This window comes from Triturus cristatus, chromosome 7 (genome assembly GCF_964204655.1).
Source record: "Triturus cristatus chromosome 7, aTriCri1.1, whole genome shotgun sequence".
NCBI classification, from domain to species: domain Eukaryota; kingdom Metazoa; phylum Chordata; class Amphibia; order Caudata; family Salamandridae; genus Triturus; species Triturus cristatus.
The window spans coordinates 1,153,627,045-1,153,699,133 of NC_140590.1; the positions used below are offsets into that span (position 1 = coordinate 1,153,627,045).

Here is a 72,089-nt window from a genome sequence, read left to right on the forward strand (position 1 = left end):
GGGCCACAAGGACTTTCAATTCAAAGTTCTGCCCTTCGGGCTTTGCTCAGCTCCTCGAGTCTTCACGAAAGTCCTTGCCCCGGTGGTGGCCCATTTGAGGTTGCGAGGCATCCAAATATTCCCCTATTTGGACGATTGTCTCATCAAGTCTCAGTCCTCCCACCAAGCATCCCTCGATACTCAGTATTGTCGGACTCTGTTCCACTCTCTGGGCCTGTCGGTCAACAGACAGAAGTCTCAGCTCACGCCAGCTCTGCACAGAATGTTCCTCGGCGCTACCATCAATACCACCATGGTCATGGCTTTCGCCTCCGCCGATTGGCAAACACGGATCCTGCAGCTCGCAGCTTCCATCAGATCAAAGCGGTCCGTTTCAGTCTGCATATTGAAGTCCTTTCTGGGGATGGCGTCCTCCTGCATTATTTTGATCCCACATTGCAGACTGAAGAGTCGTCCCATTCAAGAGGAACTAGACAAGCAATGGCGTCAGGTCTCCGGTTCTTTCAGCGACCGGATCTTCGTAACCGCTCGCATGGCTCAAGCTCTGCACTGGTGGACACGTCCTCGCAACATCGCAGCTGGAACTTCTTTTCTGGCGACAGCCCCGGAACTCGTTCTTACCACTGATGCCTCCCTGGAAGGGTGGGGCGAGCACCTTCAGGATCTGTCCATCAAGGGCAAATGGACTCTGTCTCAACGTTCCTGGCACATCAACAGACTGGAACTGATGGCAATTTTCCTTGCGCTCAAATTCTTCCGGCTCCAGCTTTAAGGGGAGTCAGTGCTCATTCAGACGGACACCACCACCAGCATGCACTACCTGAACAAGCAGGGTGGGACAAAATCTCCGCTGTTTTCCCAGCTGGCTCAGAAGATCTGGGATTGGGCCATACTCCATCGGATCACGCTCACTGCAGTCCACCTGCCCGGCATTTCCCACATTCTCGCGGACGCACTCAGTCGGTCAACGTCATCGACCCACAAGGGAAAATTGCACCAGCCGACTCTAGACTTCGTCTTCAGCCTTTGGGGTCGGCCGAACCTCGATCTCTTAGCAACTCCACAGAACAGCAAATGCCAGTCTTACGCAAGTTGGCTTCCCCACAGAGGGCCCTTTCGATGGACTGGTGCAAGATATTTGCCTACGCTTTTCCGCCGATCCCTCTGATTCCTCGGGTGTTGTGGAAAATGCGGAGACAACCATGCCACATTCTCCTGATTGCTCCACGGTGGCCTCGGCAGGCATGGTTTCGGAGTTGCTGCTCCTCTCTCAGTGCGAGCCCATCCTTCTTCGCCCTCGGCCAGACCTTCTAACAATGAACAACGGTCGGATCTGCCATCCGAATCCCAGTTCACTCAAATTGTCTGCTTGGAACCTGAGCACCTTGAATTTGCTCACTTGAACATTCCACCTGCCTGCAGGGAAGTTCTGGCCAGGGCGCGGGCGCCTTCCACGGTGAAGACCTACAAGCTAAAGTGGAAGCGCTTTGTCACTGGTGTTCGTCTGTTCACATCCACCCAGTGCACGCCTCCCCGGCACAGATTCTGCCTTTCTTTCTGCAGTTGGCACAGTCAGGATTGTCTCACTCCACCTTAAAAGTCTTTCTAGAGGCAATCTCTCGCTTTCGTCAAGACGGCTTTTCCTCTCTCTATTCATCTAGAGTTATTCAGCAATTCTTTAAAGGTCTGTTCCGGATGTTCCCGCCCATTCGGCGTCCTCCACCCACGTGGTGTCTTAACATCATATTGGCTCAGCTCATGAAGGCGCCCTTTGAGCCAATCCATTCAGCAGATTTCAAATTTTTGACATGGAAGGTCGCTCTCCTGCTTGCACTGACTTCCTCTCGCAGAGTAAGTGACATTCACGCCTTTACAATCCAACCTCCTTTTCTTCAATTTAAATCGGACTGTGTTATCCTCCGCACTAACCCAGCTTTCATGCCAAAGGTGCCGTCCGATTTTCATCTTAATGAACCCGTAATTAAAAAAAAAAAATCCTCATCCGCAATCTCCAGCGAAACACAGTCTACACTCTTTGGACTTAAAGAGGTGTCTCAAGTTTTACATCAGCAGAACGGCACCCTTTCGCAAGTCTGATCAAGTGTTCGTTGCTTACGGGCGCACCTGTAAGGGTCATTCTGTTACCAAACCAACAATTGCACGTTGGATTTCTTCAGCGATATCTTTCTGCCATCAGAAGGCTGGCAAGCCTCTTTCTTCTGGAGTGAGGGCGCATTCTACGAGAGCAATGTCCTCCTCCACTGCTTTATTTGCTGGTGTGCCCATCCATCAGATTTGCCGGGCAGCTACATGGTCCAGCAGGCACACGTTCACGAGGCACTACTGCATGGATTCAATCAATGAAGCGGATACGGCTGTGGGCCAAGCAGTTCTTCGGAATCTCTTCAAATAAGGTGAGCCTCTGTTACTTCCCTCCTCCTTGGGTTGTTATCAGTTGCGTATTTTTATCATGCAATGTCATTGTAGTTCATGCAACATTGATACGGCCTCTTCAGGCTGCAGAGTACTGCTCTCTATTCTATTCAACCATGTGAATCTATGAAAGACACCCCAATACTGGAGAAGAACAAATGTTACTTACCTGTAAACTGTGGTTCTCCAGTATTGGTGTCTATCATAGATTCACATGCGACCCACCCTCCTCCCCTCAGAGGCTCTCTTCTCCTCATTAGACTCTTTTTGTCACTCTTGTGCTACGAAAATCTGAGGGCCTGAGCCTCTGAGGAGAAGGTTCTTGAGGGTGCTTGTGCCTGATTGGCTAGAGTTTGGACTATAAAAACGACATGGATATGTCAGTAAAGTGATTCTTTGTTCTCAATGCTTTCCTATGTGTCAATGTTATCCTATGGTACTTTTGACTTGATATGTTATTTTGAACTATATAAGTTTATTTAGATATGTATTTTATTCTTATATGGTTTATGTATGTATCTAGATACATGAGACTTATTGCTTTTTATGTACCGTGGGACTCCCACTTCGACGACGGGGAATATTCAAGCATGTGAATCTATGAAAGACACCAATACTGGAGAACCACAGTTTACAGGTAAGTAACATTTGTTCTTCTTCATTCTCATGTGAGTATGGATTAACCTATCACGGCTGCCATAAATGCTTTGAGCAACAGCACCTGTTTACCTTAAAAATATCCAGCAAAATATTCCTATCACTTAAGTGCCTCAAACATTCCTTTTGTTACCATCATTGAGTTGGATGATCTGTGATTCCCAACTAATACTGCAGGCTAGAATTAATTATACAAACAAATCAATGGGTAGTAGTGGTTTATCATTCCCACTTCGTTAGCATGCCTTTGTTTGTTGTGGGCATAGTGTGGTTAACACAATTGCTTGTAAGACAAAATGGTGCTTTTATGTTATATACACCTTACTACCCAGGGTGTGGCTTACATTCTGGATCCTAGACACCAGAATGTATATAACTATTACAGAGTAAAACCAAAGCACTCAAACAGAATTATAAATTAGTATAAGGTCAAAACGTTAAGGACTTGTTTTTCACACCAATAGTACAATTTATTATCTTGCTTTAGAACTTGTTTGATCTTTGGTACAATCAAAAAGTTCACAGTTTCTTTCTTCAGAAAACAGCCAACAAGCGTTTCGTCACACAGGGACTTTTTCCAAGTCTGTGATATTTTACAAAAAGAAAGTATGGGTTGGAATATGTTATTTCTTGGGAAAACAAATAAAAGACAAAAGAAGAATGTGGAATGAAAACTGAAAATGAAGAAAAGGGACAAGAAAGTAGATAAAAAATAAGTCAGTCTCCAATTTGTAGTATCCGAAATGGCATGTTGTCCAAATAGTAATAGTTAGAGAATCCAATCCCAACATTGTGTCCAACAGTGCGAAGATGTTTTTGAAAACAAATCCTCAAAAGTGAAAAATGTAGACAAATTTGTGAGCCTCCAAACACTAGGAATATATAGAAAAAGTGTAGAACCAGTGAAATCAAAACGTCAACCGTTGTTGAGAACCTCAGTGAATGTGAAGGTCTTTAAAGTTACAGACCCAATTGCCCAATAAGACCAACCTCATATAATAGATGTGAAAGATCAAAAGTCCAAGTAGTAGAATCCAAAATGGTCGTTGGTACCTGCTGCAGCGCCTCTAAGCAATGGTGTTCCACACTACGTATTATGGCAACACACGATGCTAGTAAGAAAAAACAAGTTGGCAAATGTCAGCACAAGAAATTCAATTGTCAAATTAACCCCAGGGGAATAATGGCTGTCTAATCCTGAGAAAATTCAAACTCACATGGAATCAACAGAGGTGGGCCTCACAGACTGTTTAGAGATATGGTAAAAATTCACAGTGTCAGGTTGTTAAATGATCAGCTCACCGTAGGAGAGAAAAAAAAATTGTAAGGAATTTATGGCAAGAGCATAAAACCAGTAATATCAGTGTCAGCATGTATTAAGAACCTGAATGAGAATAAAGGTCTTACAAGTTAAAGATACAAATGCCCAGTAAGACCAACCTTATATATTAGAAAAAAAAGATCATGAGTCCAAGTAGTAGAATCCAAACACGGTCGGTAGGTGTCTGCTGAAGCAAGGGTGTTTCACACGTTGTAGTATGCGCAAACTGTTAAGAAATGTGGTATAATCAGGTTGTTATACGATCAGCTCACTGTATGAGAAAAATGTGTCATAGTTAAAAAGTAAAGAAAAACACTACACTGTGAATTGGTTAAAAAAAATAAGAAGAGCTTACCAATAGAGTAATGGAGGGTTTCGAGATCCCCAACTACTGGCGCAATGACGTGTAGAAATAGAGTAGATTTCCCAACTAAATAGAGAGAGCAGTTTCAATGAAGGGATTAATAAAACCAGTATTCAGGGTTAAAACAAAAATCTATCTATGGAAGTTCTTTTCACACAGGTCTTACCTAAATTAGTAGTTCTCAAATTGAGAGTTCTTTGTGTGTTATCATGCGATGGAGTCCGTAGTAAGCTTCAATCTGAAACATATATGTGACAAATAAAAAATGAAATAGGCCACCAGTATTGGCATTATATATAACATGGCTAACTATGTCTCTGGGTCCCTATTGGTTTTCAAATGGGTTTCGAAAAAAGTTAAAGCATACATGAGATGTAATTCCCTTTGTTAGGTAATGTATGTAAGCTATGCAGAAGGGACCCATCAGTGAAAAGTCAGAATACAATGAGCCATCAGCACATGGCAATAAAAATAAGTCACAACCAACTGTGGCTGCAGATGCTTCATATCAAAACAAAAGTTGTGAAAAAATAAACATACATAGGAAAGTTCACAATGTGCAGTATCCCGTACATAAAAATGGGGCTTCGTGCAGAGGGCTTACCTATGCGAAATGATGTCCCCGTCTCCGTGAGAGCCGAATCGCTGTTGTGCACATCCTATTTAAATGAAACATTATGTACGTAGATGTAGTAGAAAGTGAAAGGGGACTCCATTTAGGCAGAGTCACTGAGAAAGTAATGCAAATCGTGTCCATATTTGAATGTGTTGAGGTTAATGATTAAAAGGGACTTCATTACAACCGGGTTCATTAGAACGTAAAGAAAACCACCCGCCATCTTTTTAGGACGAGAGATACTTCTAAGTATTAATGTGAATAAAAGTAAAATGAAAAGTTAATTTATCATCATGAATATACGGGATTCCATTGGTCAAAGTCCCTAAGAATGTTATGAAAAGATTATGGCCATATTACTGTGGGAATCGATATGCTCCTATGTTTAGACACAAGTTGTCTACAAAAAAGAAAATAAACAATTGGACAATTAAAAAATATCCAAATCATGATGAAAGTATGTCTAATGAACAAGACAATTTTAAGTCCAAAAGTGTAGTTGAAGTAATGTGGATAGTTGAAGGTCTAGTTTTTCCACAGGTATCCCATGAAGAGTGGTTGAAGTTAGAAAAGTAGAGAGTGGAGCTAATGAGGAAAATATACCCAATTCTGTGAAACCAATTGACAATGTATCAGTTTTTAATTTGTCTAATTATGATCTATCTGTTGGTAAGACCAATGTACTTAGTAAAGGATCTAGACCTAACTTTAGACAGATTCCCATAGATTTGTACCAACTCCTACAATGCATAAAATTAAAAACGTTTTTGGAAGAGAAACAGATGGTGTCTGCACCTATTGTATCCCATCTGGACTGTAACAGATCTATCTAGGATGTTCAAGATCTGCATGTACTGTTTCCGTAGATGAAAGTGTATGTTCTGCTCCTGCAATGTTAGATATGCTGTCTGACTTGGACATAACCTCCAATCCAAATATAGATAGTGGGTTAAAACCTAAGTCTACATTTGTACCGATGATATCACCTGTAAATTTGATAGATTCCTTTTACACGGCAGTCACACATGACCTATATGCACTCGAAGACAAGTATTTGAGGAAACACAAACCTTTTAGTGACAATCTAACTAGAGAAGAACGCTCAGCACTGGCCACAATTTCAAAAATACCCGATATCTTTATAAAAGAGGCACACACGGGGGGAAATATAGTGGTAATGCAAAACACAGACTACAACAAAACAATAGAGAGACAACCAGCAGATGGACAGACTTAGATCAGACTGTAGTGTAATCCATTATATAACATCACTAAAAACATTGAAACCTGACCAGCCCATTGGTGGGATCAATGTCTCATTGCTGATGTAGAATTTAAATACATGTTTAATCCTGTACCTAAGGCTCCTTGTAGGTACATACTATAGAAGATCCACAAGGGGGGTGGGTTTCCCCTGGCAGACCTAGCATTTCAGGTATAGGCTTCCGACAGAACACATTTCTGAATATATATTGATGCTTCTTTTCCAGGGGATACTCATCAATAGTCATAAGCACTGAATAATCCCCGCTCCGTGTGCGGGACCCCGGAACATATACAAAAATACATATATATGTGTATGTTTAGAACCACAAGTACATAGTACTTCCAAAACATACATATATACATGTATACACATATAAGAATGCAGCCTAAAATATGTCCAATAGACTGAAATGCCAAAATTACATGGATCTCTACTATAAGAAAATAATATCACATGTAAATAATGTAACATAGAACATATACTGCAGCAGTGTTCCACAACAACCCTTTATTTTTATAAAGAAAAACAGGTAATTGCCGGCGATTTGTTCCTAGGCTGCATAGATGAATAATCATCACAATATAACAAAAAACTGGCACCTTGCATTTAAGGCTTCAGAGAACCTGGACGCCGTGTCTTTAAGACCTCAAGGAGCCCCCTGCTCCCATCATGCACCACAGGGGACAGGCAAGTTCTTTTTCCCTGCTCCCTCTGTGAGGATCCTGGAGCTTGAGCTCGGCCTTCTTTTACTTTTTCTGTCAGAAATTGATTTTCTGCCACTTTATTCAACATTTTTCTTGGCTGGTATTAGTTTCTAACTATTTTCTGGCATTATCTTTTTAGGTCAGAAATGCCAGCTTTGCTTAACAAATGTCCTTCCTGTGGAAGAAAATGGCGAAATCCGACCTCACTCTGTGTATTGTGTGTTTGCCATCCTCACACAATCCACACAAGTGTTACTACTGTTAACAATTTTCTAAAAGATCTCTGCGTGACAGAGGAAAGATCAGACTTCATGCATCGATGGAGAGAGGAAAAACCAAAAGTGGCCTTGAATCTCATTCCAAGAAGCCCTCCTCTCATGGACAACACAAGAAGTGTAAATGTGCTTCCCCAGCTTCCAGAAGACAGCAGATTACAGAATGCTCGCCGTCAGCGTTGAAATAGGCGTCAGGAAAACGAGAAAGTCATTCTACGACGTCGAGGGACAGATCGCCATCGAAGAGACGAGAACCGTCGTCGACCAAAAGTAAGTCGACATCGAGACATACTTCGGACTCGAAGTATGTGAGTGAAGGCAGATCTAAGTCGCTGTCAAAACTTCCGTCGACAACGAGACACCGGTCGACGTCGAGATCTCCGCCTCCTTCTCGAAGGTCGGAGTCGAGAGGATCGATGCCGAAAAATCCCTCTCCGACCCACAGACTGGCACGATCGACGTTCGACGACGAGGAAGTCGACGTCAAAAGCACCACATACCTGCCGACGTTTGACGTCGAGAAGACCGACGTCGAGAGCATCATCGCAGAGACACGAATCTTCAAGTGTGTCTCCACAGCGGTCGACGTCGGAGGTGGTGTTATCTGGGTCGACGTCGAGGCAGCGTTCGACGTCGAGGGAGTGGATTGTTGCCACTTCAGGAGATGCACCAGAAAAACCAAGATCAACGTCGAGGACACAGCTGTCGACGTCGAGAGAAGTGTCATCTTCTCCTGGAATCAACATTATACAAGTCACACCGAAGGGATCTCCCGCTCCAATTGAAAACTCTCCTACTAACTTATCGCCACGATGGCTAGAGAGTATTCGACACTGGAAAGTGCCGCCTAGAGTTCCGGGCGTGGAATTCTCGTCTCTATTGCCACCCAGAGTCTCTGGAGGACCCCTTCCATGCAGGTCCCCAAGAAAGTCTCGATCACGGGTGAAAAGGTGTTCAAGATCAAGAGGGCGTTCAAGATCTCGCCGCTCTCCTACTCCTAAAAGAAAACGTAGATCTCCAACCACAACTACGTCAACAAGGTCTTCCATTAGAGATTACTCTCCTACTCTATCCACTACACCCTCGTCCAGGGTGTCCCCGATAGACGATCTTGGAACGTTTAATGAAGTCCTTTGCAGGGGTGCCAACAAGCTCAATATCACTATGTTTACACCTCCAGTTTCCACGTCAGTCATTTTTGAAACTCTACACCACAGGTCTTCTGCAAAGCCTCTGCTACCTTTGATACCAGGTCTGCTACAACCAGTAATGCAAACCTTCCTTACCCTGGCCACGGTGGGTTCAGTTCACGGTTATCTAAGAAATATAAGGCCCCAGAGCAGGACCCGTTTTTTCTTCGCGCAGTCCCACCTCCAGACTCAGTGATAGTGGATGCAGCCAGGAAAGCACATTCAGCTACATCTTCTTCTATTGCCCCGCCAGAGAAGCACAGCAAAAATATGGATTCTCTGGGCAAACGAGTGTGCAATACATCGGCTTCGGTGATGAAGGTGGCCAGTGCTTCCGCCATGCTGGGTCGGTATGATAGATCTCTCTGGGATTCTTTGGCGAGTTTTACAGGAATCTGCAGAAGGAAGATCAACAGGACTTCCAAGAGATATTACAAAAAGGCGGACTGGTAGCTAATCAGATTATCAGTGCAGCCACAGATACATCTGACTTGGTGGCCCGTGGATACTCGCATGGCATCTGCTCAAGGAGATCGGCATGGCTTCGTCTTACGGGGCTAAAACCTGATGCACAAAGAAGGATAACAAACCTCCCATTCAATGGATCCTCTCTGTTCGGCTCCCATGCGGATGACGAAATGTCCAAGATGAAGAATGACTTGGACACTTTGAAAGCTGTTGGCTTAGAAAAGTGGAAAGAGTTTAGGCGTAAATTTCGTCCCTATGATCGACGCTTCTCAACATAGGGTTCAAACCCCTCAGTGGAACACGCAAAATCAGGGTCAAGGTCAATCCAGGTCCCATTACCAACAAAGATGACGGGAGAGGATCTACAAAACAGCAACATAACGTTCCTAAACAATCAGCAAAACAATAAGGGATGGCTTCCTCCATGCCCGTTGACCACTCCGGTGGGAGGAAGTGTTATGTTACACCTGGAGGAGTGAGAGAAGTTAACAGAGGACAAGTGGGTTTTGAATATTATGCAGAATGGCTATCTGCTCAGGTTCAAATCCCCACCACCATCAGTTCCTCCACAGCAAAGGCCTCTTCAAAGCACCACTCTTTACAAGCAGAAGTAAACGTGCTCCTGCAAAAACATGCCATAGAAAAGGTCCCTATTCCACACAGAAAGCAAGGGATTTATTCTCACTATTTTCTGGTTCAGAAAAGAGGTCCTACCAGAGAATACAGACCAATACTCGACTTAAGACTGCTGAATAAGTACATGCGCAAAGAAAAGTTTTGAATTGAGGCTTTACATCAGATATTCCCTCAGCTTCATCAGGGAGATAGGATGTGTGCAATAGACTTGCAGGACGCATACTTTCATATTCCAGTGTCCATAAAACATGATAAATTTCTACGATTCCAAGTGTCTGCCCAACACTTTCAGTTCAAAGTTCTCCTGTTCGGGCTCAAATCAACCCCCCGAACGTTTTCCAAGTACATGGCAGTGGTGGCAGATTTTCTTCGCAAGCAAAGGATATTCATATACCCCTATCTGGACGACTGGCTTCTGAAGAGCTCGTCACCTGCTCTGCTTCAGAGTCATCTCTTGTACTGTCTAAAACTACTAAACAGGTTGGGCCTTCATGTAAACTACAAGAAATCAATCTTCAACCCATCTCAGAAGATTCACTATTTGGGTGCCTTACTGGATACTGCTGAAGCAAGCCTGTGTCCTTCGGAGGAGAGGTTATCCTCAATTCAAGAGAAATGCAACAACCTTCTTCTCATGCAGTATCCCACAGTCAGGCAGGTGTCATCACTGCTGGGATCGATGGTATCATGCATCTTCATCGTACCAAATGCCAGGCTGAACATGCGTCCGTTGCAGCAATCTCTGGAAGACCAATGGATGCAAGTGTCAGGGCGCTGGGAGGATCAGCTGCTTCTCTCCCAATCGGCCAAGGATTCCATCAAATGGTGGATGAAGAGATCCAATCTGATGAAAGGAGTTCCCTTTCACCTGGACCCTACTGCACAAATGATAGTAACGGATGCTTCACTCCAGGGATGGGGTGCTCACATGGGGGTTCTTCAAGTTCAAGGCCTGTGGTCAGAGACAGAACAAACTTACCATATCAATTTCTTAGAGTTGAGAGCAGAGCACTTGGCTCTCAAATCATTGTACCCGTCACTTCAATCTCAGTACCTTCTGATCCAAACGGACAACACGACCACGATGCATTACTTAAACAAACAGGGAGGTACCCAATCGAGGCCTCTTTCTCTCGAGTCTCAAAGCATCTGGAAGTGGCTTCTTGCAAGCTACTTGAACATTCTGGCAGTGCAGCTCCTGGGGACTCGCAATGTCCAGGCGGACGCCTTGAGCAGAGAATACGTAGAAGCTCACGACAGGTCGCTCAACGACGAAGTCATTCAAAGCATCTTCTGAAACTGGTGAACACCAGACATCGACCTGTTTGCAGATGCAGTAAACGCAAAATGCCCCGTCTTCACATCCAGGTTTCCCCAACCAGGATCTCGGGGCAATGCCCCTTTGATAAATTGGTCTCAGACATTACTGTAGGCCTTTCCGCCATTTCCGTTGATTCCCACAGTGATTAACAAGTTTTACAGGACCAATTCCAGGATGATCTTGATAGCTCCGGAATGGCCGCATCAGTGGTGGTACCCGGATCTCCTTCAGCTATCAGAAGTCCCGCACAGGAGGTTACCATGCCGGCCAGATCTACTATCCAAGAACAAAGGGAAGGTATTCCACCCCAATCTACCATCCCTACGGTTGACGGCATGGCTCCTGAAGTCCTTCGATACGGACACCTAAACTTACCTCCAGTATGTATGAACATTCTTAAAGAGTCCAAGAGGCCTTCCACTAGACAGTCCTATGCTTTTAAGTGGAAGAGGTTTTACTTATGGTGCATGAACAATGGTAATGATCCCGTCCGGGGTCAGGAACAGGTGCTTTTACCATATTTACTGCATTTGGCCAAATCTGGTTTGAAATTTTATTCTATTAAGTTGCATCTTGCAGCTATTACAGCGTATAGAAAATCACCTAATCAAATTTCCTTTTTCAAAATACCTGTGGTCAAAGAGTTTCTCGAGGGATTAAGAAAGGTTTACCCTCCAGTTAGAGTTCCTTCGCCTCCTTGGGAGCTCAACATTGTATTAACGAAATTGATGAGTGCTCCTTTCGAGCCTATTCATAAAGCTTCTTTACAAAATTTGACATGGAAAACTGCTTTTCTAGTGGCTATCACCTCTGCTTGCAGACTAAGTGAGATCCAAGCACTATGCTGTAAAGAGCCCTATACTGTTTTTCATGCAAACAGAGTGGTTTTAAGAATGCATCCAAGTTTTTTACCCAAAGTCGTCTCGGATTTCCATATTAACCAGACAATCACTCTCCCCACTTTCTTCCCTTCAAACCCTCCGAAAAGGTCCCTTCACTCTTTGGATCTTAAGAGGGTTTTGAAGTTCTACTTAGACAAAACAAAAAACGTGAGGAAAACGGACCGACTGTTTATAAACTATGGGTCCATAAATACTGATTCTGCCGCTTCGAAAAGATTTATCTCTAGGTGAATAATGTCTTGTATATCTTTGTCCTATCAATTGGCCAATAGAGTCCTTCCTGGCAAGCCTAAGGCCCATTCCACCAGGGGAAAGGCTTCTACCACAGCTCTTCTTAGAAACATTCCTATGGCAGAGATTTGTAAAGCAGCCACGTGGCGCTCAGTGCATACTTTCATACGCCATTACTTTTTGGACTCTGATACGTAGGCGGATGCCTATTTCTGGCAAGCCTCACTCAAAAATCTGTTAGGATAATTACTTATTAGATGCTATGTTGAAGATTATTGTGACTGTTTGCTCATCCGCGAGGAAGTGGGTATGGGCTTGCTACTCTATTCAGTGCTTATGACTATTGATGAGTATCCCCAGGAAGAGAAGGATAAGTTACTTGCCTGTAATCCTAGTACTCTTCCAGGGGTATACTCATCAAAGTCATAAGCAACCCTCCCGCCTCATCGGATGAGCATTAACAGTGTGATAATGTGTTATTTGCGTTTGATATCCTGGTTACTACATGTGAGTACGCCGTACAAAAAGAACTGACCCAACTGTAACATGTGGTGCATGATGGGAGCAGGGGGCTCCTGGAGGTCTTAAAGGCACGGTGTCCAGGTTCTCTGAAGCCTTAAAGGAGGCAAGGTGCCAGTTTTTTGTCATGCGGTGATGATTATTCATCTATGCAGCCTAAGAACAAATTGCCTGCAATTACCTGTTTTTCTTTATGAAAATAAAGGGTTGTTGTTAAACACTACGGCAGTAAATCAAATCAAAATAACTTTATTCGGTTACTATACAAAGTAAACCATAAAAGCACAATTCATAAAAATCTCATTAAAACAGTCCTTGGGCGTCTTTTGTACATAATATTACATCACAATTGATTTCCGTAGTGTACATTTTTTTTTTTAAAAGCAGTAATAGAGGCAATGGTAAATTCATTGTCAAGATATTGTAGTGCAAGAAATGCTCGACGGCATTGTCTCAGTCCCTGTCGTTTTAACACTGGCATAATCCATCTTTTTCTCGGAGTAAGGTAACATTTACAAAAAAACAGGATATGTCAGGAGGATTGTCACCCGGGCATTTACATAAGATTCTGGACCAATTGTTACGTTCAGGGAAACTTAGCGCTCTATAAATGATGTTCACTCTGAAGTGCGTTAACAGAAATCGCTCATAATCGCTGGTGACTAATAAAACATATGGTTGAAAATTTTCAAAGGCCAGAGTAAGATGATGTGACTGGACCGTTGATTTCTTCATTTCAGACATAGATCTTATTTCACTCAAATACCTCATACAGCTAGCCTTAAGGTAATTTCTATTCAAATTACACATAGTGTATGGTTCCTTATAGTATTCTTGATATCCCAGGCAGCGTGATTTTTTTTTAACATATTCCAGCCATCTGATGTGTTTTACACCCTCCAGCCCCAAAATATCTTTTAAAATTTGACGATTAAAAGCAGTCTCTTCTGTGGTCCACACCCTATGCCAGAGAAGGACTGGCTGGATCTTAATCACATCCTCCAAATAGGGCAGACCAGGTTAGACATAAAATTAGTAAAAGAAGTAACTAACCTTTGAAGGCCTATAGGTGTGCGGGCCATAAGGACCGCATCGTCTGCATATTAGAGTGTAGGGATAGGGCGGTTAGCTATTAATGGTAAATCCCTGCACTCCTTAATCAGACAGGTCTCTAGATCGTTTATATACAATGTGAATAAAAAAGGAGCGAGGACGCACCCTTGCCTAACACCTTTCTTTACACTAAAACTTTTTGTACAATTCCCGTCCTGTCCATAGCGTTCCCTTGCCCCTGCGTAAAGTTGCCTTAAAAAGGAGATCAAAAAAATATCTACCCCCTGTCCCTCTAAAATCTGCCATAATTTTTCATGAACGACGCAATCGAATGCAGCCGTTAAATCGACAAAAGTTAAAAACAACCTTTCTTTTCTAGCATGGGTGTATTTCTCTAATAAAATATGTAGATTCAGTCCCTGTTCAATTGTCCCTCTAAAATCTGCCATAATTTTTCATCCCCCGACCCTTACGGATACCGTATTGTAAATCACTAATAACTTCTTTCTCCTCTGCCAATCCCTGCAGTCGTTCTAATATTATCCGCCCTATAATTTTCACGGTTGAATCCAATAAAGAAATCGAACTATAACATGTTGAATTTGCTCTATCTCCCTTCTTAAAAATGGGGACATTGATAGAGTCATAACAGGTCATTAAAAATCCCTTGGTGCAACATGCATTAAAAACATGCATTAAAAACCCATAAATCCAGATTGGATTTAAATAGGTCCACCAGGATCCCGTCCGGCCCGGGGGCTTTACCGCTACAGCTTGCGTTTATGGCGGCATTGACCTCACTCAAAGTAATATCCAGGGATAATTTTTTTTAAAGGCGGGGGGTCCAGGGCCAGTTCCTTTCGGCAGTATATGTTCTATGTTACAATATTTACATGTGATATTATTTTCTTATAGTAGAAATCCATGTAATTTTGGCATTTCAGTCTATTGGACATATTATAGGCTGCATATTTATATGTGTATACATATATATATGTATGTTTTGGAAGTACTATGTACTTGTGGTTCTAAACATACACATATTCACTTAAAAAACCATAGGTTTCACACATGTTATAGTTAGGTGGACATTTCACTCATAAAAAACCAATGAAATTCCCCCGTTATAGTTATTTCAGATAACTATAACTCGCGCACCCGCAATCCACTGCTCATGACGTCACATATTACATCACTCATGACATGGTCAGTGGCATCACTCATGACATCACTGATGACATCATCCTTGTGATAGAGTGGCGGTCGCGCGAGTTATAGTTATCTGAACTAACTATAACGGGGGAATTTCATTGGTTTTTTACGAGTGAAATGTCCACCTAACTATAACATGTGTGAAACCTATGGTTTTTTAAGTGAATTTGCAAGGTTTTTTAAATGCTAATTCCTAACTATAACGTGTGTGAAACCTATGGTTTTTTAAGTGAATTTGTACGGTTTTTAAAATGCTAAGTTATGTATGTATTATTATATTTTTTTTATTAAGGTTTTTCACAGTGCGGGCACCGTGCTCGCACCCCGCGATTTAAAAAAAAAAAATGTTTTTTTCACCTTTCGGGGTCCTTCAGGGACCCCCTGACAAAGGCTAGGGGGTCAGGAACTCTCTACCCTGCCCCCTTTTCACATTCGCCACCTCTCTTTTTCAGTGTCGCACCCAAAACAAACAAAATGGCGGCTGACACTTCCTGATTTCGACCGATTCGAACGTTGACTGACATGTAACCACCAATCAGAATTACGCTCGTGCACGTAAGGGTGCGCGCACATAGATATTTATGTACTTTTAACTGCAATTTTGTCAGGAACTACTGTACAGATTGACTCCATATATGCAAAAGGCACATGCCTGACCTGAGGACTACCTCTCTGCCAAATTTCAAGTAATTCTGTTCAGCCGTTCGGGCTGTACCTTCGACTAAAGGTCCTATGGGAAAATGCATGGAGAAAACGCTTTTTGGGACCCCCCTTTTTTCTCGGCCCCTGCTTGACGAATCACCCCGAGACTTTCAGGGAAGGAGCTGAGCGGAGCGCCCCATTAGTTTTGAAAATTTCGCGAGGATTCATCAACCGGCGCCAAAGTTTTTCAAAATAGAATTTTCAGATTTCCTATGGAAACACGGTCCTAACTATAACTATCTACTGGCGACCGCCAGTAGATAATATATGTATTTTGTATATGCTCCGGGGTCCCGCACATGGGCGGGGATTATTTAGTGCTTATGACTTTGATGAGCATACCCCTGGAAGAGAACTAGGATTACAGGTAAGTAATTATCAATTTTTAAAACCTCTGGTCCAAAACCTTCCGTCCTACATATGAGACACTAAAGATCTTCTTAACAAATTAGAGACATTGACTTTGTGAAGGAATTTTAATTTGTAGCTTTGGACGTCAGCTCTTTATTCTATTCTATTCCTCTTATAAAAGGTATGGCAGCTCTTTCATCCTCTGTTTCCTTAGAGATCCACAGTATGAACATACACTAATGATCTTACACTTGACTCGATTAATCTTAGAAAAGAACATCTTTCTACACAGTGGCAACTGGTTCCAACAAGCATCTGGTGTTGGCATGGGCTCAATTTTCTCCATCGTTTACAAATTTATACATGAGAGTCTTTGAAAAACAAAATGTATGGCCAGCATGTCCACCGTAAAGTACATAACATATCATGTACTGAGGACGATATATTGATGATATTTTTATCATATTGACTGGCAACAACATACAGCTGGAGGAATTTATTCGATACTTGAATGTTAACACATACAATTTACGTTTCACACATCAAGTGAACAACAAAGAGACTGAATTCTTATACATGGTACTGTACACAGATGGCAAGAAAATGTGCTCACAACTGTTCAGGAAACCCACAGCTTTTAATTCTATTTTACATGCTACAAGTTCACACCCTAGCACACAGATTAATGTGATTCCTCTGGGGGAAATTACATGTTTGAGGCGCAACTACAGTGATGACAAGATCTTTCTTCAGGAAGTACAACTACTTGAGAATCGCGTTTTACAGAGAGGATATTCTGACAAATCCTTGTTCCAGGCTAGGAGTAAAATCATGATCAAACAATGACATTCTCTTTTGGTTGACAAAAGAAGAAAACAACTGAAAAAACTAAAAACCAACACTGAATAATCAATATAGCATACAGAGCCACAATGTTACCAAAGTGCTGAACAGACATTGGCACCTCTTAAGACTAGATCCTGTATTGTCCAAATTTATTGCGCAGAAACCATAATATTATACACGGTAGGGGCACCAAACTGCGCAACATTCTTTGTCTCAGTTTCATCCCTCCCACTACTCAACCAAATGGGAAAACATGGTTAGCTTAAAGGCCTAAAGGTTTCTTCAAGTTCATGCAATGCAATGTGATGAAATGAATGAAACGACAACATCTGGAAACTGGAGCATGTCCTTTTAATGGCAACCACCAGAGGTCCCGGGTAGACAACTGGTAACATACACGGTCTCTGGTACACTGGCCCAGAGTTCTCATGATGCACCTAACATTCTCTTAGGTGCATCATCACTACTTAAAAGAGATAGTTACAACACTTCTTCCCCTCACAGAACAGCAAAAGAAAGGAAGAAGAACGGAAAAAAAAAATAAACAACAATTTATGGCAAGTATTAACAAAGGGTAAAAATACTTGGTGAGGTTCTTGTTACTTCCCCCCCCCAGAGCGGGTGATAAGATGAGTTTAGAAGCTGATATACTCCACGGCTCCCCGCCCTCCTTCGCTTACTATTCAGAGTGAGATCGTTGTGGCAGGGAGGCCGAAGGGAGGGGAAATGTCACTAGAAGATATCCTCACTTCTATGAGGGAAGAGATCAGGAACGGGTTTCAGGTCTCTAATGGAAATCAGAATGAGATTCGGGCAGCTTGCGAAAATTTGGAGAAGAAAGTCGACGGACTGTATGCAAGAACTGAATCTCTGGAGGGCTCAGTGGGGGTACTTAAGAGCACCTTAGAGTCAGCAGAGGCAAAGATTCAAGATCTTCATAAGGAAGGGGACGTTCTGCGGGAAAGGGTTGAATCTCTGGAAAATTACTCCCGCCGTAATAATCTCCGACTCCTCAAGGTGCCGGAAGGCAAAGAAGGGGGGGATCTTAAATCTTTCGTTGTGTCCTTGCTAAAAGACTCTTTAAAACTAGACGAGACATCTGAGGCTTTGATGAAAGATATTCAGCGGATACACAGAGATCCTTTTAGGTTAAATCCCGCCAGATCTAAACCTAGGAAAATTTTGATTAACTTCAATACATATACTCTCAAAGAAACGATCTTAAACTCTGCATTGAAAGTTAAATCATTACAGGGCCCAGACTTTTCTTATGAAGTTCGGTCAGACCTCTCCAAAGTTACCTTGGAGCGACAGTGGGAACTTGGACAAAGGATGGATAAATTTAGAACATTAGGTGCAACGGTGCAAATGAGGTTCCCTGCGTTTCTGCGGATTATGCATAATAACAAAATGCATAACATTAGATCACCAGAAGACGCGGATCAATTACTGGACTCTATTAAGGCCTCAATGGGCGGTCATTAGTTGGGCACTAATCTAGCTTCTCTACATTATTTGAAGGGGAGAAGAAAATGGAGTGGGGAAAAAAAAAAAAAAAAAAAATTAAAAAACATAAATATACACCATGTATATTACGGCAAAATTAAAACCTATAAGTAGCAAGTTTAGAGTAGCGTCTTTTCACCTTTTCTAATATCTTATTTTTTTAATTCTTCTTTTTTTCGACAAGGAGGTTTAGTTTCGTTGGGCTTGTAAGGGGGTGTGAGGGGGGGCGAGGACGGATTGAGGACGTCAAACTGGCTATTCAGCTTGCCAGTTTAAGTTGGGAGGGGTTCTCTAGGGGTGGTGAGGGAGGTAACAGAGGGAAGGGGGCACAGGGTGTAAAGGGGAAAGGGGAAAAAATCAAAAATGGTCCACAAAAGCCAACCTTCTTTGGCTGTTTTTTTTGGGTAGGAGAGGGGGAGGTTTTTTTACTGTACTGTCAGACCACCTTTATTTCTGAGGCAGGGATTTGTGATCTAGGTTTGGCCAGCGGTTTGGGGAGGTTACAGGGGGTGAACGGTCTGATATGAGCTCATTGCATTTCTTATCCTGGAATGTCAATGGCCTGCGCGGGAAGGTTAGAAGAGACCGCATCCTACAATACTTAAGGGACTCTCCCGCACAGGTCATTGCCTTACAGGAGACACATCTTCTTAAAACTGAGATCACGGATATTTTAAAAAATCAGAAATGGATTGATAATTGTGTCGCTACAGACCAATCAGCAAATATAAGAGGGACTGTCTGTATTTTTAAAAAGAATGTCAATGCCAAAATATTAGAGCATAAGGAGGACCACAGTGGTTGATGGCTTATGTTAAGAGTCTCATTAGGTGGAGCTACTTACTCATTGATCAATTATTACGGTCCAAACCAAGATGACCCCTCGTTTCTAGACCTCATCCGAAATCACTTGCTAAATGTAAATGACCCTATCATTTGGTGTGGTGATTTTAATGTCGTGCTGAATCACCAACTCGATAAGTCCCCAAACTCGAGGGCCAGTGTGGCTTCTAAATCCAGGCAAATCCTAATGTCAATAATGGCACAATTGGGTTTAGCCGACATATGGAGGGAAAGGGCGGGGAACAAATTGGGAGTTTCATTTCGGAATCTCAAATACAAGCACAGATCAAGAATCGATTATGCTCTGTTTAGCTATTGTCTTAAAGACTCATTAATGGAGATATCATATCTTCCCTCTCACCTCTCCGATCATTCAGCTATCTCTTTTACTTTGAAGTTAGGCCAGTGGTCAGGACATGTGTCTTGGTCATTCGACCGGTCCATCCTTCATGATGAGGACGAAATTAGTTTTCTAATAGCTGAAACTAAGTTTTTTTTAGAAGTGAATCTAGATTCTACCTCAATCCCCATTGTATGGGATGCTCTGAAGGCTTTTTGGAGAGGGAACATTACTTCTAGAGCCTCCCAGAGAAGGAAGTTATACAGGGAAAAGATCACAAACATAGAAGCCGAAATGAAATCCATAGAACAGCAACTCAGTACCTCTATAGACTCAAGAAGTCAGCAAGGAAAATTAGCCCACTTAAAAACACAATTGGAGTGTATTTTACAGGAAAGGGTGGCTAGCCGATGGGAGGCAAGTAAAAATTCCCATTTTGAGTTTGGGGAAACAGCTGGGAGGATGCTAGCGTGGAAAATAAAAGCAGACCAAGCAAAAAAATATATTGGGCAGATAAATTTGGAAGGCGACCAAAGTCCTCTTACTGCCACCTCCGAGATAGGCAGAGCCTTTCAGGAATTTTTTCAGGCCATCTACAAAGATGATATCATTGATGATCCTTATGCAAGGAATTGTTGGTTAGATAAAATATCCCTGCCGAGTCTCACCCAGCTCCAAAGCAGCTACTTGGAGTCAGAAATAACCGAGACAGAGGTGAGAGAGGCTGTTGGGCAACTTAAGCAAGGAAAGGCAGCAGGCACAGATGGCTTACCAGCTGAACTATATCGTGCCTTGTCCGAAGGTATAATTCCAACGTTGACGGTTCTGTTCAATAGTATTCTGTTAAAAGGGAACAACCCTCCCAAATAATGGAATGAGGCCATCACAGTCCTGATTCTTAAACCGGGGAAAGACCCGACTGATTGCGGATCATACCGTCCGATATCACTTTTGAACAACGACTATAAAATATTTGCGGCCATTATGTCAGCTAGATTGGGCAAGGTTATACCTTCAATAATAAACCAAGACCAAAAAGGGTTTATAAAGGGCCGCCAGTTGGCTGACCTTACGCACGATTTAGTCGGGGCCATAGATATTGCCTCTAGCCTCTCTCTGCCATTAGCCACTTTCACGTTAGACGCAACAAAGGCCTTTGACAGGGTTAGTTGGCCTTATTTGACTGCGGTATTAAAGAAATTCAAGTTTGGTGAGAATTTCTGTCAAGTGATCTCTCTTCTGTACAAGGCTCCATCTGCCAGACTCTTGATTAATAACACCCTATCGGAACCTGTAAATATTACAAGGGGGACAAGACAGGGCTGCCCTCTTTCTCCCCTTCTCTTCAATTTGTACATTGAGCCTTTCGCTCAAGTTCTACGGGAGGAAGTTAATATCCCCTCTTTTAAATATGAGGGGTGGGAAAGGCGGGTAGCTCTTTACGCGGACGACATTCTCATTTTTACAGTAGACCCGGGCTTAGCCTTTCCAACAGTAATTAAGTGTGCAGAAGAATTTGGGCGGATCTCTGGATATGAGATTAACGCCAGCAAAACCGAAATTATGGTGTGGAATATAAACAATACACATCTCAAGGTGACACCCTCAATGAGATATCTCGGTATCCAAATTACTCAAGACGTGGGGAATATTGCACAAATTAATTTGGATCGGGTCTTTAAAGATTGTCAAAAAAAACTAAAAGCGTGGTCCTTTCTTCCACTTACTATTCTTGGTAGAACTAATTTAGTCAAAATGGCTATCCTCCCCAAGTTTACTTTTTTATGTAACACTATCCCCCTGGCCTTCGACCCTAAACAAATAGACAAATTTCAGCGTGAAATAAACTCCTTCATCTGGAAGTACAAAGCCACTAGATTGGCGTGGAAAAAATTACGAAGGAGGAGGGAAAAGGGTGGGTTGGCACTCTCTGATTTACAGTACTATGCTTGGGCTTTCCAACTATCTTACTCCCGTATGCTATTGAAAGTGCCTTCTAATTCCTCGATGGGTCTAATGTTTAAAGCCATGTTGGTTGGGGCGGATCTACCCTGTCAGGGATTTATGTTTAAGTTTGGAGATCAAAAGTTTTTTAAGAAGATTAAATTGAAGTCTCTTCAATCTATGGCCAGTATCTGGGCTCAGATCAAAAAGAAAATAGGGCTGTCTTACTTTTCAAACTATGCCCCGGTGTGGGACTCCCCGGGTTTACCAATGTGTCTGAGGGATGGGTTGGCGTCCCCCCTGATACATGCCGGTATTGCAAGGTGGGGAGAGTTGTTGGTAAATAACGCACTGCTGACATGGGATGCACTAAGTGATAAGGTCGGTCCTGGGCTATCAAGATTTAAATATATGCAGCTTGAGAGTTGGGCTCGGGCTCTAGCTAGGAAAGCTGTCCCGCTGGGTAAATTTAGTAATTTGGAACAGCAGCTTGTCGTCAGGCAGGCGGGCGGCAAGGAGGTGGCTTTTTTGGTATTGGAGCATTCTGGAGGAGGTGGATGGGGATTTTAGCCTCCCTGACCAACTATGGGGTGAGGAGATGGGGCGACAGTGTGAGCAAATATGGCTTACTTCACTTACCATCCTACACAGACTAGTCAAACCTGCGTTGTTAAGGCGCAACCATCTATTCACCGTTCACCGCGCTTATCTCTCTCCTTTAAGACTATCAAAATTTCAGCCAGGAAAGAGATGTAACAAGTGTAACCTCTTGAATGCTTCGGATACACATATGTTTAAGGATTGCCCTTCTATTTGTACTTTCTGGGAGAAAATAAAGGACACACTGGACTCTATACTTAATTGTTCTGTGCGCATTACTCTGTCATTGGTTATCTTTGGCATAGACGAAAACATACTGGGGCAGGCAAGACTCTTCCTTTTTTACGCCATTCTCTTGGCAAGGCGCCAAATATGTAGGTTTTGGGTAGATGCCGTACCTCCATCACATGGAGATTGGCTTTCATCCTTGTACAGTACATCTAAGCTGGACCTGGCTAGACGTGTCAACAAAAAAAATGTGGCCTTTTGGGACCTTCTGTTAAACTGGTCATAGGAACGCCGGGGTTTTTTTTTTTTTTGTATTTTTTTTTTTCTCTTCCCCGGGTCCTATGATTAAGCCTTGGTTACTCTTTGGATCTTGAACGCCGATCTCATGGTTTAACGATTCGCCCCTCCAGGCTGAACAGATCCTTGGATCGAGTAATTAAGCTATCTAGCTTCCCTCACCATGGAGTTATCTTCCGCTACTCTGTGAATTGTGTCCTGGTATGCGAGTCGACTTGAGATCCTGAGTTGTTCTCCCAGCTCGTGACACACTAGGTGGCTGGTGATTCCTACAAGAGGGTTAATGGCAAATGAGGACTAAAAAAAAAAAAGAAAAAAAAAAAAAAAGGGTACAAATACAAAAGTTAAATAACAGTGCTATAGTTAAAATCAACAAAATGAAACGAGACTTCAATATAGTTAAAAATATGTGAAACATCAAGATAAAATGTAACATGAGATCACAATATAGTTATTGAGAACAACATGAACATCAAGTGAAAATGTAATCATTGAAATACGAAGGAGGTTTCCTCCTCCTTTTCTCCAAAGGGAGATGTTCAGAATGAGTCCAAACATGGAAGTTATCATGTAGAATCGGACTCTTCTTTGTAATAACAGAGTCTCGAGCTATAGTGTCATTCCTGGAATCCCCACTTTTGCACTTTGCCAGTCTAGAATTACTCCAAACATCACCACCGTCTAACATTACAACATTTTTCATGAACTTGATGATGCGTTTAGGTCAAAAAAATTTGACTGACCTTTGGGAGACTAAATTGTTTTCTTTACAAAAACTAAATCCCCCATGTAGGAGAGTAGGGTCTGCTTTCTATGCTCACCCCCACTTTTTGCTTTTGCTTTACTGGGTTTCGACTTAGATGTGGCTGTGGACCTGCTAACCAGACCCACAGCCCTGCTGTTCGCTCTCTAAATTAATACTATGTACTATAGGTGCATAACCCAATTGGATATGGATAGGATCACCTTATTGGCCCCTGTACAGTGTACCTTAGGTACCCAGGGCATAGGTGTACCCTAGGCCTACCAGGGGCTGCAGCATATATTATGCCACCCCTGGCCTGGCCTTCCATTGTGACACAACTGGCTGATCACTCAGCTGGGGCAAGGTTGTGTAATCACCCCTTGCTTAGGTGTAGTATTCCTATACCTACCTTATATATACACATGTGTACCTATCAGCCACTCCTATGGCAGGCCTTAACAATCCTGGAGGCAGAGTGCTTGGTAACATGTGAGATAGTGTTCTAGCATGAGCTGAGCCTGTCTGCAGCTTTCGGAACCATGTCCTTATAGCTGTTCTATGATATAGCCTACCATATACTCTTAAAGTGCCTTATAATCTTAAACGGTTATGGTAACTATGGTTTGGCTTTATCAAAACATGTCGTGTAAGGTATCTAACACTTTAGAATAATACCCCGATCCCATTTCTGGGGATGAGGATATTATCCCTCCCTTCTAGAGGGAGAAGACATGTTGAAACCTACTTACCCGGTTAAAGTTAACCAGAGCCCCAGCATCACAAAATGGATGCTGCTGCCACGACACAAGTCTGACCACCTGCTGCTAGGAGTGATCCCGGCACGGGAGGTTTGGACAATAGGTTTCCTGCCTTGGGAGGTGCGAGCACCACCCCAGACAGGCCTTAGTGTATTGGGGCAGGGAGGGATGAAAGAAACAAGACACTGCCTGGGGCACACAAGGTGTCCCATGCATAGTCAAGTTCAAACCGGTGCTGGGGCACTCCAGCCCCAGTCCTGGCGCGAAACTGGACAAAGGGAAGGGGGTGTAACCACCCCCCTCCCAGGCCCCACCCATAAGGCGTGACCTAGCAGGCAACCCAGCCCCCCAGATTGGTATAAGTGTGGTAGCTGGGCCCCAGGAGATTAGATTATCCTGAACCTGCAACTTGAACAGAAACTCTGGACCTTCGACATTCGACGAAAGAAGAAGACTGAAGAATCTCCCTTGTGGCCAAGGAGTGGTCACCCTGTGTGAACAGGCACCATCAAGAGACTTACCCTTTGCTTTGCTGAAGTTCTACGAGGAACCGACTGCAGAGCCCGACCAGAGCCTTGACTTCCAGACTTCTCCGACCCTGATCCACATCCACCGCCGAGCTGAGATCCGTGGAGGCGACGAGAGACGTGGGACCGGCTACCTGGGAAAAGTGGCGAGTATCTTCCAGCGCAGCATCTGAGGCACCCTCGAAGTTGTGCACCGGGGATTGAGAAGCCCCAACCACCATCTGCACCGAAGATCAGCCCCCCACACTCCACGAGTCCTGCGTGGGGCCCTTCTGCATTTGCCTGCTTGCCGCGTCTGTCCGGTTGCTTGCCCGTGGGCTAGCGGCCTTTGCGACGACACACCTTTGATTTTCCACTGCTGGTTTGGCTCCTCCAGACTGGCTCCTGCTCCTCTGCAAACGAGAAGCACCCCAGACCTTCCTGGTCTGCACCAGAAGCAAGTCCTCCATTCTTCGTGGGTTCCGCTTGCCAAGGCTTGGTGAGTCCTAGTTCGACTTCGACGACGCCGACAGCACGAGCCTTCGTGGGACAGCTCGCCTCCTGGTCCTGGTCGTCCTCGACGTCTCCTGGTACCCGTGGCTGCTGCGACAAGCTTCACCTCTTCACCTGCAATCTCCCGACATCGCCTGGTTCCTTCCTGGTTCCACGTGGTCACTGGCTAGTGACCCAGACTCTGTCCCTTCTGCTTGCAGGTATCCTTCCTTCTTGATCCCGGCCTTGGGATCCACCGGACACTCTTCACTGACTGCCTGTCAGCAACTTTCCTTCAGGCACCCATAGAAGTCCACGACGAAACCCGACGCAAGTTCACACCTATGCACCCGCAGCCCGTGGGCTAGGTAACTTGGGTACTCCGGTGCTCACAAGGGTAATGACTATCCTAGGGTCTGGTTTCAGAGTCCCGACTTTCTAGCTATACCAGAAGTGTCCTAAAACTGCTTATTTCTAACTGCTAGTGATTCTATCGACTTTTACGCATTACGCGTGAGTGTTTCCACTCTGCACCTGAATCCTGTGGGCGTCCCACTTCCTAACTGTTGGTAGTATAGTGTAGCCCCAGCGATTCCCTAGGCCTAGGCCTATCCTATTTCCGTAACAGTGGTCCTTATACCACTTACTTAGTATATGGTTTGCGTGGCCCCTAGGGCCTAACTCTATTACTTACCTGTGTGACTTAATGTATGCTTGAATAAGACTGTGTTGTACTTACCTCAAATCTCATAAAGAGTGCTGAGGGTTTGACTAGAATAAATACACTTTATTTTATATAGATATCTGTTGTGGTGTCCTTTCATTTGGTATTCAAGGGATTATATATGGTATAACAGCTGGCTTCACATGCCATTCAGAGTTTAGCCTAAGACTGCTCTTGTCCATGCTACCACTAGGATAGCTGGTCTATAAGGTTGACTTTACAACCAATCACCCTAAGGGTTGTTTGAACTGATATAAGGTGTACACTAGAACTAGTGACATCATACATCAGGCCAACTTCTCACATTGGTGAGCAGCGGTTGGGATCTGAGCTTGCTGTTGTAATACCATTGTAATCTTGAGATACTAAATTGAAAGATCACACAGATATTGTGTAGGTACATATAACATAGATTATAATACTTAAGTCCTACTGGACTTAGTTGTTGTAGGTTGAAAAGACTAACACACCCTGACTACAACTACTAGAGAGGTTTAGTAGATACAACTAGTGTAGGTAGGTGCACACACCACACCCTCACTAGGTCATGTCTCTGGGAGGAGATCTAGTAGATTCTCTCTCAGGAGGGGCAGGTCTGAGAAAGATCCCCTCTAGATATGATACCCTAACTTTTCAGGAGATGAGACAATTGTGTACCTCCAGAAAGTTAAAACAGGGTGCAAACCCTACCCTCCTTCAGCTAGTAGAGATCCTAGAGGAGTATGATGCCCTTAGGGCCTCCGAGGCTGGTACCCTAGGTACATGGGAGGGTCTACCCGCTACAGGTGAGTCAGATGGGACTTCAGATGAGGAGGTAGACAGCCAGGTCAAAGTAGGAAGACTTAGCCAGGCTAACTTAAGCCTACATGGGAGTCTGCATGGGCTTCCCCCATTCAGACCCCCAAGTGGACTTAACCAGAGAAACAGGAGGGACAGATCCCCTTCAGGGGAATCCATCCACTCCCATGTCTCTAGCATCTCTAATGCCTCTTCTCACAGGGGAATGACTTCCCCCCAGAGAAAAGAGCATGAAGCCAGAATGAGGGAAGCTAATCTAAGGATTGAGAGGGAAGAACTTGCCCTTGCCAAGGAGAAGCTTGCTCTGGCTAGAGAGCAGAAGTTAAGTGGGTTAGAACCCACTGGTGGCAGCAATATCCCTAAGGATAGAGACAGGACCTATGATAATAGAAACCTGAGCAAGATTGTCCCTCCCTACAAGAGTGGGGATGACATCCACAAATGGATAACTGCTTTGGAGAGAGCTTGCAAAGTACAGCAGGTACCCCAAAGTCAGTGGGCAGCTATCTTGTGGCTCTCCTTCTCTGAGAAAGGTAGAGACAAGCTCCTCACAGTTAGTGATGAGGATGCAGACAATTACACTGTCCTGAAGAGTGCTCTGATTGATGGGTTTGGCCTAACCACTGAACAATACAGGTTGTTGTTCAGGGATACCCAGAAGACACAGACTCAGAACTGGACTGACTTTGTAGATTGTGCCACTAAGGCTTTGGAAGGCTGGCTATTGGGAAGTAAGGTTAAGGACTATACAGGATTGTATAATTTGATCATGAGAGAACAAATCCTTAACAACTGTCAAAACCAGCTACTGCATCAACACCTGATTGATTCTGATCTGACTTCTCCCCAAGAATTGGGAAAGAAGGCAGATAGATGGGTCAGGACTAGAGTTAAGCAGAAAAACCAGAACCAGGGCGGTGATCAGAAAAAGGCAGACCAGAAGGGTAATGATCAGAAACAAAAAGACCAGAAGTCTTCACCAGGCCCCCAAAAGGCTCAGGGGGAGGGTGGTCCGAAAAAGGATAAGAAGAAAGATGGCCAAAAGAAACCATGGTGCAACTATTGTAAGTCCAACTCACATTGGTTTAGTGAGTGCTCCAAAAAGGATAAGCCCCCAGTCACCATTGCCCCCAAGGCAGCTGTACCCCCGAGTTCAGCTGTAAGTGGTGGTTCCCAGCAAAAGGGTGTAGTAGGGTTAACCCTGGGAACTGAGGAGGATTCTGGCCTAGTCAGGATACCTACTCAGGCTGTTCTGATCTGTGATGGGGACATAGCTTTGTCCTCTACTATAGGCCCCAGTAACCTGGGCAAGTACAGACAGACTCCTTTTATCAGCCAGAGAATGGCTCAGGCCTACAGGGACACTGGGGCTAGTGTCACCATGGTGACACCTGCCTTTGTGGACCCTAGACAGATCATGCTAGGTGAGAATTACCTAGTGACCAACGGTAGCAATGCCACTACTTCCCATAGCGTGGCAATTGTTAACTTCTCCTGGGGAGGGGTAACTGGCCTCAAGAAAGTTGTTGTTAGTTCAGACCTTCCTGTAGAGTGTTTACTGGGCAATGATCTTGAAACTTCAGTTTGGTCTGAAGTGGAGTATAGGACCCATGCAGAAATGCTGGGGATAGATGCACATGTCCTTGCTGTGACCAGGTCACAGGCCAAAAAGTGCAACACTGAACACGTGCTGGATCCTGGAACCATGGACCAGTCACAACCCAAGAGAAAGAGCAGTAGGGTCAAGGCTGTGCCTTCCCCCCTGCCTCAGGTGATGGATCAGCCCTCACAGGAGGATGATTCTGAGAGCTCTGAAGGAACTGTGCTGAAAGAACTTGAACCTGATCAGGTTGAGTTTCTTGGGACAGGGGGACCTTCAAGGGCAGATCTGAGGCAGGCACAATTAGACTGCCCCTCTCTTGAACCCCTCAGACAGCAGGCTGCAGCTGAGGCTGCAGGGAATGCTCAAGGTACCCATAGAGTGTATTGGGATGAAGGGCTGCTGTATTCAGAGACTAGAGACCCCAAGCCTGGTGCATCCTTGAGGTTGGTCATACCACTGAAGTTCAGAGGCTTCCTTCTTACCTTGGCCCATGATATTCCCCTTGCAGGACACTTAGGCCAGAACAAGACTTGGGACAGGCTTGTCCCTCACTTTCACTGGCCTCATATGTCAGAAGATACCAAGGAGTTTTGTCGCTCCTGTATCACCTGCCAAGCCAGTGGCAAATCAGGTGGCACCACAAAGGCCCCCCTCATACCACTACCTGTGGTGGGGGTTCCCTTTGAGAGAGTGGGCATAGATATTGTAGGACCAATGGACCCACAAACAGCATCTGGGCACAGATTCATACTGGTGATAGTGGACCATGCCACCAGGTATCCAGAAGCTATTCCCCTAAGGACCACAACAGTTCCTGTTGTGGCAAGGGCCCTACTTGGAGTATTCTCCAGAGTGGGCTTTCCAAAGGAGGTCATTTCTGACAGAGGTGCCATCTTCATGTCTGGATATTTGACTGCAATGTGGAAGGAGTGTGGTGTGAACTATAAGTTCACCACACCCTATCACCCACAGTGCAATGGGCTTGTGGAGAGATTCAACAAGACCCTAAAGGGAATGATAAAAGGTTTACCAGACAAGCTTAGGCGAAGATGGGGCATCCTTTTACCCTGCCTTCTGTTTGCTTACAGAGAGGTCCCACAAAAGGGGGTTGGCTACAGCCCTTTTGAGCTTTTGTTTGGGCATCCTGTAAGAGGACCCCTATGTTTAGTAAGGGAAGGATGGGAGAGACCTCTCAGACAACCCAAACTTGATATAGTGGATTATGTACTTGGTCTCCGCTCCCGGATGACAGAGTATATGAAGAAGGCTTCTAAAAACCTTGAGGCAAGCCAAGAACTCCAAAAAGCTTGGCATGACCAAAAGGCTGTGCTGACTGTTTACCAGCCAGGGCAGAACGTGTGGGTGTTGGAGCCAGTGGCCCCAGTAGCCCTCCAAGACAAATGGTCTGGACCCCCACACTATTGGTTTTTTTTTTTTTTTTTTTTTTTTTGAAAAACCTTTATTGACATTTCAACCAATAACAAGTATGGGCCTACAACCCCCGGGGCCGGCCGCTAAGCAGTCAGAGTAACAGAAATCAATATTTATCACAGGCAGCACCTCGGGGAGCGGAATCTCCATGCTATTAAACTGTCGGCCACTGAACAGCCCAAGTAGGTGACCAGGATACAAAAGGTTTTCATTTTATAATAAGGGAGGATGGAAGGATCAGGTGCCAAACAGTTTCCCAGCAGCAAGAAATGGCAGGCAGAATAATAAACGTCAACAATAAAGCAATTTATCTAGTCAATGGCGCTGAAACAGGAAAGTCAGGATGTGGAGGAATATCACGGCCATTTGCGCCTGCAGTCCCCTGCCCTAAAACCCAGAAAACACCACGGAAATTGTGGCACACATGAAAACGCAGCGATTAACAACGAAGGAGTTTTACCATGCTGATCCCAGAAAAGAAGGACAAAGAAGAATAAGAGAAGAAAAAGGAGGCCATGGAAAAAAAGGGTTAAAGACTAAAGGATCCCCTCCCCCAACCCCCCACCCTGCACCTCTGCAGATGAGTACGGCCCCCCCCCAGCAGTGTGCCTGTCGCCCCGGAACCAGACCCGAAATATAGAAGAAACAGAGAAAGAGGAGTAAGAAAAGAAACCCCACCAGACGGGGGGGTAGAGAGAATATTAATAAACTGGAGGAGGGCCTTCAAAACATGCCCCCGGCTTCTCCCTCCCGCACAGTATGTTTTCCCCCAAAGCAAACAATAAGCAACACAGAATCGACCATGTCAAAGAAGAATGGGGAGCATTATGCGCCTATTACACTACCAGTTATGCCGTGAGAGCACGCAACCCCTGAGCCCGCCCGCCTATTAGATGACCACCTCTGAAGGATCAACCTTATCCTTGGCCACTCTTTGCGAATCTACCCATGCATACCCATCGACCCAGTACCATGTCCAATGTTACAAAGAAGAGGAGCGTCCAAAAAAGAGCAGGAAGCGACACACACAGGCAGGGTGGAAGTCTCTGAATACCAACACAGTCAGCAGTATGGAGAGTCGTCTTTCCCAGTGCTGCCCCAGGATCTGCACTGCACACAAGGTCCAAGAAGGCGAGATCAGCCAGAACAGGCGACCGTTGCTTGAATATTGCCTGGGTCGCCGGAGGCCGCGCACGGGACAAGGCCACCACCCCCCACTCAGGTCCAAGACCTCCGGAACAGACCAGACCCACAGCCTGCCGATCACACGTTAATATACTGTCCGGAGTTTCCAGCTGGTCACTATCCACAGGGCCGGCCACGACACTGTCCTCCTGTGTGCAGTGTAGGAAGTCCCCGTGTACCTGGGGACAGGCAGGCAGCAACTGTTCCGATGCTGATGCCACCCCATCAAGCTTACTCCCCAATACCCAGGCGCCGTGAACCAAGGCGGAATGAAGGGCACCGAGAGCCTCGAGAAGATCACCATACCCCAGCACAGCTCTCGGCGCTCGCTCCGCTACGCTCCTCATAGTCGCACACTTCCAATCGTGCTGCGACCCAGTGTACAGGATGGTAGACTTCGTCCTGTCAAGATGGCCGCCGGGTAAGTCCAACCCAGATTGGGACCAGGACTCAGGGACAAGCGCCGCAGGTTCCATGTCACTGGAATCAGGGTTTCGGGGGCAGGCAAAAAATATATCCGGTATGTGGTCACAGGCAACAGTCATCCCCACCACGGACCTGCGCCCGCGAAAATCCGGGAGCAGGCCGCAAGAATCAAGGCGAGTTACGGGCGGCGGCCGGGCAGCTCACCGGCGAAGGCTGAGGCAATCACCGGGGAATCTTGGATTAGCCACCTCGGGCCTGCACTCGTTCCGCTACGCTTAGTGGTAGGAACGGTCACGGCGAAATGTAGGCCGATATTCGCACCGCTTCGGTTAGTCCGACTCCACCCAGTCACCAAAGGCCGCTGTTGTTTAACTGCCGCCCGGCCATGTTATCCACTCGAGGTCCCGGTTCCAGGGTTGCACAGGCCGCAATCTTCAAACGGACATTTCTCCGGCGATACCGCCGCCAGAAACTTCAGATTCACACGATCGGTTGCCGCTCTCATTCACCAACACGGGCATATAGCGCAGGCGAAGGATCTCATACAGGATATCTGTGCGGGATGCGGAGGTTCACGGAGCCGGGAGCCTACGCTGCCGTCCCGGTCGCCATCTTGGCTCCTCCCCTACCCCACACTATTGTTGAACAAAAGGGAGAAGTCACCTACTTGGTGGACCTTGGGACTCCCAGAAGCCCCCACAGGGTGCTTCATGTCAACAGATTGAAGGCATATGTTGACAGGGCAGACATGGGCTTACTCATGGCTACAGATGAGGGGCAGGAGGAAGAGAGTGACCCTCTCCCAGACCTGTTGACTCAGAACCCTGATGATGGCTCAGTTGATGGTGTGGTCTTTTCTGACAGCCTCACTGTCCATCAGCAACAGGACCGCAGACAAGTTCTGCAATCCTACAGACATATGTTCTCTCTGACCCCAAGTCAGACAAACTGGTGCACTCATGAGGTGGACACTGGTGACAGTCTGCCTGTGAAGAGTAAAATCTACAGGCAACCTGACCATGTCAGGGACTGCATAAAAGTTGAGGTACAAAAGATGTTGGAGCTGGGAGTCATTGAACCTTCAGAGAGCCCTTGGGCTAGTCCTGTAGTTCTTGTGCCAAAACCTCACACCCAAGATGGTAAGAGAGAGATGAGGTTTTGCGTGGACTACAGAGGTCTCAATGCTGTCACTAGGACAGATGCCCACCCAATACCTAGGGCAGATGAGCTCATTGACAGACTGGCAGCTGCTAAGTTTTTGAGCACATTTGACCTGACAGCAGGCTACTGGCAAATCAGACTAGCTGAGAATGCAAAGGCCAAAACTGCTTTCTCGACCCCAGGAGGATATTATCAATTTGTGGTAATGCCCTTTGGTTTGAAGAATGCACCTGCCACTTTCTTAGGGCTGGCGAATCAAGTCCTTACTGGGTTGGATGACTACTGTGCAGCTTATCCTGATGATATTGCTGTCTTTAGCTCCACCTGGGAGGATCACCTGGTCCACCTGAGGAATGTTTTAGAGGCCCTGCAAAAGGCAGGCCTCACTATCAAGGCCACTAAGTGCCAGATAGGGCAGAGCAAGGTTGTGTACCTGGGCCACCTAGTCGGTGGGGGTCAGGTTCAACCACTGGAGAGCAAGATCCAGACCATAAAGGACTGGACTCCTCCAACTACCCAGACTCAGGTCAGAGCTTTCTTGGGCCTGACTGGGTACTACAGAAAGTTTGTTAAGAACTATGGGTCCATTGTGACACCACTTAATGACTTGACCTCCAAGAAAATGCCAAAGAAAGTTCAGTGGACAGTAAGCTGTCAAAAAGCATTTGATGACCTGAAGCAGGCCATGTGCAGTGCACCTATTCTGAAAAGTCCAGACTACTCCAAAGAGTTTAATGTCCAGACAGATGCTTCTGAGTTGGGTGTGGGAGCTGTTCTTTCACAACTGAATGTAGATGGTCAAGACCAGCCCATTGCTTTTATAAGTAGAAGGCTGACCCCTAGAGAGAAACGTTGGTCAGCTATTGAGAGGGAGGCCTTTGCTGTGGTTTGGGCCCTGAAGAAGCTGAGGCCATACTTGTTTGGCACTCACTTCAAGATTCAGACAGACCATAAGCCCCTCTTGTGGCTAAATCAGATGAAGGGTGAAAATCCCAAACTTCTAAGGTGGTCCATTTCCCTACAGGGGATGGACTTCACAGTGGAACATAGACCTGGGACTGAACAGGCCAATGCAGATGGACTCTCCAGACATTTCCACTTAAAACATGAAGACTCAACTGGTCAAGGTTAGTTTAATGTCCCTAAGTTTGGGGGGGGGGGGGTGTGTAGGAGAGTAGGGTCTGCTTTCTATGTTCACCCCCACTGTTTGCTTTTGCTTTACTGGTTTTCGACTTAGATGTGGCTGTGGGCCTGCTAACCAGACCCACAGCCCTGCTGTTCTCTCTCTAAATTAATACTATGTACTATAGGTGCATAACCAAATTGGATAGGATCACCTTATTGGCCCCTGTACAGTCAGTGTACCTTAGGTACCCAGGGCATAGGTGTACCCTAGGCCTACCAGGGGCTGCAGCATGTATTATGCCACCCCTGGCCTGGCCTTCCATTGTGACACAACTGGCTGATCACTCAGCTGGGGCAAGGTCGTGTAATCACCCCTTGCTTAGGTGTAGTATTCCTATACCTACCTTATATATAGACACATGTGTACCTTTCAGCCACTCCTATGGCAGGCCTTAACAATCCCGGAGGCAGAGTGCTTGGTAACATGTGAGATAGTGCTCTAGCATGAGCTGAGCCTGTCTGCAGCTTTCGGAACCATGTCCTTATAGCTGTTCTATGATATAGCCTACCATATACTCTTAAAGTGCCTTATAATCTTAAACGGTTATGGTAACTATGGTTTGGCTTTATCAAAACATGTCGTGTAAGGTGTCTAACACTTTGGAATAATACCCCCATCCCATTTCTGGGGATGAGGATATTACCCCTCCCTTCTAGAGGGAGAAGACATGTTGAAATCTACTTACACGGTTAAAGTTAACCAGAGCCCCAGCATCACAAAATGGATGCTGCTGCCACGACACAAGTCTGACCGCCTGCTGCTGGGAGTGATCCCGGCATGGGAGGCTTGGACAATAGGTTTCCTGCCTTGGGAGGTGCGAGCACCACCCCAGACAGGTCTTAGTGTATTGGGGCAGGGAGGGATGAAAAAAACGAGACACTGCCTGGGGCACACAAGGTGTCCCATGCATAGTCCAGTTCAAACCGGTGCTGGGGCACTCCAGCCCCAGTCCTGGCGCGAGACTGGACAAAGGGATGGGGGTGTAGCCACCCCCCTCCCAGGTCCCACCCATAAGATGTGACCTAGCAGGCAACCCAGCCCCCCCAGATTGGTATAAGTGTGGTAGCTGGGCCCCAGGAGATTAGATTATCCTGAACCTGCAACTTGAACAGAAACTCTGGACCTTCGACATTCGACGAAAGAAGAAGACTGAAGAATCTCCCTTGTGGCCAAGGAGTGGTCACCCTGTGCGAACAGGCACCATCAAGAGACTTACCCTTTGCTTTGCTGAAGTTCTACGAGGAACCGACTGCAGAGCCCGACCAGAGCCTTGACTTCCAGACTTCTCCGACCCTGATCCACATCCACAGCCGAGCTGAGATCCGTGGAGGCGACGAGAGACGTGGGACCGGCTACCTGGGAAAAGTGGCGAGTATCTTCCAGCGCAGCTTCTGAGGCACCCTCGAAGTTGTGCACCGGGGATTGAGAAGCCCCAACCCCAAGCACCATCTGCACCGAAGATCAGCCCCCCACACTCCACGAGTCCTGCGTGGGGCCCTTCTGCATTTTCCTGCTTGCCGCGTCTGTCCGGTTGCTTGCCCGTGGGCTAGCGACCTTTGCGACGACACGCCTTTGATTTTCCACTGCTGGTTTGGCTCCTCCAGACTGGCTCCTGCTCCTCTGCAAACGAGAAGCACCCCAGACCTTCCTGGTCTGCACCAGAAGCAAGTCCTCCATTCTTCGTGGGTTCCGCTTGCCAAGGGTTGGTGAGTCCTAGTTCGACTTCGACGCCGCCGACAGCACGAGCCTTCGTGGGACAGCTCGCCTCCTGGTCCTGGTCGTCCTCGACGTCTCCTGGTACCCGTGGCTGCTGCGACAAGCTTCACCTCTTCACCTGCAATCTCCCGACATCGCCTGGTTCCTTTCCTTCAGGCACCCATAGAAGTCCACGACGAAACCCGACGCAAGTTCACACCTATGCACCCGCAGCCCGTGGGCTAGGTAACTTGGGTACTCCAGTGCTCACAAGGGTATTAACTATCCTAGGGACTAGTTTCCGAGTCTCGACTTTCTAGCTATACCAGAAGTGTCCTAAAACTGCTTATTTCTAACTGCTAGTGATTCTATCGACTTTTACGCATTACGCGTGAGTGTTTCCACTCTGCAGCTGAATCCTGTGTGCCTCCCACTTCCTAACTGTTGGTAGTATAGTGTAGCCCCAGCGTTTCCCTAGGCCTAGGCCTATCCTATTTCCGTAACAGTGGTCCTTATACCACTTACTTAGTATATGGTTTGCGTGGCCCCTAGGGCCTAACTGTATTACTTACCTGTGTGACTTAATGTATGCTCGAATAAGACTGTGTTGTACTTACCTCGAATCTCATAAAGAGTGCTGAGGGTTTGACTAGAATAAATACACTTTATTTTATATATATATATCTTTTGTGGTGTCCTTTCATTTGGTATTCAAGGGATTATATATGGTATAACAGCTGGCTTCACATGCCATTCAGAGTTTAGCCTAAGACTGCTCTTGTCCATGCTACCACTAGGATAGCTGGTCTATAAGGTTGACTTTACAACCAATCACCGTAAGGGTTGTTTGGACTGATATAAGGTGTACACTAGAACTAGTGACATCATACATCAGGCCAACTTCTCACACCCCACATTCCAGGAATTCCCTTTCGCTCCAGACCTTGCATTGTATCTTTGCTTGTACATAGTTTGATAATGTTTCACTCTCTGCTTAGAAACCAAACCCATATTTCCACGTAACCATAGTGGTGTGAGTTTGGACCCAGCTAATCTACCTCTGAGTTTTTTCAAAGGAGACACACCATGTGAGAAGTTGGCCTGGTATATGCTGTCCACTAGTTATAGTGGGCACCCTGTACCAGTCCAAACAACCTCTTATTGATGATAGGTTAAAGACAACCTTCATTGAAAGCTATCCTAGTGGTAGCTATGGAGAGCAGCCTTCAGGCGAAGTCTTGAAGGAATGTAAAGCAGCTTGTTTTACCAGTCTATAATCTCTTGAGTGGCTAAATGAAAGGAGATCACACCAGGTATATATATAAAATATATGTATTTATTACTAAACACACCCCTCTAGTCTCTTTATGAGATTAGAGGCAAAAGCACATAAGTTACACTTCAAAATAATACAGTAAAATAGCACAATACACGTTAGGCCCTAGGGGCGAGCCAAACCATATACTAAGAAGGTGGTATAAGAACCACGACTTGACTAGACACAAGGCCTAGGGCCTGTAGATTCGCTGGGACCCCAAGGAACCACCCAAGGTAGTGACACAGGGGACCCACGGGGACCGTGTGCAGTGTGAGAACACAGCCGTGAGCTCCTGTTAGATTCTATGGGGAAAGTCGCGGTTAGATTTTTAAAGTTAAAGGACACTTAGAAATGGACTGGGACCAAACCCTCTTGGACTTATGACAGTTCTAGGGTCAACATCCACGGAAGCACTGGAGTACTCGAGTTACTTCACCCACGGAAGCCGAGTGCCTAGGTCTCAAATGGTGTCGGGTCGCGTCGTCGTTTTCAATGGCAGCTGGCGAAGAAGTGCTGCTGCCGGGAAGATGCGAAGTGTCCGAAGAGATCCAAGCCTGGATCAGAGATGTGAAGAACCTGAAAGCAGAGGGGACAGAGTCTGGGTCACTTGCCAGTGACCAGGGGCACGATAGACGAATGCCCACCGATGTCTGGTACTTCAGGTGAGAAGAGAGGAAGCTTGACTCTTCAGCCATGAGGACCAGGAGGCGTCAAGGACAACCAGGAGCTGGATTCGAGCTGTCCCACGAAGGATGTCGAGTGCTGCAGCGTCGGTGCTCGGATTGGACACAACAAGCCTTGGCAACAGCAACCCACGCAGAAAGAGGAAAGATGCTTGGGTGCGGACCAGCAAGGTCCTGGGGACTCCCCAAGCAATGTAGAGTCAGGGCATGTCTGGAACAACCAGGGAAGCCCAATTAAAGTAAGATTTACATTCACAGGGACCCACCAGTCAACGGACCAGGGGTCGCGAAGGAGCCTTGAGCGAACACACAAAGGGCGGGCTCACTGAACACTCGTGGAGTGTAGGCCAGCAATCTTCGGTGAAAAAGGTGCTTGGGGTCTGGGCTACAAGTAACCCAATGCACAGCCTCAAAGGACGTCCAGAAGCTGATGCACTTGAAAATGTGCACGGTACCTACGAGGGCTACTGGTCTCAGCTTTGCTGGGGACTCGTGTCAGCCTCTGGGAAGTCTTGAAACCCACCTCCTGTGTTGCAAAGTCTTCAGTGTCCGGCGGGAGCTTCGGAGATGCAGACCGGACAGATGCGTCTTTGGTGCCTGCCAAGCAGGGGAGTAACTCCTTTACTCCAAGGGAGATTCTTCAGTCATCTAGTCGTGTAGATTGTCGAAGTTCCGGGATTTCTGTAGCAGAGTTTCGTCAAGGTGTAATCTAAAGTCCTGTAGTCAGGGGTTCCTTCTTTATACCCAAGGAAGGGGTTGGACTAACTCTGGGGACCCACCTATGGGAGGGTTTGGAAAGAGGGGTGGCTACACCCATTTCCTTTGTCCAGTTTCGCACCAGAGCAGGGGCTGGTAGCCCCTGCAACCGGTTTGAACTGGTCTATGCATAGGGACACCAAATGTGCCCCCAGTGCAGGACTTCAAAGCACTCTTGGAGTGCACCCACCCAGCCCCAATCCACTAAGGCCTATCTGGGAGGTGGTAACACCTCCCTGTGACAGGAAACCTGTTGCCCAGGCCCCCCCTGCCGGAGTTTCGGTCAGCAGCAGGAGGCCAGACTCGTGTCTGTGGCTGGCAGTATCCATTTTGTTATGCCAGGGCTCTGTTAGCTGGTACCGGGTATACCGGTGCCATCATGCCTCTCCCTCTAGAAGGGTGGGATCATACTCCCACACCAGTTACTAGTGTGGGGGTATGATTCCAAGGTGTTTGACACCAAACACGATATGTTTCCGTGCAGCCAATACAAAGATAGCATTTACCGTTTGTTTATAATGCACTTAAGAGTATATGGTCAGGCTGCATCACAGACAACCCCGGAGAAGAGATTCTGAAGGCTGCAGAGGGGCTCTGCTCATGCATGGGCACCCTCTCACACAAAAGCAAGCATCCTGCCTTCAGGATTGATAAGGACTGCCATAGGGGTAACTGACTGATAGGTTTATATGTGCAGTGATAGGGTGAGATATAGTGAACCTATATCAAAGTAAGGGGCGCATGCACCGCCTTACCCAGGCTGCAGTAGCAGACCTGTGGTGTCATTTTGGAGGGCTTCCCAGGGGTGGCATAATACATGCTGCAGACCCTGGTAGGCCTCTGGGGTACCTATGCCCTGGGTACATAGTATACCATATACTAGGGACTTATAGGGGGACCCCAGAATCCAATCTGGAGGGTACCTAAAGTACTTGGAATCATTTTATAAGAGAAAGCAGATAGGCTGGGGACCTGAATAGCAGGCTGATCCCAGCCAAACGAAGTCAAAAACCCTCAAAACACCAGGAAAAAAGTGGGGGCAACCATGTAGTCAGATTCCACCTTCCTACACACCAGAAACGGTATTCCTGTGTGCCCACAATTTTTCTCTCAAAACTGACTTTAAAGAAACATTCACTTCCACAGCAGACTGAGCACTAGCTCTTACTAACCTATTCATGCTCTCAACAAGTCCGTTGGCTTGTGGGAAGTAAAGTGCAGTGCGATGATGGGTAATAGAAAGATCTCTAAAACATTCTTCCATTTCCGAAGATGTAAATTGTACACCATTATCAGTGACAATAACATCTGGAGTACCCTCACAGACAAAAACATCTTTTAGAAAATCAATGATGTTCTTGGTGACTGCCGAATTCATACAACAGGCAGACACCCACTTGGATGTGTAATCCACAAGAACTACCACAAACCTTTCGTTAGGTGCCAAAATATCAAAAGGACCTGCAATGTCCATAGCTAATTTGGTCCAATGCCGTTCAGGAAGCTCAACTGGCGAAAGGGAGGTTGCTCTTATCTTTTTTGATTTGTCATTATTGGCACAGGAAATGCAGTCCCTAACAACATTCTCTACTTGTCGGTCAAGATCAGGCCACCAATAAGACTCTCTGACTCTGGACTTGGTTAAACTGCGACCTCGATGGCCGTCGTGTGCAAGATTAATACGTTTTTGACATAGGCTGGCAGGTGGAACTAATCTATCACCTCTATAGAGGTTCTTCTCGATTATGCACAGTTCATCCCAAACACTCCAGACACCTTGACTAATTTCTTTGATTCGTCTTCAGCAATGCTCGAATCCCACTCTGACTTGTTGAGAGCTGGTTCTTTGACCCACAGCACAAAATTCTCCTCATTGTTAGAGCTAAGATTGTCAAGAGGAATCCTTGAGAGGAAATCGACAGGAACATTCCTCAAGCCAGGTAAATATTCAACTATGAAGTTATATTTTCACTAACTTTCTCTCCACCTCTTGATCCTGGGTGGGGTGTTTTCAACTTTCCTGCATGCAGACATGTGAACTAAGGGCTTATGATCAGTCCTGACCAAAAAAGGTAAACCCCAGAGATAAAATCTGAAATGGTTGATGGCCCACATGCAGGCTAATGCTTCACGTTCAATAACGGAGTAGCGTTCTTCAGCTCCCTTAAGTGAACGTGAAGCGAAACCAACTACCTTCTCTTGGCCATCGCACATTTGGGATGTGTCAGCACCTAAGCCACGTACATTGGCGTCGGTGGTTAAGATGGTTTTCTTAGTTACATCAAAGTGTCCAAGAGTTGGCATACAGGAAATTTCCTCTTTAACTTGTTTAAATGCTGACTTGCACTCATCAGACCAAATAAAATCTGAACCTTTTTTGAGTAACAATCTTAACGGTTGTACCACACTAGCAAAATTTCTGACGAATTTAGAGTAGTATTCGGAAAGTTCAAGGAACAACTTAACCTGGTCTTTGTGCAAAGGCGTGGGGGCCAAAGAAATGGCTTCAGCTAAATTAATTTTTGGGCTAATACCTTCACTAGAGATGGTATGACCAAGGTACGACACTGAACTTACACTGAACTTACACATTTCTTTTTTTAAAGTCAAACCACGCTCTTCGAGTCTTGAGAGAACCTTGTCTAGTGTCATGTCATGCCCAAGCGTGTCTTTCCCAAAAACAAGAATGTCATCTTGGAAAAACAAGACAGAGTCGATACCCGCTAAAACCTCTTTCATCACTCTCTGGAAACAGGCAGCAGCCGACACTAGCCCAAAAGGCATTCTAATGAACCTGAAAGCTCCCAAGAGAGTGATAAAAGAGGTTAAAGCTCTGGAATCCTCATGTAACAGAACCTGGTGATAGGCTGATGATAAGTCCATCACACTAAAGATAGTAGCATTGTTTAGCTTGGCCAAGGCTTCTTTGATATTGGGTAACAGTTGTCTGTCTACACATATGCAAGTATTGAGACTTTTCAAATCAACACACATTCTAATTTGTTTACCATTATCCCCTCTATAACTCCAGAATAAAGTAATCTGTTGAGTTCCTCTTGTAGTTTTGCTATCATCAAATTAGGCACCTTTCTCACTTTATGAAATACATGTTGTGCCTTAGACTTCAATATTATCTTATGTTTAAAACTGTTTAGCAGGCCTAATTTTTCACTAAAAACAGTAGGAAATTTCTCTAAAATATCTAAGTCTCCACCTTGTTGCGAGACTAACATGACCTGCTCACAAGCGTTAGGATTTAAAATAATACCAAGGTCCCTTTGGTGACACCATCCAACCAAATTGTCCACTCTTTTGGCAATGTAAACTTTCCCTACAGTCACTCTATCTTTAACCCCTTCGACGCTCATGACGGAACGGTTCCGTCATGAGCGTCGGTTGAGCTGTGCTCATGACGGAACCGTTCCGTCATGACCACGCCCGCGCAGGTAACGGTCAGCACAGCGGGGGAATCCGCCCCGCATGGAAGGGGTTAAATGTGATGAATTGGGTGGAATATCCAACCAAGTTGATGCTCTGTCCACCGTAACCCACAGGGTTGATGTCGGGAGGGAGAAGAATGATATTGTCTTTTCCACAGGTGGAATCCCAGATTTTGTCACTGATTAGGGTGTATGGAGAGCCCGAATCAGCTAAAACAGAAAAGAATTTGGTACCGATGGATATTTCACACTTAGGCATAGTCACCACATCGGAATCAACTCCCTTTACATCCTGTATAGTAACGCTGCAAGAACCGGAAATGTGGTGAATGATTTGGTGGGGATAGGTTATCTCCTCATCAACTACATTTACTTTAGTATTCCTACACATGCGTGCGTAATGTCCTCTCTTACCATATTTTCTAAAAATTACGCTTCTAGCGAAACAATTAGGATAATTGGGGCCATGATTTTGGCTGCCGCACTTGGAACACTTCATTTTAGGATCTCTACTAGGATAAGTATTCCATTTGGGTTTCTCATTCTTTGCCGGAATCTTGTCTTGTTTGCTAGAAGTTTTTTGAATTGCAGCTATTTGTGAATCGGGGACACAGCTTCCACACTTGTTAGGAACTAGTTCAGCTACAGACTCGCTGGGTGTTATCGCATTCCGCATTTCTTTCACCCAACTTGAGGTATTTTCAATGCTTTCAACAATGCTAATAGCCTCTTTGAGATTTTGGTTCTTTGCCAGTAATTTTTCCTGAACTCTAGAACCGTTGGTGCAGCGGACTAATTGGTCTCGAATTAAAGTGTCAGTCAGTTGTTCGAATTCGCAAGTTTGAGCCAACGACTTGAGTGCTGCCACATAGTTCTCAACCCTCTCCTTTAGCTTGAACTCTCATGAAGAATTTGTGCCTTTCCACTCCAGCATTAATCCTGGCACCAAAGTGTGTTTGGAGCAACAGGACAGACATCTCGTAAATGTCTCCAGGTTCTCCGGCTCTTCTACCAATGAGTATGGAGTCCAAACTGTCATAAATGTTCCTCCCCTCTATTCCAAGTTTATGAAGCAAAACCACTTGCTTCCTTGCAGCTGAAATTTTTTCTCCCCCTATGGCTATTAAATAAGAGTCAAAAAGGTGTTTCCATTTTTTCCCAGGGAGAACAGGTTCTCCACTTTCTGACAAAAATTGAGGTGACTGACTCATGCCACTTGACGCCATGCTAGAGATCAGGTAAAATCAACAAGCTAACACAATAAATTAATACAATAGATTAACACAAAAAATGTCAAATAACAATCTAACATAACAAGGTAGAATAAATAATTAAAATGAATGGTGGCCTTACTGTTGGTGATCCATCGAAATGCTGAAGAAATGGTACCTTCAAATCTTCGCAAGGCAAAGTCAAAAGACAATAGAAGCAAAAGATTAGGAGAGTTCAAAAAGTAATGATAAACGAAATGAGGTATAAGAAACATAAATTGTCCAAATGGCCACCATAAAATACCTTGAAAGTGATCTGGTTAGTTGAAAAACGACTGTTCACATGTCTTTTAAAAGCATTCTAGTAAAATCGAGAGAAAATACGTTTGGCGCTCTAGTCGATGAAGGGCAGAGTCAAAGGAAGTGTTGTGAGAGTTCTTCCACTTATGTGGACGTGTTGACATGCCTGCTTACATCAGCAGAGGTCTCGCTCGACATGGCCACAAGTGGAGCCGTCAGCAGGAAGCCTCGCTCACTATGGAGCGCGAGCGGAAACGTTACAGCTTGCGGTGAGTTTTCTTTTCAACAGAGCTCACGCGCGTACTGTTGCAGGGGTGAGAGTCTCCAAAAACTGTTACCGGCAAGGAGCCTAAACTAAGTTTCCTAAACAATAATTGACCTTAATAGGAGTAGTATCTCACCCGCCCGGATTAAAGATTACCGTTCAAGCCGATTTCGACCCCCCGGTCTGGAAATCGCACACAGGGTCACTGGTGGCTGCCATCTTGTCGCCAATAATGAAATGAATGAAATGACCACATCTGGAAACTGGAGCACGTCCTTTTAATGGCAACCACCAGAGGACACGGGCAGACAACCGGTGATATACACGGTCTCCAGTACACTGGCCCAGAGTTCTCATGATGCACCTAACATTCTATTAGGTGCATCATCACTACTTAAAGAGATAGTTACAACACAATGTCTGCCAATTTGCCGCTGACAAAACCACCCGCTACCAATACAACACTTGCTAGCAATCATTACAAACAGCAGTCCATAAATTGCAATATTAAATTTGTGATTTACTGCATTGTATGCCAATGTGGGCTTATACATTGGCGGCACTATTAAACTGCTAAAGGAACGCATTCAGGAACACTTAGTAGCCATCAAAAACAACCATCCTAACTATCTGCTTGCTACACACTAGAACAAAGCTCATTCCACCTCTGAGAAAAATTAATTTTACTGTCCATGGAATAGCTCAAGCAAAATGCAGTCCTAGAGGTGGGGACAGGATACTTGCACTTAGAAGAATGGAGATTAAATGGATAACCAAATTGCGGGCAGTAGATCATGGTTTAAATGTGGACAGGGAACTCCATGTGTTTCACCCTGACCAATATTGTTATGTGATATATATGGTTTGTTCTGTTATACATATCTGTATTATTCTCTGCATTTCCTCACGTCATTGCTAATAGCAGACATTTTTGTGGTTATCGTAACAAACACACAGACTCGCTATCAATTTCTAGCTTCACTATGTCTGCTACACTGAGAGGAAGTGTATACACTGTGCAATAACTGTGACAGGTCCCACCTAACCGTAGTCATTTGCAGTATGTGGATATATAACAGTTGATGACTGTTTATCAAATATGTGCACATATACTTGTTTTCTTTACTCTCCTCATTAGCTCCACTCTCGACTTCGCTACCTTCAACCAAACTTCATGGGATACCTGTGGAAAAATTGGTACTCTAAATGTCTACATTTTTAGGTTGAGCATTCGAGACCTCTTGTAAATACTTTAGTATAATATATGCTTTAGTATATACTTATATGTGTATGTACTTTGTGGGCTCTGGAAATCAGCCCTAGGACTTGTCTGCTTTCGCTTAGGGACTTTATTTTCTGTTCATCTGTTTCCATTTAACTGTCTTGATGGAAAACGACCAGCAAAGGCCAGTAAAATGCCAGAATTGCTTTCTGCTGAGGGACTTTATTTTTTTAATTTTTCTGACAACTGCTTCTATTTAACTTTTTTGTTAGTAAACAACCAGCAGAGGTCAGTAAAATACCAGAATCACTTCAGAATTCTCTAGATTCCAGTCCATAGAAATTGTCTTCCACGAGCACCCGTAGACAATAATATTTTTATCAAATCTTGTATTTTTAGTGATATGACCACCTAAGGCCCTGCTATTATATTAAAAATAGAGCTTTGGACTATACCATTTCCCACTGAAAGGCAATATTTCTCTCCATGTGTTCCCATACCTGGTGTGTCAAGCAGCTTTGTGCTTACTTTTACTCTATGTTAAAGAACAGTAGATATTTTAGCACCCAGGCTAATGTGCTGCATTGCTAAATACATATAAGGTCCCAAAGGTGAGACCAATTGCATTGCAAATGCTGTATTTTTTTTTAAAGAATATGTTCATTGTTCCATTTCACAATTGTTAGGATGACATCTATAGCGTTATTCATTGCATTCTTTATGGAAACGGAACACATTTTGTAGCCATCCCTCCCCCTCCCATGCTGTTGTCTGTAAAGCCAGCCCCCCCAGAGATCCTCCGTTCTTTCAGCTCTATATTCTATTTGGGTAGCACCGCTAGTGCCTCTTCCCTTATAACTAAGTCCTCTCTGTCGTTTGGCGTGCCTTCCAATTTGGATCCGGAGTCCGCCGATTCTTTCCCTCCCACTGTGGTCTCAAAACTTCCTACGGCCTCTCTCCATGTTGATGAGTCCTTTTCTGCATTTTCATCCACCCTGCACCCCTTTAGCCTAATTTCTTCTGCTATCGCCCATTCTTTCACATCTTTCTCCCATTTTTGCTTATTAGGGCTGGAGAACTGTCTACATTACTTCAACCACACTTTGCGACTTGGGATTGCGTTGTTCATCAGAGGTTTATTGTGATTTGGACATTTTTTACTTGTCCAATTGTCTTTTTCTATTATTTAGACGACTTGTGTCTAAACATAGGAGCATATCTCTTCCCACAATAATATGGCCATAGTCTTTTCATCACGTTCTTAGGGTCTTAGACCAATGGAGTTGCGTATATTCATGATGCTAAATTAACTTTTCATTTGACTTTTATTCAGTTTAGTACTAGAAGTATATCTCTTCCTAAATAGATGGCAGTGGTTTTCTTTACATTCTTATGGACCCGGTTGTAATGAAGTCCATTCTAATCATTACGCTCAACACATTCAAATATGGCCGCTATCTGCATTATTTTCTTGGGGACTCTGCCTAAATGGAGCCCCCTTTCACTTTCTACTTCATCTATGTATGTCCTGTTCCGATTAAATAGGACGCGTATAACAGCAGTTCTCCTCTCACTGAGATGGGGTCATAATTTTGCAGAGGTAAGCACTCTGCACAAAGTCTAGTTTTTTTCTGTACGGGGTACCACATATTGTGAATTTTCCTGGACCGAACTAACATTGGAGTGTAAGTGGTGTGTGTCAGCAAACAGGTGGGCACCCTGCCTGATCATGAGAGTGCAGTCATGATGTCTTATATCCACTTTGGTTTGTGTTGTCGAGAACAATGGGCATTACAACCTATGTATGTTTACTTTTTCACACCCATTGTTTTGATACGAAGCATCTGCAGCCACAGTTGGTTTTGACTTATTTTTATTGCCATGTACTATTTTTATTGCCATGTACTAATGGCTCATTGTATTCCGTCTTATTACTGATGGGTCCCTTCTGCATAACTTACATACTTAAACTTTGGTTGTTTTGTCACTAAGAAAGGGCAATACATCTCATGTATTCTTTAACTTTTTTAAGAAACCAATTTGAAAACTAATAGGGGCCTAAAGACGAGGTTGTTTTTTTTGGTGTATATTATTTTGTTTAGTGACAAGGTAAAAACAATCACATGACTTGGCTGGATACATCACAGTATCTTGAACACAGCACTGCTTCAGAGTGACATGAGACAGCACAACAATCATAAAACGCCCCGTGGTTATAGCAAGCAGTAAGGGGAAGAGACAGTAAATCATACACAGAAATATACATCTGTCCTACAGGGTTAATAGATGGAGCTAATGTACAAAATTTCAGAGCATTTTCACCCTCTCCCTCTACTTCTCCAGCCTCCTTGCCTACCAAGTACGTTTGTTATGGACCCCAGAAGCTCCTAGGACTGCTCTGGGGGAACTCAGATCACTGTATGTATCGGAATGTGTATTAAAGTTTATCATGTCAGTGTGCCAGTCCTCTAGTATCAGGGGGCCCTAGCCCAGTGCATCACCACATGGCGTTTAGCAAGAAGCAACCCCATGGGCACAAGTCTCCTGACACTCTTATCCACCGCCTTGTCAGCCCAATAGAGCGAGCAATGGGTCTGGGTTTAGTGAAAAACCTGTAATGTTTCCCTACTCATGAAAAAACTTCTTCCAGAATTCAAGCACTTCTGGGCAATACCACGCAGTGTGAACAAACCCAGACTCTTGCACTTGGCAGCGCTGACACTCTGCAGTGTCATGTAAACCATATCGATGGAGTCCCTCTAGTGTATAGTACACTATATTTAGAGTATATTAGTCGGTGCCTGCCGCTTAAAGAGATCTCCCTGGTCAAGGCACAACAATACTGCCCACATTTATCATCGATTAGCCTATGAGGTCCCTTTGCCATTCCAGGTGTGCCTTAAACATAGTAGGTCTCCTGGCTTCCTGTGCAGATGCATGAAGTTTTGCAACTAATGCTACAGGAGCATCTGTCTATATTAAAAGAGAGAGCGCTGGCCTGTCCACGGGGTTCCTGCATGTCATCTTCCAGGATGTCTCCAGTGCATGTTGAGCTCCATAGTATTGGAAACAAGTAAACACTGACGGCACATGTGCTTCAGTTGCAATGGACTCCCAACTATTGACCACTCCGCCCTGAAAATAATCCCCCATTTTGGATATTCCTAATACCTTTAGAGCCTGTAGCACCCCTTTCTCCCTTTCAACCGGAAACCAGAAGCACCATTCCAGTGGTACATGTGGGGAATACAATGAGGAGCCAACCTGATTTACCAGTAAATTCCGGCAAGCATATGTCGTAGAGTTTAATGAATCAAATAAACTATGAGGTCTCACCAGGTCATAGAATAGTGTGTGGTCTAGAGTGTAAAAATCTGCTGCATCTTTCTCTGTATAAAAGTGTGGTAAATCGTGCGGGCCATGAAGCCAGTAATGCGTATGTGAGCACTGTGCCGCCTTATAATATAGTTCTAGGTCTGGCGCATTCAGACCCCCCATATCAGCAGGCAATGAAAGAATTTCCCCCTTAACCCTTGGATGCTTTCCGGACTAAGCCAATTTAATAAGTAAGGAGCACAGAGCCACGAACAATGTCCACAGCAGAAGCATCGAAATATTCTAAAACAAAAACAGGAACCTGGGGAGTGTTACCATTTTCATCAGAGCAATACGCCCCATTACCGACAGTGGCAATTTGATCCACCATTCAATATCTTCTTCTAGGCCAGGGCCTGGGGTGCAGATCTCCCGCCAAGCCTGACTGCCTGGAAACAAGAAATAGACTGGTGTAGTCAGACTGAGAAGGTTATATATCAAAGCAGAGGCTGTAATAGGAAGAGGGGGAAAGTGTGGGTGATGTGGGACGTGTATAGTGGGTATTAGCAGGGTTACCTTGGAAACTGGGAATGATCCTCTGTTTGTCGACACGCTCTCACTCACAGGCCCGGATAGGGTATTCCTTAGGTGAACCCAGCCCCTGGGTACCTTGGTGCTCGGGTCCAACAATTGTTGATGTGTCAAAACCTGTGTTTAATGTTCGATGGATGAACATATGTATTGTAACCGAGCAAAATGTTGAATAAACAGAATGTTTTAAAAAAATATATATATATATCTTCTTCTAATGTGTGTAGAGCTTTCTCATAGTTGTCTAACATAACTATTGCAGGATCAGTGTGAATTTGTATGCTCAAGTATCTTACTGAGTCCGCCTTCCACTCTAACGCTAACTTTGGGTCCAATGGAGCTTTAGTGGGTATCAGAGGGAATATGATATACTTATCCCAATTCACGCGGAGTTTAAAAAGGCCCCTGAATCAAACTACCTCCCTGAGTATAGGGGAGAGATTCCTCTCTGGGTCACAAACATACAGCAGCATATCATCCGCGTATGCCGACATAATAAGGCTATAGCCAGGAATGCGCAAACCCCTGTGCCCATGATATTCCCTGAGGGCTCATGCCAAAGGTTCAGCAACTAAGGCATACAATAAGGGCGATAAAAGGCAGCCCTGATAAGTACCTCTAGTAATTCAGGGGAGCCGTGCACGAGTTACCTGTACAGACTCTGGCAGATATGTATATAACACCGTGACCAAACGCAAAAATACTTTGCCCACTCCAATACCACGAAGCACCATTTTAAGAAACGCCCACTCTACAGAATTGAAGGCTTTGTCAGCATCCAAGAAGCCCGCCGAAGACCTCACCGCCGGGTCAATGCTTTGTATAACACCTAACAACATTCTAAGGTTATATGTGATACTATGGTCTCACACAAATCCAGCCTGCTCAGGGCTCGCAACAACATGTACGATCGGAGCAAGTCTATTCGCTAGAATTTTGGAAAATAATTTAGTGTTCACATTTAATAATGATAAGGATCTGTAGGAGGAGCTATTATGGGGTCGTTTGCCTGGCTTCAGAATAGTTACAATCATAGCTCCTCTCATTAAAGGTGGCATCACATCGGCCTTTACCATCTCCTCATAGAGCATGATCAAATGAGTTATAAGGAGGTCCTGATAGATCCTATAAAAGGCCACCAAGAGGCCATCTCTTCCAGGTGCTCCTGCGACGTGCATACTTTTAAGTGCAGAGTAGATGTTCCAGGTGTCTAGGGGTGCCATAAGACACTCCCTCTGTTCAGTAGTGAGCTATGTTATATGTATATGCTCCAAGTAATCCCGAATATCCCCGTCATCAGGGGTAATTTGTGAGCTGTATAGCTGAGCATAATATCTACAGAACCTTTCAGCTATGTGGTGTGCATCATGAAATGGCTGACCATTTTTATCCTGAACTTCCATTATTACTCCTGCTTCTCTTCTAGGTCGCATTAAGGCCGCTAGAGTAGCACCGGCCACTCTCTCTCCCCATACACTCTCCAACCGTGACATTTGCATTTGCCAAGGTGTTTTACCTCACTATCCGCAGTCTCATGATATTCGTCTAGCTTTACCTTAATGTCAGTTATTAGTTGAGGGCTCCCCAAGTGTTGATATTCAAGCTCCATCCCAGCAATATCTTTTTGCAAACTTGATAATCTGCTTTGTAATGTTCTGAGCACACCAGCATGTTTTGAAATTGCAACACCCCAAATGTAAACTTTAAAGGTTTCCCAGACTGTGGCAAAGTTATCTACACTGCCAACATTGTTCTAAAAAAGCTCCTCTATGGCTTGGGCTAATCCTGCATTAAATGCCAAATCTAGCAAGGAATACGGTGGAAATCGCCAAATAAACACAGCTTGTTTGCTGGAGCAGAGTACTAGATCCAATAAGACGGGTGAATGATCCGAATAGGTTCTTGGAAGGGGGTCACATTTAGTTACAAAGGAGGCCAGGCTTCTTGATAACAACCAAAAATCAATACAGGTGTGAATGTCGTGGGCAGTAGAATAATGCGTGAACCCTGTACCGCTTGGAGAACGGTGTCTCCAAATGTCTGGTAGACCCATGTGCTCTGCTATGTCTGCAATAGCCCTAGCCATTACCGAGGGTTGGCGAGGAAGACCTTTTAAGCGGTCCCGTCCCGATCTAAAATACAGTTAAAGTTAAGTGCATGGTAAAAGTGCATATCGTCGTGATTGGGTCCATGTACCCCAACCAGTAGTAGCGCAAGCCCATCCTTATGACAGTGCTCAATTCAAAATCTACCTCCCGAATTAGCACAGACCTCCAGCAATGTGATACCAGATTTACTGTTAACCCAATAAGGATACCACGGGCATGTGAGGTAAAGCCAGCTGAGCAATAGTGTGCCTGAAGTCTGCATTGTGTCAAAATTCCGCTATTTTGTGTCTCCTGCAATACAGCAATATCTACGTCTCTTTAGACATGCCACAACTTTACGTAGCTTTATTTGGTAATTTACCCCCCTTACATTCCATGTAAGCATCCTGATCCTTGAGCAATCGTACTGTCCAGCATCAGTGTGTTCTACGTCACCCATATCACCCCATGACAGCAAGGACGACGAGCGTGAATAACCAGCTAAGATATAGCAACATTTTTCAATAGTAACAACATTACAGTAACCCCATTAGAAAACCTACCCACACCATGCAAACTCTAACTTGGCATAGCAATATGAAATCCTACCCTTGTCCCTCACAACTGAACCCCAAGGTAAAAAACTAAAAGCTAAACTCTACATGTTGTGGAGCACACAGAGGGGTGAATGTTACTGGCTAACCATCTCCATGAGAAGCCCAGTCCTTTTAAAAACAATATAGTCCGTTAACAGAACACCCATCGTAAAATTCAAGGAACGTTTAGAGCATTCCTTGACACCCCTGTCCCCACATCCGTAGAATAAATGCAAGCATTGGAAGAGAGGTGTCCCACTATACACCCTGTAGGGGCGGGCCTCTAAACTCTCCCCGCTTCAGGAATCATCATGCGGCAAGAGCACAGCCAGCCACTTAGTAAGAACAGTCTTGTCAAGTACTCAAGAACAAAGCCAATGTCAAATTATCGTTGGCCACACTCTGGGGCAGATACATCGCCATAAGCTATTCTGCTTGTAGGAATGCCAGTGTATGTGACCGCCTGCACTTAGCTAAAAGCAAGGAGCTTACAGAAGCCCCAACGTGCATCTCGCCGAGATCGCTCCGACCCGTAGGATACTCCAATCAAGAAATTATTGTTCCTCTGGATCCAATGATTAGTCCTGCATGCCGGAGGGGTTTCTAGGTGATTCCCGTTGAGAGCCATCGCCTGCCCTTCATTTAAGGACCTGGAGAACCTGTTTCGAGTTTGTGAAAAAGTATGGCCGTCCTTCAGAGAGTATCCGCAGCTTGGCTGAATATAGCATACTGTATTCTAGGTGAAGTTCACAAAGTTTTCTCTTAACTGGAATAAATTGACGCTGTGCATCTTGGACTTGCTGTGTTAAATCAGGGAGTGGACATCTCCATGCCTTCATAAGTCAGTGTCTTCAGTTCCCTTGCCTACCTGAGAGCAGCATCACGATCTCTATAGTTCAGAAGCCTCACAATTATTGGATGGGTATTGGTGACCCGGACCAGTCTAGACGCCAAGGAGCGATGGGCGCGCTTTACCATGAAAATATCAGTAAAACATCTTTCTGCCCAACAGCGCTATTAGGAGTTGTTCTATATACAGTTCCATATTGTCAGTCTCTGCCTTTCCTACAATTTGTACGTTATTCCGTCTAGAGCAGGCATCCAGGTCCTCAGTTTTTGCCTGCAGTGTATTAAGCATTTTATCCAGCTTAGTTTGTGCAGACGACTCATCGCTTATTATGTCTTCAGCATCTGATACTCTTTTTTCCACAGCATCTAGACATTCTGTGTGTTTATCCAGTCTCTCCATCATTCTGTCCATCCGGAAGGAGAGGACATCAATTTTGCCACTGATTTTTGTTAAACTTTGCTACATCGCTGCAAGGATCTGTTTCAGATCCGAGTTTACAGTGGTATCATTGGACTCCGAGCCAGATTCCACGGCGTTAGTGTCAGACTCCTTGTGTCTGGGGGTCTTGCGTGGCTTGAATTGAAGCTTGGATACTGCGATTTAACCGTTTTGCCCATGATGATGACTCTTAAAATCCACTATCGTATGGTCCGATGGTGAGCGCTAAAAATTAGGGCACAACCAGCCTCCCCCAGGTCTTCGAGCACACCAGTCGCAGTTGACTAATTAGATTATCTAAGCGGGGTATGTGCCCTGTTCCCGCTTATATCAAAGAGTAACTTGCAAGGCAAACTTTGGTGTATATCTGAATCGCAGAGTAAAGGTCGTCAGTCCCCTTAGGCTATGGGGGAACCGGGGCTATAGAGAAGACTTCATTGCATAGGATCCACACTGAGCAGAGCGATGTTTAATATCGTCAGAGGCTCCCATGCGGGCCGCAATCACAGCAGTAGTCAAGCAGGGAGTCCCTGAGGCACCAGGCACCTGGCACCTGGAACCACTCTCTCATTAGGGAATGCCTCTTCGGCTCAGAACCAATAAAGTCTGCTGCAGTCTTACGTAAGGCATTTCTCCTGTTATCTGCTTCGGTGAAGGGGCTACCCATCATGTCACCTCCGGGCTGTACAGTAGACCGGGCACAGCAGATCGATACTCACTGCAACAGTCTCTCCGGGGACTGAGACCACGCTGAATGCCAGGCATGAACCCCGGTCTGCCTTCCGGGGAGCCAGCCGCTAAGGCCGCCAATCTTGCAGCAGCCGCCAACCACACATTTAATCATAGGAAGTAGTCCCGTGGCCGCGTACTGTCCCGTTGAGTGGTGAGCAGAGCCCTCGCATCTGCCCAGGCACTGACCGCTGTCCAGGTGAGCAGGGGTAAATTTAGACAATTGTCTCCAGGATAATCTCAGATAGTGTGCTGGGCTCACAGAGGTTTGCTAATTAGCGGTCATCTTGGAGCCAGGCAAGCTCCACCCCCCACCTAGAGACATGTTTAGCCATGTTATATATACTACCACTACTGGTGGCCTATTTCATTTTTTACTTGTTACATCTATGTTACAGATTGGAGATTACTATGGACTCCGTCACATGATAACACACAAAGAACTCTCACTTTGAGATCTACTAATTTAGGTAAGACCTGTGTGAAAAGAACGTCTACAGATAGACTTTTGTTTTAACTTATACCGGTTTTATTCATGCCTTCATTAAAACTGCTCTCTCTGTTTAGTCGGGAAATCTACTCTATTTCTACATGTCTTTGCGCCAGTACTTGAGGATGTCTAAACCCTCTATTACTTTATTGGTAAGCTCTTCTAACTTTTTTATCGAATTGAGAGTGTAGTGTTCTTCTTTACTTTTTAACTATGACACATTTTTCTCTTACAGTGAGCAGATCATATAACAACCTAAATATACGACACATTCTAACGGTTTGCGCAGCCCACCACTGTTGACTCCATGTAAATTGAGTTTTACAGGATAAGACAACCATTTTTCTCTTGGGATTTACTAGACCCATACGAATCTCTTGTGTTGACAACTGCCAACTTATCTTTTCTTACTAGTCACACGTCTTACTATAGAACACGGTGTGATACATCATTGTTTTAGAGGCCCTGCAGCAGACACCTACCGACCATGTTTGGATTCTACTACTTGGACTCATGATCTATTGTTTCTAATATATGAGGTTGGTCTTTTTGGGCATGTGGATCTTTAACTTTAAAGACATTTACTCTCATTAAGGTTCTGAATACCTGCTGACACTTTAATATTACTGGTCTTATACTCCTGCTATAATTCCTTACAAGTCCTTTTCCCCCTCATACAGTGAGCTAATCTTATAACAACATGAGACCGTGACTTTTTACCATATTTCTCAATGGTCTGCGCAGCCCACCACAGTTGATTCCATGTGAGTTTGAGTGTTCTCAGGATTTGACAGATGTTATTTCCATGGGGTTTGTTTGACCCATTGAATTTCTTGTGTTGAAAACTGCCAGGTTGTTTTTTCTTACTAGCAGCACAGTTTGACTTAATACAACATGTAATAGAACACCTTTGCTTGGAGGTGCTGCAGCAGACACTAACCAGCCGTTTTGGATTCCACTTCTTAGACTTTTGATTTTTCACATCTAATATATGAGGTTGGTCCTATTGAACAATTGGGTCTGTAACTGTAAAGACCTTATCTTTCTCAACATCTGTTTACGTTTTGATTTCACTGGTTCTACACTCATGCTATACATTCCTGGTGTTTGGAGACTCACACAAATTTGTCTTCTTTTTTCACCTTTGAGGATTCCTTTTCAACTGTCTTCCCATGTTGGTCTTACTATCACTATTTGGACTACGTATCATTTTGGATACTACAAATTGGAGATTGAACTATTTTTATCTTCTTGCTTGTCCCTTTTCTTCATTTTCAGTTTTCATTCTACATTCTTCTTTTCTCTTTTATTTACCTTGTTCAAGAAATAACATATTCTAACATATACTTTATTTTTTGTAAACTCTCATGGCCTTGAAAAAGTCATTGTGGGACTAAACACGTGTAGGCTGTTTTCTGAAGAAAGAAACTGTGAACTTTTGATTGTACCGAAGATCATACAAGTTCTTATGCAAGATAATAAAGTGTACAATTGTTGTGAAAAACAAGTCCTTAAAGTGTGGACCTTATACTAATTTATAATAACATTTGAGTGCTTTGGTTTTACTCTGTAATAGAATTCATTATAGCTACCTATGAGGGTGTAGCGTCTGCCTATGCCGGTGTGGCAGCCACAATTTTCCTATTTCAAAAGCGCTATGCGACATGGTCTGTACCAACAGACAAAACAGTATGTTCTTAGCTTTGACCTCTACCAACAAATTAAACGTTCCTCCATTGTGTGCCTACCGCAGACATCTCTCTTGGTTTCAAACAAACCGCTCCAATGCATGTACCTAGATCATTGCAGTCCTCTAAATGCAGATGGTGTGTTTAAATTCATTCTATTTACTGTAGAAGCTTGCTCCAGATTCCTATGAGTGTGGCTACTATGATCAGCGGAGGCTCACACTGTTATTGAAGATTTGCAAGTCTTCATCTGGACACATGCAGTAGCTGCAATCCACTCAAACCAGGGCCCTGCTTTTGCCTCTAATACATACCGGGATACTATGGGAAAGCTGGGTGTGGTTGTGAATTATTCCTTGCCCTATCATCCTGAGGGAAATTTGATAGTGAAGAGGAAGAGCCGTGACCTAAAGCAGTCCTTAAAAGCTGGAGTATTAGGCTCAGGTCGTAGTTGGATCCATCGCTTGTATGGTAGCCAGAGAGCATTAAATAATCTGTCCAGGTAATCTTTGGGTGGCCAGACTCCATGCGAGATCTTGTTTGCAATAAAAATGTACGTTCCAGATCTTGACAATCCTGGTGCAGTGGCGGCAGATACACCTTTTGACATAAATGAACATTTCGCTGCCTTACAGGAATAACAAAACTTCTGGAATGAGTGGTCGAAAGACCCTTCTGAAAAGCCTGCCATTGATTGAGTGAAGGAGCAACCAGCACCTTCTGGCTGGATTCCAAAAATTGGGGATCTAGTTTGAGAGAAGACTGCAGTAAAGAAGAAGTTTTTCCCATCTTACTATGCACCGGTGCCAGTCGTTGGCATACAAGGTACAAGAACTGTGATTTGGCGTGGACCACTTGTTGGTTGTAAAGACAAACAACTTGTCTCCATTGATCAAGTAAAATTGTATCATGTGGCTAGTTATACACAGTAGGCCACGAGGACTCCTGGGTAGTTCCCAGACCCCTCTCACTACCCTACTGGAACTTCCTCTAGAAATTTTAAGAAACACCAATGTTGTTTCCCCCCGGCGGGGAGGGCGGAGAATGAGCGCTTGTTTATTCCTGTTACCGCCACTAATACAAACCATACATTGAATGTGAGTATACAGCTAGCTTCTTCTACTTATAACAACACAGTTGTTTATGATGAATTACCTTTGGTGGTGTCCACCAGTTCTCTTCTGCCAGCTACAGCTCTTGTTTTTCAACAGAATGCCTCTGGTTACTTCGTCGATATTGATGACTTCTCTACTGACTCTTCTGATTCTTCACTACATGGTGTACGTGATTTTCTTCTTTAGCTGAAACACACTTATCTGAACCCTCCATGGCTGTACATTTGGATACCCATCTTATTGCTTTTCCTGCTTCTTTGGATTGGATTTGTGACTGTTTTCTTCTTGACAATAAATGGACACTATCTTCTAGAACACTCTACTGCAGAACTGGTAGTCGAGGGGCTGAAACCACATTCGTCTTCCCACAAAGTGCAAAGAGTCCTGTCCCTCTTGAACATTTCTGCTTTTCCAGTACTTGAAGGAATTGTTTGGGATGAGGTCCCAGTGGTATTATTGGTCCTACAGAGACACTGCAGATTACTTACGTCTTTTAGGGTGCAATGGGTGACGTGATTACCCCTGGATATATTTCTGACGATTGGGATGTAAAAACTGTTACATCAATGTTCTTAGAAGCCGAATATTATGCTGTATTTGAAAGTGAAGATTTGCATCTTAACTCTGCTATCTATGGAGAAATATTTTGTTAGCGTCACTATGCACACCATTATTTACACAGAACTAGTATTCCACATACAATTTTCAATTTTACACAATGAGAGCATTGCCTGACCCCTCCAGTGGGTAGCTCCAAAACATATATGGACAAGTTTGCAGATTTTTCAGGGCATAGTCCTTAAGATCCTGTTTGTTTTTATTTTAACCTTACCTCCGCACATGGAAAAAATATGCTTACCCAAACAAAATTGACTTATTTGAATTTTTTGTTTCCCAACTAGCCCTAAAAGGCTGTGACTATTGGAAAGACACAATTGATTTCAAATCAGTTTGGGGCACAAAGCATTGGTAACTTCAGGATACTAACTCTTTGTTTAGAGCTTGCTTGATTCCAAAGTAAATGCTTTTCTTAAACAAAACAGTACAGCAGACTACTTTCTAGGGTCTGGCTAAAAATAAAGCAATTAATTTGCCCAGCATTCCCTTAATTGTCCACTTTGATAATTGGCAACACTTATTAATATACAATGAGGAGCAGCTCAATGGTTTGATGCAAAATGGTAAATATAATTTAACACTTTCAGGTGCTGATGGGTGGTTATTGTGGCCAGTGGACACAAATGGTTGTCATGCACGTTTTGTGAACTCTACACAGGGTTTTAAAGATAGCAGACCAGACCCTCGTAATATCCAGTCCTAACATTCACCGGTTATTACTACCTATTCCGTAGGAAAGTTATGCCAGCAATGGTTGCAACATTCCACTTTGTCTGCATTGAAATACCATCTTTCTTTCCATTCGAAGGACTTTTATTTGTAAGACTTCCTGTTGGGTCCCAAGTCTCCATGTTCTAAAAGAATCATCTATGCTGCCTATAATGAATTTTGGAAACTATCACAAATGGAAGCATCTGCACGTTTAAGGCAAATTGATAAATCTACTTTAGAAAAAGCACTTACTGTTGTTGATAGTGGCATGAATCCATCGTCAGGTCGTATTTACAGTTTGAATAACATTGTATCGTCTGCAATTGACATTATACAAAGTGACATGTCTTCATTATACCATAGGCAGAGTCAGCGTAGGTCGATTATGCAGTTGAGCTGGGCATTACAAGTCTTGAAATCTGACCACGTGCCATGGAGCTATTTGAACACAATAGAATTGTTTTTGCCTTTTAATATAACACATAGACAGCGAGTCATGAATAAGAAAGATGCTACATATACACTGTTAAACATCGAAACAGAACAGTTGCCTTTCACAGTGGCTGAGACACTGTCAGCAGTATGGGTAGTACCAATTTCAACATTTAGTTTTGCTTCTTGCATGAAACATTCTTCAATAGGTAGATATGAGTCTTTAGGGAGAGGTTTGTCCACGAATTGTGGTCCTTGCCCTTCCGATTATAAGTGTGTTAGTGGGGAGTGGAAGGGTTTCCTTGGTGGAAACAAATTTGAATCTTCGCTCAGTCACTCACTCATTTGTAAACAGGTGACATTGCATGGAGCGTGTAATGCTTTGATGGCCCTTCTGGTGTGTCACTTGAAGGGAGTACCAGCTTCTTTGATTTGTCCAGTCATTAGATTACATTTAAATGGAAGTTATCTGATGTGAACGATCAGAGTGGCTGTGGGATGAGAGCAGGTGTCCTATATGTGATTTCGGTCTCTCAGATAGTCACAGTTGCAATTCTGTGCTATTTCCTCCAGCGATTATGGCTACAGAAGCTACCTTATGGCCTTCCATTCCAGCCTTGAAGGTTTCACTTTGACAAACTGAGCAGATTAAAAGCCTTATTGTTCTAGAACACTGTGGCACCTACATCTGCCTGTGAAACCTTTGAACTGCAAGTGGTAAGGTCGTCCTCCGAAATTCAATCTCTACTATGCACTAACTTGACTCAGCATTTTGGTGTCTTTGTGCAGTGCATATATAATGCTTCTAACACCGCTGTCGTGGTGCACCTCTTTAAAGCAGTTGTATCTGGCTATGTTAGCACATTTCAGACCATTTTTGGAGCCATTCCGTCCTGCATACATCTTATGTTTCCTAGTGTTTTTGGAGGCATACCACTTGTTTTAGTCCTGATTTGTCAAGGGCTGCTCTTCCACTAAGGTGGTACAGCATCGCCCCACTGGTTTTCACCAGTGAAAAAAAGGAAAATTAAAACAATAATAACAAAATGATATTATTGTTTTATTTTTCCCTGCTGAAGCCAGTTTTGGGGCGGGCGGGGCTTGGCTGTCGTCACAGCCAGCAGGGGGAGAAGTGGTGAGTACACTTTGGCGGGCCATCTTGGGCAGATAGGAATTACTAATTCATCTGCAGACCAAGTCATCCAGGTATTGGGTCTCACGCTAACCTAAGAGATTGGGCAAAGGGTACACCCATTATGCTCTCAGAGTAGGGTTAGTGATATATATCATGAAAGAAATCCTGCAAAATACGCGGTCATGTCCACACTGGCGGGCTGATGCGGGCACACCGGTGCAGGACCCGTAATAATTTCAAAAGCAAAGATCCTGGGAAAAGATAGTTTCAGGAAGGCTCCCACTCCACAGTTGCAGTTTTTAAAGAAAGCTTCATTGGCAACATGTTTCACCCAATCCCGGGCCTCCTCACGGCCACAACAACAAGGACATGGCGCCCACTCTTCCTTAAAAAGCACACATAGAAGAAAGACTGCATATTTTTTCTCTCTCATATGGCTCATTCATTTAACATTCATTATACATTTTGTTTTACATGCTATTAGTGATGCCTGCATATAATCGTTTACATCCAAATCAGGCTGCAGCTTAAGTAACAAAAGTGGTGAGCAATGTACATTTAATGCAGAAAATCAAAATAATATAAAACAAACATAAAAGAAAATTGCCTGACCAAGTGGCTTCAGTGCATGTTAACATTTTATTCGATTCCCCACGTGATGCCAAGTGGTAAAATTATCAATATTTATCTGGGGGGGGGGGGGGCACAAAAATTGGAGCCGCCAAGTGGCTTAAATATATAATACATTGCATGAAATGTCCAACATGATTTTATATACTCCACGCCTGCCAGATGGAAAATCTGTAAATCATTTTTGGGCATCAAATAGTTAATTTGTGAGTGATTGGAATGCGCCAGAGTCAAGTGCTTAAGCCTGTAATTCAACAGGTCCCTCCAAAAGAAAATTCTAAATATTACAAAGGCTAGCACCATGCAATCAAACTTGAGAAGCAAAATCGCCACCACTGCTCGAATATCTCATAAAATCATAATGGATTACAAGACAGATCAGAGGAAAGCATGCCGTAAATGCTCTAGACAGCCAGAGAGCCTAAGAAAAAGCACGATAGTTCCATAATTCATTTCACAATAGGTACAAAAGAGAGATATAAAGATATGAAGCAAAAAGAAGACATATAAATGACAACGTTCAGAGAAGCAGAGAAAACACTTTCCATGTTACAAAAGAACGGTAGGTAAGGTTCAGGACTCCAGGCGTCTCAAATTTTCTCTCCCTGTCTCCACCACGGACATTCTGTGGGATCCTGTCAATGCCAAAATACAATAATAAATCAGCATTATGATCATGGAATTTCTCCCAGTGTCTAGCTGCTGGGTAACTTGTATCGCAGTTTTTGATAGCTCTATAATGCTCAAACACCCTCTTTTTTCCCAGAGAAATGGTGCTCCCCACATATTGATAACCAGAGGGAAATTCCAGTACATACACTACAAATTAATTTCTGCATGAGATGGATTTATTGATAACCCTGGTTTGCCCAGTAGATTGTGTGTATTCCCTCCTGTTCTTACTTCCACGACAGGCTTTACAACAGCTGCATGTGTGAAAACCTCTCTGCTCTTGTAGCCAACTTCTTCTGCTTCTAGAGACACTACTCATTTTTCCGTAGAGTCTGTGTCAGAGCCCAGCTCTGTTATTCCTCCAGTCTCTGTAAATACCTCTAGTCTTCTTTTCTCACCGCCAGTCACACGTACTAGGCAGTCACGTGCCCTTCCTGTTGTTGCTACTCAAATAGTTAAGGGCAAAAGAAAAGCGAATAAAGGCCCTAAAGGAAGTCGTCAACAAGCTAAACAACCCAGGAACACAGATTCAGCTCATGGGTTGATTTCTCAGGAATCGGTCGACAAGAGTCATGGGCGTAACGAGAACACCGATCTGGGGGAAATAATTACTACGGGAGTTAAGACGGCCGATTTATTACAGCTTATGGATGAGCGATTGAGAGCGATTATACTGCCAGTTATGGACAGACTTAATAAAATTGATGATAGACTCGCTCTCATCGAACGTCACATAGCGGGCCAGGAAGTATCAATGCCATGGCTAAATCCACCCGAGATGCACCCCTTAAGTGGAGTAGAAACCAGAGTTTCTGATTTAATTGAGTCTATGACGACCACTGCTGTAGGTCCCATTTATCCTCTTCCAGCTGCCTTAGGAACCAATGGTGGTTTTAGCTTGAGGCTTAGGGATACGACAGGGAGATTAAGCCCTCTTCCTGCGCATCCATCAAGGGAACGACCTTTGCATTTGCCGCCGAAGGCCTGCCCGTATACTGTAATTCTGGCAAATGTTCCGAAACCTAGTGATGGGAGGGAAGAGCATTGGTCTTCCCTAAAAAATAAAGCCCTCCACTTTTTGGCAGGTAAGACAGTTCTTGGGAGCCATCTTTTCGAAAGTTTTAAGATGGTTAGAAGGGTTCCATGGGTGGGGAAGACTAATAAGACGTTGAAGGGTGACTGTGTAGTAGTGAGCTTCAGTTCTCCCGATTTAGTAGTCAACATCTTAGGACAGGCAGGGTCGATCATATTGCATAAGCACTATGTTAATGTTCTCCCGTTGTTTTTTTTTTATCCACCTCATATTTTGGGGTCCACTGGAAACAGTGGACATATCCCTCATTTTGTCCCTGCGAGTAGGACATTGGCTCTTAGTAACAGATATGAGGTCCTTAGCACTTTAGATGTCAATGATTGACTCAGTGTGGTTTATACTCAGGCCCACAATAATGATCCTAGAGTGTTTTTTTCTGAAGAATCTGGGTCGGTGCTGACCGCGGAAGATAATATCGACCTTAATGGCTCTGGTGACAGAATTTTACCTCTAAAGGCAGTTTATGGCGAAGGAATTAGTCAGATAACTTCCGAGGTGGTCCAAGTAGACGAGAGTGAAATAGCTCCTACTGGTACAACGGGTAACGTGACCGTCACGGTCCCTGTAAATAGTGAGGTTGGTGATTTTCAACTCCGTTCATTGAATCCGGTGAATTTTGTGCCACAAGAGAGGGGGCGGGGGGGGGGGGTAACCTCATCAACAAATAAAATCAGGACTTTGTCGTCGAATATTGCCGGCCTGCGAACTAAAAGAGGCGATACAAACTGGAAGGCTTTCCTTTCTACCCACCATATAATTGCCCTTCAAGAGACGTGGGAGGCTAAAGATCCCTATTATTTGGATGGGTATCAGTCCTTTAATACAAACGCTGTACCCTCCTCTATGGGGAGATCTCGGGGGGGGGGGTCTTTCGTTATTATTTAGCCTCAAGTTACTGTATAGTACAGTACTATTAGAGACCAGTTCTCCAAATATACTGGCGGTTAAATTTGAAGGTGCTAATCTCCCGTCATTATTAGTGGTGAATTTTTCTAACTCATTTACTAGGTCTGATGAACTGGAGCACCTAAAAGCACTGATTACATTCTTGGAAGAGTTTGATGCAAGTAATGTTACACCTTATTCTTTTTTACTTTTTGGCGATTTTAATATTCATGTATGTCATCTTAATTGTTTTGAAAATATTAATTATGACCATTGCCCTCAAGAGGTAACTCACTTTGAACACTCTAAGGGTGGGATGTACCTAGAGTGTATTGTATCTGCCCTTCATTTATTTGCTCCTGTACAAGATTCCTTATCTCCTGTCCCTACATTTACTGGACAGGGCCATTTTAGTACGATTGATTATATTTTTGTTTCTTGTCTTTTGAAGGACCTTATAGGTTCTTTTTGTGTCACTCAAAATGCCTTAAGTGATCATAATCCTCTCACTATGGAAATTAATATTAAGGCTGTGACTAGGATAAACCCTGCCTATGATTGCTAAGTCAAACTTAGTTTCTATAAATCAGGGAAGACGTTTGAGATGGGACGTCATCACCCCGGCCGATTTCCTCGAGAATTTGTACAATAGTAATTTCGTGGATTTAAGTATATGTTTGTCAATAGAGTCACAACCAGTGGAAATCCTTGGCGCTTTCGAGAGAATAACAAAACAGGTAGTGGGCAACTTAACCCACCACGGGAGACCAAGGCCTAAGAAATTTAAAAACTGGTTTGATCATGCATGCTCGAGTGCGCATTCTGCACTTTTGTCGGCATTAAAAGAAAGTGGGAAAGATGCAAGTAAGATTGTGGAGGCAAGAAGGTCTTACAAAAAAGTAATAAAGGCAAGGAAAATTCAATTAAAGTATATGGCTTGGGAGGATTTGTCAGAAGCAAGTGTTTTAAAAAATAGCACACAATTTTGGAAAGTGATTAATAGCCCACTTTTTAATGAGCTGGAGAACACTAACAAAGACTGTCTTATTCCACCAGATAAATGGGTGGCTCACTTTAGTGGTCTCTATTCTGAGATTCTTCAACTTAACCCAGTAAACTACGGGGATATTAACCAGGCTTCGAAAATTCATTTTAAAGAAGATGAAGTCCAGGAGGCCATTGAGTCAATGGCAAAAGGCAAAGCACCAGGTCCGGATGGTGTCCCCGCGGACCTTTATAGGGCAGATTCAAGGTATTGGGCGAAGCTTTTAACTTCTGTTTTTAATGCAGTATCTAAGGCGGGTGCTCCTAGTTCATGGGGCAAAGCAGTCATAGTACCATTATTCAAAAAAGGCTCAAGAGAGGATCCGGCATGCTATCGGCCTATCTCTCTCTTGGATTCTGCCATGAAGATATTGGGTAAAGTAGTTCTCGCTAGATTAACAAATTGGCTGGAGGATAAATCTATAATTTCTGACCTACAATATGGGTTCAGACAAGGAAAGGGCACTGTGGGTCAATGCCTCAATTTACATCTTCTCATTGAGAAGTACACGGTCGCTAAGCAGGGGGACTTACATCTAGCTTTTATGGATTTGTCCACTGCTTTCGACCTTGTAAATCGCCAAAAACTATGGGCCTCCCTAGTGGCACTGGGGCTTGACCCGGTGTTGATATCCTTCTTGGCGCTTATTCACGAGGACACCACTGCAGTCGTCCGCTACAGTGATGACGGGAGTCTGTCAGAAGCTTGGCAGGTGAAGCGAGGGGTAAGACAGGGGTGCATTCTTGCTCCCCTGCTTTTCGCGCTTTACATTAATAATCTGGGTGATGCTTTAATTTCGACCAGCAAGGATATCCCCAGAGCCGGCATAAAATTGATCCCCGCATTATTGTATGCGGACGACACGGTTCTGCTGGCAAGAACCGCGAGAGGCCTACAAGCCCTTTTAAACGGATTTAATGATTTTATGGTCTCTTTAGATTTACTAATACATTTTAAAAAATCACACTCCATGTCAATTGGTTGTGGGGGGGCGAAAAGGGCTAAATTCTACTGCAATGGGCAGGAGCTTACAAAAGTGCAGACCTTCCCATATTTGGGGATTGTCTTTGATGACAGGAGAACATGGGTCATGCAATGCGCCCAGAAAAAGAATATTCTTGCTAGAGCAACAGGAGCCCTGTTGGGCTTTGCAAAACGTTTGGGCTGTAAACCCCTGCCCGCTCTTATGAAGATATATAGCGCCAAGTGTGTTCCTATGGCCCTATATGGTAGCGAGGTATGGGGTTATAAGGCTTCGACAGAGATCCAATCAGTAGAAAATGCCTTTTTCCGGAAATTGCTGTCACTCCCCACATCTGCTCCTATTTTTAATTTTCATGAAAATTTGGGGGTAGGTTACCTTACTGATCAAATTTCTGTGGCCCCATTATTAGGCTGGCTGAGAGTTTGGGCACAGCATCCTCCGAACCTAAATCAACTTATTATTCAAGACTGTTTGTCTCTTGATAAAGCCATGTGTATTCCTTGGTTGCGTTATATCAAAACTAATTTGAAGTCACTCGGCTACCTCGATCTATTTGATAAACCAAGCGCGCTGAGTAAAACAGAAATAAAAGCCTTCAAGACTCAGTTCGTGAGTAGAGCAATGTTGCTGAGGGAAGGAGGGGAACTGGGTAAGCCGACAGTCAGGAGATTTGTCATGCTAAGTATAGGCAGAGAGATTCAGCCATACCTGACCTATATAAGCAAACCATTTCATCTGTTTTTGTTAATAAGGTTCAAGCATGGCATGCTTCCCTGGCTTTTAGCTTACCCTAAAGGTTTTTTCAAAGAGGGAACCCTGGGGCCCTGTCCCTGTGATAACACCTCAGAACAAAACACGCTGTATATGGTTTTCTTTTGCAAATTTTACACTTTGCAGCATAAGAAATTTATCTGCCCTATTTTGAAGAACCGTAATTTTGAGCAAGTGAGGCCCGCATTGGTTTATCTGCAAATGCTAGGGTCACCATTGGTATGTTTCGGGGTAGCCAGCTATATCACAGGGACCATCAGGTGTAGAAATAGGGTGCAGTCCTCTGGGAACCTCCCTCCTTTTTAGTTTTGTTTGATAGTTGGAGAACGTGGATTAATGAATTAGTTTTGGTTTTATGGGATATGTAAAAATTGTAGAATTATTTGGACGACATACTTTTTATTGCGATTATGTGCCAATTATATTGTATTATTTACTATTTATGAAACATCGTTAATTGTGTTTATTTGGTATTGTATTAATGGATTTTTCAGGTTACTGTAATTGTAACTATTTGCAACATGATATACTGTCGTATGCTTTGATGGTTTTAACATTTTTAACCGAATAAAGCTATTCTTGACTTGACTTGACTACTCTAACTGTGTACCAAGAAGTCTTTATGGGATTTTGATTTCCGAAAGTACCTTTGAGGGTGTGCAGGCATGGTTTTCCCTATAACAGGATCTGTTTTGACCAAATGCCAATGTTTATTGAGTTTCTTTTTCAAAGTACTTGATTCACTTTTATATGTGGTTATGAACTTGACCCCCAGCGGAGTCCTATTGTTCTTTATTCTTTTGAACTAGTAGGTGTTTCCTTGAAGTTATGGCTGCTTTCCTACTGGCAGCATTGAGAACTTTACAAGGTTATCCTCTTGCTCTAAATCTCAAAATGATCCTGCCTTCCTCGAGTCTAAAGCTCAGTGGTGTGCTGCAGGTTCTTTTGGCCCTAAGGAGCTCATCATATTGAATGCTCCATTTTAAATTCTGTGGGTGGTGACTTGTGGCATGAAGGATGCTATTGCCTGCTGTCTCCTTACGGTACAGGGTAGTATGTATGCTGCCCCTATTACTGAAATTGAGACATCCAAGACGTCCATCTGTGTTTTATCAATTTTATGTGTGAAGGCAAGATTTATAGAGTTTCAGGAGATATGTTTCAGCAAATCGTGCAGTTCTACCTCTGGACCCTCCCACACCATAAGCGGATCATCTATGTATCTGGTCTAGAGGTCAATCTGATTCGTCCACCTTTCAGTCTCCTCAGTCCAGACATGTTTCTCCTCCCACCATCCCATAACTTGGAGCGAAACAACTTCACATTCCAATACTTCACATCTCTGAATACAAAATAGTTGTTTTCTAGACAAAAACGTAACCTCTCCAGTAGCTTCATGGAATGATCATATCTGTGTGTAATGACTTATCCCTGAAAAAGTGTTTGCATGCCTGTATCCCTAAGTCAGACCACTTCCAAAGTGATAAAAATGTAGCTAGGTTGCCGAGGTTTCTCTGAGATTTTGATGATGAAATCAGTGCTATCTCTGCAGTAAGAAGGTAAAGCGAGTAGATATAGGAGAAGGTGAAAATCAAGGTAAATAGATATTTGCTCTAGGAGACTGCCATTGGCTGAAATTATTGGTCTCCCATGTAGGCCAGTTTCATTTTTGTGTACCTTTGGGAGCATGTAGAAGCATGGGTCCACAGGTTTCTTCACTAGACGAAATTGATATTCATCCTCACTAAGTAGCTCTTTTGCTCTGCATCCCAATAGCTGGTCATGGCAATTCCTAATAGCTAAGCAGTAAGCCTGGTAAGAGCTCTTTTAATATCTGGTGGAATGGAGTTGTCTATATGCTTCTTTTTGATATTTATTTATACCCCAAAGGACCACATTACCTTCCTTATCAAAGTGCTTAATGATGATACTCTGATCTTTTGATAGGGACATAAAGGCTTTCCTCTGTCCACTGCTAAATTTGGAGGAAAGAGTCTAGCAGGTTGTGTGACATATTAGGGTTAACCAGAGATATGGGTTTAAAACTGCTGCTTCCTATGCCACCCAATTCTAAATTTAAAGAAGTAACAATGTTCCTCTCTGAGTCCTTCAAGACAAAGGATTCATCCTGTAACTTAGCTAGGGCCATAAAACCTGGAATATCACCTAGATTGAGAATGTCGTAAATAGTGTCACGAAAAGGGGCTTTTGCAGACGCACACTAATCTTGTTACTTCGCTGCATAAACACCTTAAGTTTCAATTTACGTACAAAGAGAAAAATGTCTATGCGTGTCCTGCAGTAGTCCAGGTTGGCAGTGGATGGCAGTATATATATATATATACATATATATGCGCCATGATTGGATTGTTTATTCTTTTCGCCATTTTCATAATGTTGGTTACATTGCTTTGTTTTATCTGCCTGTTTATCGCAGTTCATTCTTTCTATGCAAGATTGCGATTGCTTCAATAAATGTATTAAAAACTTTATTTGTATGTTTCCTTGTGTTTCAATGAGCATACATAAGTAAACAACGAAAGGGGTGAGATCTGTTTCCATGATTCACTTGGGAATCAGAGTATCTGAAAGGGACAATTAGTTATGGATTCCTCATCTTAGAATGATCCCCAGGCGTCAGACTGGATCTGGAGAACTTTTTCCTCAGCGGTACTGCTGCACGCCGATAGGTGGCGTTGGTCGACTCAGCGTTTGTCGTTGGCGTCGCGGTCGCCGGAATGACTGTCGTGGTATCTACTTAGACCCCGCCCTCGCCCGCTGACATCAGTTCTTTCTTTTTCCGTGCCAGCCAGCGCAGATCTGGAGAGAGCGGTACCTCGAATCACTTTTTGACTCAGTTTTTGTGACTTTTGTCGACACCTTTTTTGAGTCGTACGACTCCTGGTGCTTGGAGGGATGTCACGTCGGAAGTCCTTGCGACTCCTCTCGCAAATTGATGTCGGTCACGGACCTGCACTTTGTGTGGCTTTGCTGCTTGGAGCACGACCACAACCCAAAGTTGTGCTCCGACTGCCGGGCCATCAACCCGACGTCTTTGCAGGAGCGGTCCTGAAAGCTTCTTGAGGCCCGGCAGTCCGCTCCCGCTGTTCAAAGTTCCGGTCGAGAGGGAGGTTGCGGGACTGGTTGCGCAGCCACCACCATCACTCATCATCGAAGCCTTCGGGTAAGTCGAAGCACAAGAAGAAGGCGAAGAAGCATCGTTGCTCTTCGCGTTCTCCCCGTCCGTCGGCCAACATGACGTGCGAAGCGGAAGGTAGTTGTCGACTCTGCCCGCGGAGCCTGTTGGGTCGACTCCGGCTTTCCCTCCCTTTCCGGGAGCCGGAGAGACCCCTACCCAGCTCCGCAACTTTTACGAAGCCTTACATTCCATCTTTGGGCAGCCCGACTCCGCCGGTGCACCCTCGGGTCCCGCAGACTCGGCTGGGGGCTCTAGGCCTTCGATGACAGCAGCTTCCGCTCCGGCGCCGAAGCGCCCCCAAGGATCCAGGCCTGGATCCGGATCGGCGCCGGTCGACCTCGTGACACCTCCGCCGAATCCAGTGACGACACCTCCGCCCCCTCTGAGGCCGTTTGTGTCCCCAGCCGACGTAGACCCCAGCCTCCCCCTCGATGTAGACACGGAGCCGGACCGACGTCTGATCTGGACACCTGCCGTTCAATAAAGCCCTCACGGACATCCTTTTGGGTACTTGGTCCAAGCCAACACAGGGGCTCCTGTGGATAGGATGATTGCCCGACGCCACCGCCCGGCCCCCCGTGACCCCAGTTTCCTCTCTCACCACCCCAACCCTGAGAGCTTGGTAGTCCAAACCTCGACTTCCAAGGACGCATTCCCTAACGCACCACCTGATAGGAATCCAAGAAGCTGGACCATCTTGGGACTGCAGTCGGTGAACACCACATGTCTCTTGGGCCGTTACTCCCACTCGGTGTGGGACACGGTTGCGCAGGTGCTGCCACAGTCCCCGAAGGAGGCCCGGGCCGTGCTCTCCTGTGCAGTTGCCTAAGGGAGAGACGCTGCGAAGATCGCCATCCAATGTGGGCTGGTCACCGCCGACTCACTAGGCAGGACGATTTCCATGTCGGTAGCCCTTAGACGTTACGCCTGGTTGAGGTTTACTGGCTTTTCTGGTGATTTCCAAGCAACGCTTTTGAACATGCCCTTTGATGGCAGTCGTTTGTTTGGCGACAAGGCGGACAACGCGCTTGAGCTCTTTAACGACTCCAGGGCTACAGCCAAGTCCTTGGACCTCGCATTAACCTCCCGCCCAGTGCAGTCTGCCTTTCGCCCCTTTTGTGGCTAAGGATGGGGTGCCCCACCACGTCCCCCCCCCCAGAGCCATAGGCCTGCGCAAGTTGACCAGCCTCTGCGCAGCCAGGGAAATGGGACCCACCGTCGTGGGTCTGGGGGCCAGCGGACGGGCCAGTCCACCAGCGCCCCTCTGCAGCAGCCTCCAAGCCCTCCTAGTCCGACCTTTCAGGGCCACCTTATGCCGGTGGGCGGCAGGATTCACCATCACCTCCCCCACTGGCTCAACATCACGTCAGACAGGCCGGTTTTGCAGATAGTCCGAAGGGGCTACTCCCTCCCCTTCGAGACTGTGACACGTCAGACCCATCGCATGTCGGAGGATCACTTGGCCCTTCTCCAACAGGAATTTACAGCTCTCTTGGCCAAGGGAACCATTAAGCGAGTTTCTGTCCCAGATGTAGGTTGTGCTTGATATTCCCACTTCTTTCTGCTGCCCAAGAAGGACAAGGGCCTGTGTCCTATCTTGGATCTCCGGAACGTCAACTGCTTATTCCGGAAGGAGAAGTTCAAAATTTTGACGCTGGCTCGGGTCCTGTCTGCTCTTGACCCTGGAGACTGGATGGTAGCGTTGGACTTGATGCACACTTATTTTCACATCCCTTTCCTGCCGGCCCATCAGCGTTACCTATGGTTCACGGTAGGCCACGAGCACTTTCAGTTTACCGTGCTCCCCTTGGACCTTACCAGTGCTCCACGGGTGTTCACGAAAGTGATGGCGGTGGTCGCAGATCATCTGCGCAGATCAGGGTTTCCAGTCTTTCCCTATCTCGACGACTGGCTTTTGAAGGCGGGCTCTCCCCAACTGTCATCTCCCACCTCCAGACTACGGCCGACCTCCTGCATTCGCTGGGGTTCACCATCAATGTGTCAAAGTCACACCTGATTCCCTCTCAGAAGCCCCTTTTCATCGGAGCGGTTCTGGACACAGTGCAGTTTTGGGCCTATCCTCCCGAGCAGCGAGTCCGGGATATTCGGGCTATGATTCCAATCTTTCAGCCTCTATGCCAGGTTTCGGCCTCATGGCCTCCTGGGTGCTGCTGGTGGACTATACCAGGTGGCATATGCAGGATCGACACTGTCGGCGTGGTGTAGTGGCCCCTCTGAAGTACGGGTGCCGCTATTAGTCAAATTAAAATGAGCAATTGGCTCTGTCTACCTGTTCCGAGTGGTGCAGTAAATTAAAAGAACAGGTTCCCTGGTTCAGTGCAAAAATCTATTTTAAAACCCAGGAATAGACAGTTCGAATACAGTTCAAATTCAATCCCAATTCAATTCAGTTACGCACAATACAGTTAAAATTGCTAGCGGTAAGAAGTCTTACACCATAGTGATCCTTGATCCTTTGCGACCTACCCTTAAGGAATGAATCTGAAAGAAACACATAGTGATAGATTCCTTACCTTAGAATTACCCCCAGGCGGCAGACAGGATTCGGAAAGTTTTCGTCAGCAGTACCCCTGCGCGTCGGTAGGTGGCATTGTGCGGCTCCGCGTCCGTCGTGGTCGCCGAGATGATGTTGCGGCTCAACTTAGATGCCGCCTATGCACGCTGGCGTCAGTTCTTTCTTTTTCCGCGCCAGCAATCGCAGATCCGGGAAGAGCATTAACCTCCAGTCAATTTTTGACTGACTTTTTGAGGCCTTTTTGTCTCTATTTTTCATCTAGTCTTTGACTCCTGGTGCAGTTAGGATGCCTGGTTTTAAGTCCTGCGAGGACTGTCACCATATGTTGTCGGAGACAGACCCGCACGAGTGTGTCTTTTCTGCCTGGGGCGCAACCACGACCCCAAGTCGTTCCCCGACTGCCGGGCCATGGCGCCGAAGTCTTTGCGGGAGCGGTCCCGAAAGCTTCTGGAGGCCCGACAGTCGGCTCCGTGCCGTTCGAGGGCCCGGTTCCGTGGTAGGTCGAGGGACCGTGCGCCTAGTCATCACCATCGATCTTCAGGATCCAAGTCTTCGCACTCGGGGTCAGGTAAGGCGGAGCACAAGAAGTTGAAGAAACGACTTTCTGTTGGCCATGGCTCGCCTGTTTGGGCCGTCGGGTCCCGCTGGTGCGCCTTCGGCCCCTGCGGTCCCAACTGGGGGTCCTCGCCTTTCATCGCCGGTGGCTCCAGCCCCAACGTCACTGTACTCTCCGGCCTCAGCGCCGCA

At 44.9% G+C, this 72,089-nt stretch overlaps 1 pseudogene; it reads left to right on the top strand.

Annotated features, from left to right (window-relative positions):
- Positions 1-20,051: 20,051 nt before the first annotated feature.
- On the top strand, positions 20,052-57,433 carry LOC146811308 (uncharacterized; annotated as a pseudogene).
- The last annotated feature ends 14,656 nt before the right edge of the window (positions 57,434-72,089 follow it).